Consider the following 52,413-nt stretch of genomic DNA (forward strand, 5'->3'; position numbering starts at 1 on the left):
CCACAAATTAATTTTTAAAAAAAGCATGATTTTCATAAATATACTATGAAGTGTGACAACACCCACTCTCCCCTGGTAGAAAAAAAATACACTTCCATAATGTGCTTAAAGTTCTCTATTTTTCGCACTAATTTTGTACTTAAGAAATATTAAAGAATAATTTTTATTTTCTTAAGAACATCTGTGTATACTCAACTGTGCTATTTGTGAGACACCATGAATAAGAACTAAAATGTGCTAAAGATGTATTTAAAAAATGTATTTCATACAAAGATGGGTTCAAGTTTACTACAAGTGGTAATTAAATTTGATATGGTAGAATATGATCGATTTGTAATCTTATAAAACACATACAACCAGAAATGTTGACAATATTTTATTGCCCATACCATCGGCAAATTATCTTACAAAAATAAAATATTTAAATTAAAAAAAAAAAAAACATAAGTGAACACTGTTGGAACAAATACTTTTATACAGAATGGTTTTGAACACTCGCAACAAATACTTTCACACAAGAGTGTGTGAGGGAGAAAGTACAAGGTGCAGCTGACAAGACTGCGAGGGAAATAAGCTTACTAACACCCCTCACAGACTTGTCAGCTGCCCCCCATTACTCTCTTCCCAGTGTTCAGTGTGTCCAGCCTCCAGACATTTTGCTTCGTACACTAGTTTGTGCATTTGGAACTGTAAGTCCTGCCTGGTCCTCAATGACAGCGTCCTGAAGTCCTCCAGGAGGCTTTTAAAAAATAAACTATCACTGTCCTCTTGAGGAGTGCTAGCTCTCCTACTCACAGCCTCCAGAGCTGTTAGCATCCTCTCTTCAAACTGTGTGCTGGTGTGTGCTCTTTCTCCTGTGTGAGTGCCCTGTCTGTCCCTGAACGCTGGACTGGCTCGGGCTCTCACTCAGCTGGTTCGCCTCACACTGCTGACTGTCTGTGTGTGTTGTCTGTGCTGCCTGACTGTGACTGGCCATGGCATCTTCAGTTTCCTCTGGGGTCAGGGCTTCCCCAACCCCCCCTACCATATTACTTGCAGGACCTGGCTCATGCATGTCTGCAACATCCCAATGAGTGTTTTGCTTTCAAAAGCATGATACAACATATGAATATAAACTGTTTAACCATAACATTTACTCTAAAAGATGGAAAGATGTTTGGTGCAAGAAGAGGAACTGAATTTTCATCACTGACTGGCAAAGGAATGAATATCAGTATCATGTCATTCAAGGCCGGTTAAGCAACAGAATAGAATGTTGTGCCTTTTATTAATGCAGAGCCCTCTAGGAGGCTTCATTTTGCCTGGATCTCCATGACTGTTTAGCCTTTCAGAGTAATCCATCTCTACATCTCAAAGTCCTCGCCTCATTCCATTGTCCCTACACCTCCAGTCACAAACCAGACAGTTATTAATACACACAGACTGTCATCAATGTTCTGTGGCAGTGAGAGGGTGTGTACAGATAGTATAGAGGACACATAATCCACGGCTATACGTGATTGACCGCAGTCAGAGAGTGTCCTTACAGGGAGGGTCACAGAAAGCTGCTGGACATGCTCCAGAATTCACTGTAAAAAAAAAAAAATGGAAGGAGAGGAAAAATACACAACATTACAGCAGCAATGCAGGGATAAGATTTGCATATAAATAAATACAAAATTATAAGTAATAACCCTTTAGTATTAATTGTTTGAGATGGAGTGTCTACTGACCCCAGTGGTACACTGTAAAAAGTGATAAGTTGACTTAACTTAAAAAAATTGAGCAAACCCGTTGCCTTAAAATTATTAAGTAAATAATAATTAAAAACATAATTTAAGTGAATTGTCAAGTTCACTTAACTTTTTTTTACTATTATTATTTACTTAATAATTTTAAGGCAACGGGTTTGCTCAATTTTTTTAAGTTAAGTCAACTTATCACTTTTTACAGTGTAATCTTATGTGTATCTTTATAGGAACTTTAGGAGAAACATCTAAAATAAAGTTGAAGCTTACTTCTATGCAACAGAAGAAAAAATAAATGTGGAAAAAAGCTGAAGTGTAAAGATTACAATTTTATAAAAGCACTAACATTAGTTCTTCTGCTAATACTTGTGCATTATTTGAGTTTTAGTAAACGTTTTACAGTAATCTTAAGTGGTTATGCTGTGTTGATAGTAAAGATAGTAACCATTTTTTAAGCTAAAACCATGTTAACATGCATAATATTTATATTGTGGCAACAAAACAGTATTTTAGCAATTTTATAGAGTATTACGTGTCTTAAATATATAAATAAATATATGATAATAAATGTTGTGAACTGTGAAGCCCAGTGAAATATATTTCTGAAATTAAATATATATTTAGTTTTAACCTTCATATAACAAAATATATTTCAAAATGTACTATTTTTTTTTTTTAAATGCTTTCAATAAATACATTTATATTTTAGACAATATATTTTCAAAAATGGCTACAAAAATATTATTGGAAAATATATGTAAACGTGTTTGGTTGTAGCAAATATATTTTAACAAAGGCCATTTATATTTGAAAATATGGAAGCTGTAACCCTGACTTTTGCTTTTTAAAAGGAGAAAACAAGTGGAAATTAATTTTTTCTAGTAATTAATCAACATCACAAATGGTGTCAATTAAGCTGAATTTGTACTGAACTCAGAATATTCCTTTAAACCATAAAAGAGCAACCTCTGAGCAGTAAAATGTTCCTTTATGTGAGAACATACATGACATAAACATGCGCACAGGATAACGCTGCTTACGCATGTAAGGCGTGTGCACATTCCCATCCATCTTTGCGTGAGAGTTTGACACAGCCATGTGCTGCTCCTAAGTCTGACCTAAAGGGAGTGTCCATAACAAATTTTAAACTACACACACATAAGCACATACCAAGCCGTCCAAGCCAGAGTGATCTCTCAACAGACACACACTCTCTGACACCTGGTGGCCGCGCCTGGGGGGGGTTTAATTTCATCATGTGTAAAATATGATCCTGCTAAGTTTTATTAGCGACGCTAACACATGCACACATTTACAAAAACAACACATACACACTGTGGACGGCCATAGTGTCAAGTTGCCAACGCTGGAAGCCACACTTTCACAAGCATTCATTTATTTCTAAGTATACAATCAGCAGCTATATAAGTGCCTGGTGAAGTTCCTCCCAACCAATTAAGCCTGATTGAGGTCATTTCAAGGAGCCTGTGACGAGGGGTTCTGTGAGCCTGGGTGTGAACAGGCCTGTATAACCCAGCCACATGACAGTGTGATAGTCCTCTGGTTTAAGAATATTACTGGATCATAACATTTTACTGCAGCTCTGAGGGTCAAGCATGCCATCACATTTTCCCACATGTGCAAAGTCTGCACCTGTTGTTTGAAACATGCATGACAGATCAACACAGCATAATTAGGTAAGCATATCTATCAGAAGAACTAAATGAGAATGCTTCTGTATTTATAGAACAGCGGATTAATGTACTTATTGTAGTTAATGTTTGTCATTTAATGAAAAGAGTTTTCAAACAGATTTCAAATTATATATTTTATAATATTTATACGATATATGTAAATATTTTAATTTAATATTTTCTTTACTCATTTTTATTTTTCAATTGCAGATACACCACCTACATTTTTATTCTAAACATCTGTTAACATTCTTTCTCTTATTAACATCAAATTAATTTTGTTGCCGGTTAAATTAATAAGATACTATTGTACTGAATACAAAGAGTAATCAAAAACACTTAAAAAACTGCCATCACTGCATAAAAAAAACTGGTTTCATAAGAAGGATCAGGACAGCAGATGTAAATACAATGAATACAGCTATTGTTCTCTGTGGGATGTGTTAACTTTCTTCACAGGGGAATATTCGTTGTCTTTTCAAGGCCACAGTCTCTGATGAAGACCATGCAGAATCGAGAAAACATGTCTCTTTCTTTCCACCATGATGCAATGCACACTTAAGCGATTTCATTTCCTGCTCTCCTAAATGCTCCCAAGTCAAGCGTCATCTCAGCTCAACTCTGAACATTCCAGTATATTGTGATCATACAACTGTTTGTTTCTCTATATATTGATACTGGATTTATTATTAAATGTGTATGGTGTGTATGTGTACTGTAATTACATAGCCTAAGCATAATTTAGCTGTGGAATTTTTGATAAACTAGCTTAGACTCAACAATAACTCTGGAATCATACAGGCTTAAAAACTTATTAAAAATAAAATACAGTAAAAGCAACTTATACAAAATGGGTATAGTCTAAAGCTTTTCTCATGTTGTGTACTGGGCCCAGAATGAAGTGCAAGCCAGCATAGTGTAAACCATCATAACACTTGCATCATGGATTAAGAATGTTAACTGATCCATGTAATCTTCTTGGTTGTTTTTCTTGGAGAAATGTCGCCCTCTGCTGTAAAAAAATAATGACCATACACTGTACCTGTATTTTTGACATGTTATATACTATATCGAGAGCAAATGCAGCTGGAAAGACAGTGAAGCTTTCTTCTCTTCTCTTCTCGATTCATTTTATTTGATTTTACAGTAAAAATACACATATTGTGTATTTTTATCAATTATATTGTCATAGTCCTAGTCATACATTGACCCATATACTACGAACCTACATCTCTTTATCTTAATGTTAATATAAAATGACTAAATATAAATGTAAAATTTAGAAATGTCAATGTAAACATGATCAGCACATTTTAATAATATAAAATAAATATATACATACCCTACGTACTTACATTGCAGACATACATTCACCTACATACTAATACGGGCATGCCTCTTTCTCTTAATATCAAGAGAAATTAGAAATGTTAATGTTAACATGATCAACACATGCCTTTAAATGAAAACGAAATATATATATATATAAAATTATGTTTATTATAAATATAATAAAACATAATCACAAAAGGGGCACTTTGTGTTTCATACTATTTCTGTCAAATGAGAAAAACAATATCAAAATGGCCTTTAAGTTTGAAATTAAAAAGACGTTCGTCACGTTTACGCCCAGTAAGACTTTCACCAACAGAGTGGAAACGCCTTTTTCTTGCAGGAAGCATAGTGTGGTTACATTCGATGACAGGACAAATCAAATCCGTCGAGCGATTTTTAACTGCACGTGCCAGACAAAATGTAGCACAAAGGGAAATGCCTCCGCTAACAATCCTAATTATCCAGCAGTCCCGAAACATGTCAATACGGTTCTGCGACATGTGATTCGCTCGAGTGTTTGTAAACATGCGTCAAAAGCATGTGATTCTGCTGACGGCATACTGCGCTCAAGACGGACAACCAATCAGAACACGGGGGTGTGCGCCCTGGGCGGGGCCTCGCTGTGGTTCTGTGGAAAATTCGATGTGCGCGGCATCAAGACGCTTTATAATTGAAAAAAGAAGTTCAAGCCGATAGCATCCATCGTTTGACATCGCCAACAGACAGAATAAAGACACGTCTGTTCAGGTTAGTAAGAGTGTTTTCTATCTAGTAAAGTTGTGAAGTAGTTCACATTGGGCGTTGCGTTATTCGAAATATTCTAAATAAACATGCTTTTTTTATGATGTGTGTCAGATCGATGAACTTTTGTCTCATTGTGTTTGCGGTCTGATACGAGATTGATGTATTTATTATTGGAAATATGCCATATTTGTAGGTATTGAGCCCATTAAGTCAGCTTGTCCTGATGTCTATTTGATGCATAATTAAGGATGCTGTCAATCATGCTTATTGAGATGCTCTAGAAATACCTAGACTACTTATTGTCCTATAATATTGCCCTTAATTAAATATACAGGTGATTCTTAGAAAGAAGAAAAATCAAGGTGGGGATTGCAGGGAGGAGGGTTTTCTGCTGCGACAAAGGTGTGCGTGCGTGTGGTTGGCCCGGACTACTTGGCGTGGCGAAGATAGGATGTTACGCAGTTCTTATTTACAACCCAGTGTGCTTTGCCCCGAGCCGTGTAATGTTTTCATCTCGATCAGACAGTCAGAATACCGCCTCACAGGTGAGCTCGGTTGTTTTTTCCACTGATTAAAGCATATAAAGTTTCCGCACAGACATCAGTCGATTAACCAAATAGTTGCTGTCCTGGGCATACAAATTAACTCAGATTTGCATGAAAGGCATGTTCAGTCTTAGCTGATAAATCCTATTCATTATATTATACGACTGGGTTTATGTAACCTATTAATTCTGCGGACCTTATTTACATTTCTGGATGTTCCGTGAGGTAAATACATGAGGTTTACACCCACTATCAGCCTTTTATTTATTAGGTAATGGTGTTTTTAGTCAAGTGCGCACCTTTTATTTCTGATGTAAACAAAGCTGGCATGTATTTTCCTCTGCCATTGGGCGGCGCTGTTTTGCGACTGACTGCCCAGATTAGGTTGTTTCAACCAGTCATGGTATTGAGCGGAGTTTATTTATTCTAAAAATAATAGTTTTATTCATTTACCATAAAAACGGTTGTTTATTTTAACATTTATTAACATATTTTAATTAAGGTTTATTTTAAGTAACTAAATGTATTTATTTTTAAACAAATCAACTTTTCATATTTTGAAATAAAATATTTGTAATTATTTTTAAATAATTATTATTTTAATTTGATATTTAATTTAAATGTAAAATTTATTTACAGGTCATAGTAAATAATTTACTAGAAAGCATTGACTTTAAATCCGGACTGGTGACTGAATGGTTGTGTGTGTGTGTGTGTGTGTGTGTGTGTGTGTATATATATATATATATATATATATATATATATATATATATATATATATATATATATATATATATATATATATATATACACATTTAAATGTAACAATTGTTTTGTTTTTTTTTTGAATTTTTTTTGGAATAAATTTTTTTTTTATTTATTTTTTTTTTTTTTTTTTTTGTCAGGTTGTATTGAATCGTTGGCCAAGATGCAACTATTTAAAAATCTGGAATATGCAGGTGCAAAAAATCTAAATATTGAGAAATTCACCTTTTAAAGTTGTCCAAATTAAGTCCTTAGCAATGCATATTACTAATCAAAAATTAAGTTTTGATATATTTACGGTAGGAAATTTACAAAATATCTTCATGGAACATGATCTTTACTTAATATCCTAATGATTTTTGGCATAAAAGAAAAATAATTTATAATCGATCATTTTGACCCATACAATTTGGCTATTGCTACAAATATACCCGTACTACTTATGACTGGTTTTGTGGTCCAGGGTCACATATATGGCATATGACAAATCAGTACAATAATTACAGATACTGTATGCAAGAGAGTAGGATAAATCAGTGTTGTTAAAGCACACCAACAGGAAGTCGCGTTTTAGAGTAATTATTGTAGAATCATTTGAGAATACATCTGGCTCTAAGTGGTCCCAGGAATGATTCAATGCCAAATTGATTTGAGATTGGATGATGAATTGTATTTATCCATCAGAAAAACTCAAACATGTCTCAGGAATGTGTGAACTCGTCATTGTTTAAAATGTGTTGTACTGTACATTCCTTGCAGATATTGATGAAATCTCAATAATGCAATTTATACCAATTTCTTTTGTTTTTTAGTGAATCCGGGATGACGAGCAACCACAACACTGCAAAGGTATGCGCACACATATTGGCAAGCATCCTGAGATTAGTTTTATATAGGTTATGAAAACGAACATGCATTCACTTCTTGGGTGTGGCACTATTGTTGTGGGAATCTGCAGTTTCATCCATCCAAGCTAAATAAGCAGAACAAGGTTAGCCGTATTACGGTTTCTCTCCACCAAATTTAAATAATGGGAATTCACTTTCATCATGTATTAAAACCCCATACACTCCTTGATGGTATGAGAATCAGCTCCCTTTACTGGCATATACGCCAAGATCTTCATCTTATTTCTCTGATTTGCCAAGGTTTTATTTGAGCGAACACTTTGGCAGCTATTGAAAGTGCGTCATTCAGGGTCAACGTGTAGTCAGTCGGCCAGGCTCCCCTACTGTTAGAGATTAAGCCTACAGGACTACTATGTAGAGATGACAGTGCTAAAATTAACCCACCTACTGCTTGCTGCTAATGACGACTGCATTAATAGACAGACAGGAAGGATGCTAGTTAGCATGCACTGTTTCTGTATATCCTGTGTGAAATGATAAAGAGACAAACATGACGCTGTATCAGGCGTTAAAGGTTGAAAAGATGTAATGTTGATTTGATAAAGAGCTAATGTTCTGTCCTGTGTCCAAAGCTCCTTCGTTTGATGTGTGTGGCCAGTTGTGTCTGAGATTAAACTACATTTTTATTCTTCATTGGTTGGACCTTGGGGTAAAATGAAGTTAGAAGAGTTCAAAGAGATGAAAGTAAGTTCAGTAATAAACCTCAAATGTGATTGGATTGATTATTCTACATTTGAAACTGTGAACTAGTAAAATGATCAAACATTCAAATTGCAATTCAGTTTGGTGCCCAAAGTTTCCAGTGACAAGCGGTTTGTATGTTCAGACCGAATACAACATGACACAGTCAATCTTAGCATAAAGGTGTGTTCAAATTAGCGAAGTTTCGCAGGAAAAAGGTCCATAGTCTATTGTCTTTAGCATAGTGATGTATAAAGCACAGCTCACACAGTCACTTTCAAACCAAGCAGTTTTCTGTTGACCATTAGCGCAAATTCACATGAACAGCTTGAAAATGGGCAAAATCTGCATGGGCGAAACACTTGATTGTGTGGATTCTTATTGTTATGACCGGATTTTGCTTGCAAAATTTTTAAATTGTCTGCCAAATGCTTAAAAATATAATGTCAAATGTTTGTTGTAGTCACGGCCAGATATAACATTCTTTTTTTTTTAAGATATTTTTTTGCCATTTTTGCCTTTATTGTGACAGGACAGTATTTAGACAGAAAGCGAGGACTTGAACTCGGGATGCCCGAAGCACAACGGCACTATATGTCGGCACACTGCCCATGAGGCTATTGGCGCCGACAAGTTATAAGATTCGGTAACACTTTAGTTATAGCCTTTATGTATAATACATTATAAAAGTAGTTTTAATGCATTTAGCTGGCATATTGTGTAATGTAGGAACAGATTTGGAAACTATAGTTCCTTTGATTGATTCTGACGCAAAACATCTCCCATTTCTGATATTATTTACTGCCTGAACTAATGCAGTGCATCTCTGCATTTACTGCTTCATGATATTTATAATGGTTCACATCAAATTGATAAATGCTGAGGAAGTTGTCCCAGCCATCAGCTCAACAGATGCCCTCATAACTGTAAATGTTACATAATAGCTGTCCTGATATACCCGGCGGACACAAATAGATTGAAGCACAGTTTGGGTAAAATGCACTGTGAATTGTGACTAGGTTTAATTTGCATTTAGAAAAGCAATACAGCATACGGATGGATGAACGTTTATTTCTTTCTCAAACAACCTGTTGGTTCTAGTTCATTGTAGAGTCTATTTTCCATAGGTCTGTATCTTCTTGCATACTTAACATGCCTTAATCAATACACAGTTGACATTGTTCCAATGCCAAGTTGTAATGCGATGAGAGGTGGTTCAAAAAGCCATTAGGGAGACATAGAAGCGCCTTCTTCTAGGCGTGAAGCAGATATTTGATTACTTAAAGACAAATGTTATTAAAGATATATCAAAGTAACCTCATGCTTCATAGTGTAGCATTTCATACTGTGTTCATCTCCCAATCTAAGATAAACTGGAGCAGAGAGGAGGATTATCATTGGCTGGTGGTGTATCATTAGACAGCGGGCTGCCGCGCGCCCTGCCAACTGACCTACCTCAGTTCCACACAGATTGAGATGTCATACGGAGGAGCATGCTGGGAATTGTGGTCTGTGTTAAAGTGTGTCAGGCTACTCTGAGCATAGAGCAATTTTATCCATGTCTTGTTATATGTTATCGTTATGTGTGTTTATGGAGATTTTTAAAGAAGCAGTTCTTCTGTGTCTAGTTTTCTGAAAGAGATTCGTTTAATATTTTTATTAGAATTTAGAAATGTATGAATCAGTTTGATCTCCTGTCTTCATTTTATTTTATTTAGCTATTAATTATTTTATAAATTTTTAGTATTGTTATATATATATATTTTTTTTTGCTTTGCTTCATTTTATTTATCAAATTAAATTTTCTTCTATTTTAATAATATATTTATTCATTAATTTCATAATTAAAATATTTTATTTAAATAAGTTTATTTTTTTTCCCAGATGTGATTTTCAAGGTTTACCCTCCCTTTTTCCTCATGCATCACTTCAGTTTTGAATATGGTGACATAATCCATGTTGTTCTGCTGTCTGTCTCCATGGTTACAGATCTGTAGTCACAAAACAGGAAGAGGAAGTCTATGAGCCACTGATGCGCCTTCCCATGATTCTACAGTCCCTCTTGTTTTCTTTTAATCATAAAGTCCTTTATCATATGTTACGCTGCATGTCCATTTCTCTAATCTGTCCGAACATTGAAATGACGTTAGCTTACAAGTCACGTCATTTGTGATGCTCATAGATTCAAGATTCTTCCGTCCCTGCCCATATTATCTGATTTAGCCGTCCCCCAACAGCCTGGATATTTTAAACAGGCCGAGCAAATAGGCCGAGATTAAAAACACGAGAAACAAAACAGCCCAGTTGTTACATAACTGAAGCAGAGCTCTGCGATGTGCCTTTAAAAGCTGCAGGCTGTCAGGTGATCACAGGGACACCGTCATCTCAGTTCACCGAGACACCAGCGCGTCTCTCAGAGACGCAGATGAGACGCCGAAGATATAAAAGAGGGGGGGGGGCTTACGGGCAGAGAAACAGTTATAGGAGGACAGAGGGGAGAGGAGGACACCAGATAGACAGGAAAAGAAAGAAGCCAACTGTAATCAAAGTGTCTGTGCCTCTCTGGCTCTCCGTCTCTCACTTTCCCACTCGTTATGTGGATTTCGAGACGTTGCGTTTGTGTGGTCATAACACAGAGCGAAAAAGACCCAAGAATTAAGTGCTGCGTCACAATGAGCAAGAGAGGCAAACTGAGGGAGAAGCAGACAGAGGGATTGTGGGAGCGTTTGCGGCAACTATCTGTCTGGGTGATCACAATGAGCGTGTTTGTATGCGTCTATTAGCGATCTATTTATGTAGACATGTGTCTGTCTGAAATAACAGCAGCGATTCTGCTGTTGCAACAAGATGAAAATAGAGCGAGCAGGAGAGGGTGGAGGTCTGGTGGAGAGAGGGAGGGAGGAAGCGAGAGAGAGAGAGAGAGGGAGAAAGAGATTTTGGATTAGTTGCTACGTCACTTTTTCACGTCGAGAGGAAAACAGCAGCTAGGAGGAGAGGATTCGGACATGTGTGCTTTTCTCCTACCTGTGAGTGTATCCCAGCCCTTTCGTCTGCTCGTCCGCCTTTCATCCTCCTCTTCTCCATCTCTTTTTCTCTCCCACTTCCACTCTCTCTGATTTCACGTTTTAGTCCGTTTCTCCACAATCGCAGCTCCAACATGGATGCTGAGAACGTGATCGAGTTTCTCGGATTGTGTGCGCAGAGGTTCGGTGTGTGTCGACGTTTGCTGGGCGTGTGACGGCGTTGCGAGGCGGCAAAAAACGGTTACCAAAAAACGATAACAAAACAAATGCTGCTTTCGAAGGTTCTTGTGAGAAATAGTTAATATAAATACAATTTTTTTGCCTGTTATTCGAACCACATCGGATACCGCAAGGGTCCGTACCATAATCGCAATACGCATAATTGCGGTTGATACTGATACCGATATATATACGTTACAACACATCTTTTCTGGCTCCTCTTAACAGGTAAGTCAAATACAGCAGGCTAGTCACTGTCAGTCTGACCTGAGATCAGTCTCTGGATTCTTAAGGCATCAGGAGAGGTGACTTAGACATTACTTTATGGCATTTTATATCCCATATATTAGGGAGGATGAGTAGAAGAGCAGGTGCCTCGGCTAAATTTGTGATCTTTTGGCAGAGACGAGGGCAGACGTCGCATTTCCATCAACAACATTTGTTTCTGCAGAGTTTACTAGAAACACAAGCAGTGACGCAGTCATATTTGCAGCACTTTCTTTTCGGTGCATGACTGTTTTCACCTCTCTCCCTGCATCTCACCTTTAATACAGGGGTTAAATTGCGTTCTGAGGAGGGTTACTTTGATGAAAAGGGTCTAAATGTCATGGGAGGGAACCGGGGAAAGGACTAGAATGAGAGGGAGAGAGAGAGAGAGAGAAATTGTTTACCTTGCTCTCTTGGTGACTGTGCACTGGCAGGCGTCCAGTTCACATGCGCTAGACTTCCTAATGCAGCCGCATCAGAGAGATGAGTGACAGAGCTCTGCTCCTATCAGGCGCCGGCTGGTGCTTCCGACTTTTTCGCAGCTCCAAATCCCATTGGATTAGCACTGGAAAGCAGCTGGGGGGATTAATCCGATTGGCTGCGAGGTAATGTTATCATTCGTGAGTACTCTGTTACGGTAGAGTGTTGTTGTTTTAGAGACATGTTACTTGGTAGAACATGGAAAAATGTTATTTCAAGGGATAATCCACCCAAAAATGAACAATCAGTCATCGTTTATTCACTCGCACCTCTGTGCCTTTTTTCTTCTGTGGAACACAAAAGGAGATATTTTGTAGAATATCTCTGTTGTCCATACACTGAAAGTCAGTGGGGTCCAATTTAGTTTGTTCCTCAATGTTGTTTAAAATATCTTACAACATGAGAATGAATAAATGATTTTAACGCAGTTTAAAGGGATAGTTCGTCATTTATTCACCATCATGTCATTCCGTAAAGTTTAGGTTCCCATTGACTTTCATTGGCATTTGCTGTTTTGTAATATCAAATGATTGTATGATTAAAATTGTCTTCTTTTTTGTTGTTTGGTTTTGACTTTTTTTTTACCTTTCTGATTTGATAAGTTGATCGGATGCCGTCATCCTCTGCTAGTTGACCACCAAGCTTCCTGTTTAGACAGTGATTGTTTAGGCAAGATTGTTACATGCATGCGATTTGTTCTATTATGGAGACGGTCCTGTCCTAAAACCTGTTGCATGTTGAGTGGTGTTGTCCCCAGGTTACGTCCGAGTGTGTGTATGTGTGTGTGTGTGAGGCAGAGGCCTGCACTGCAGCTGTTAATGCTGCATTAGACGCCACAGACCGGAGCTCTGGCAAACATTGGTGGCACCAGAGGGCCGGAGGGGATTGCATCCCCGTCTACCTCATCCTCCCTATCACGTGGGTAGGGCGTTTTTTGTGGATGAAGCTTGCCACATGACGGAGTTAACCTACGGGTGTCTGGGCGGAGGATCGGGCTGTGACGCAGATTGTAACTTGTGCTACATTTCACTGATATTCAGCTTGGTGTTGTAGCTCCCCGTGATATCGATATCAGTGTAGGCCCTTTTCTTTCAGAAACTCATCTTGAATTTTTACTGGTATTGTCATGGAGCAAAACAGGCCTGGTGAAAAATATATTTTCAAGTGAATGAGTAGAAGAAACTTGCCACTAAATTATAATTGAGCTTTCATTTTTGAAAGCTGTTGTTGTTCTGTGTTTTTGTAAGTATTCTAGACAACATATAGGATTGTATGTATAGAATTATTATTTAATTGTTTGTTTGTTTGACTGATTACTATACAACGTAATGTCGATTAAGTGGACCCAAAAAGTATTTGGACATTTTAGACATATAAAAATGACAAGTACAAATTAAATTAAATAAATGTAAATATATAAATAGCTTTTGATTAAATTGAGTAAATGTACAAATTTATTCAAACCAAAGTAATTAAAGCATCCAAATATTTTTGGGGGATTTATTTATTTATTCATAAAATCAATAATTTTTAAATGTAATGTCTACATATTTTGGGGACATATTTATTTAATTATTTATTTATTAATTAAAAAATAAATACTTTTCTTAAAAATGCTAATTATATATATATATATATATATATATATATTCATTTTGAAAAACTCATTTGTCTTTTAATTACATTTTTCATTATTTATTTGCTTATTTCATTTTATAAATAATTTTTTAGTCACCGGAAAAACAAAGCTGCCCCCTTTAAGTCTTTTATAAATATTGCACAACAGGCCAAAGGCAAACAAACAGCCAGAAGAAAGTGAGAGGGGCAACCAGATACCTCTAAACAGCAACTGTCGCCATGCTTCCCTCCTCTCGGCCGGGAAACTCCCACGAGTTCTGTCCTATCAGTCAGATAAGGGTTACCGAGCTCCTGGGGCATGTTTCAGCTCTGCTGTACGGCTCAAAACAAACACGCAGTGCACTCGTTGAGCAAACTTAAGAAGGCAGAAAAGATATTTTGACATCCATGAATTGCTTTACTGAATCTCTCTTAATCAGTCTGCAGGAATGGACATTCAAAAAAAAAAAAAAAAAGATTTAGGTGGAAGGTATAATAAATTTGAGGATATATGTCAGGTGAGTGGGATGTTTATCTGCTCTGAGACCTTGGCTCTGAGAACACTGATATGTAAAGAACAAAAAAAAACTTTGGCAAAACGTCAGTCTACAGGGCAGTACCTGCCGCCACACCCTCGCCGAGTGCTGGCATCAGGAATCTCCCTTCCAGATTTCACCATTTCCTGCGCTCACTTCATTCTGAGAGACTGCGGCGGTGGAGGCAGCAAAACAGAGTAACAGCCTAAATCAACCTCTCCTCTATAGACACGCTCGACTTTATATGCCATGGGTCTAGTGAGTACTCGTCATCGAAATTTTTATTTGATTCAAATTTATTTTATTCAGTGTCTTTCTATCAGTTGTAAAAGCCAAACGAATGGCATTTTGATACGCTAGGTTGAATGCAATGAGCTTTGGTCATATATTCTGACCTGCTTTTGCTCTTGAATCCTTCCTGGTTTGACTGCGTAGGTGCTGCTTCACGTTCCCTGCCACTGATTGACAGATGAAACTGCTCTCAGCATACAGGGCGTTCTCTAGAGCCGCGGTGCTCGACTGGTTTCACATCAGGACTTAAGAGTTTACAACCTGTTAATATGAAAGTAAACGAAAAATGACAGTCTTTTTGCATATTGTATATTTTGACATTATATACTATATATATAATTATATATATATATATATGATTGTGTAATGTTAATTATTTTAATAATAGAAATGAACCTGTTTTTGATGTAGTTTTGTTTATGGCTTGTCATCTGCCTAATTTGACTAGCTTCTACAAGATGAATTTGCACCGAAATAAAATTTGATTTGACACTCAGCTGGTGTCAGCAAAAAAAATAATAAATATATATAATTTTTGTTGTTGTTGTTGTTGCTGACCCACTGGCTGGGTGTCAAATCAAATTTTACTTTGGTGAAAATTCATCTTGTAGAAGCTAGTCAAATCTAGTACAGTGATTCTTAACTAAAGAAAAAACAAAGCTTTACATACATGGGCTACATTATAAATATCACTGTATATAGGAATCAGTGTACTAGAGTACTGAAAGAGAGCTATTTGTAAATGTCAGATATCAATATTCAAGTTAGTATTCTCATTTGCTTAGAGTAGTTATAGATTAACACAAGAAATACAATATGTTTCAGTTTGTAAAGTGGCTGTAGCTATAGAGACGGAGGCGGGGATTGGTCTCCTTTGGGTTTGAAACTATACGTACTTTCTGTATGCTCGCTAATTTTCCACTTAAAGCCCACAAACACAGGCTGTTCGCAGTTTTCATCCATGCCAAATTTGCTTAGTCAGATTGCAAATCAGCATTGTCTCGTGTATAATTATTCACTGGCACTATGCCACTGCATTTGCTTGTTATGAGTGCCGTATCTAGCGCTTATGAAACCACATCATCTTTTATCCTCAGATCGATATTTTTCAAATTATATTGCTTAACGTTACGCAACATTTCCTTTTGCGCATTTAATGTTTAAAGCGAGCCACCAAGTAGAAGAAGATGTGCAAGATGGAAGTAGCCTGTGTGTGCTCTTCCTGATTGTGTTTTGTAGGTTTGCAGAGTAGACTAATAATCTTGATTATCCTCTGTGAAAGAAGTCTAGCCGTGTTGGGTTTCCTGCCAGAATTGGGAGGTGTGGGCTTTCTCGTCTTGTTTTGTTTTCTTTGTGGTTTGAGGTGTGAATCTGTCACGAGGATTGAGTTTTGAGTTGCTGCTCTTTAATAAAAGCTCAGAATAGAGTTCGAGATTAGCTGGTTAACATTGGTGGTTACTGTAGCTTCTGCTGGTTCTGTAGGCCATATGCGTTACTACACCGTTCCTTTGACAGCCATTCAGAAGTAAATTCTAAGGCAAATTGGAAATATTTATTTATAGTTGTTATAGTTATACCTTTACTATATATTATAGTTATTTAATTATATTTTTGTAGATGTTTTAGCACTTTTATAGTTATATTTATTATATATATAGCTTTAAAAATATTATTAAATATTAACCTTGTTTTGTTAATTATCATATATTTAATAGTGTGTAAATAACACTATAACACTTTATTGTCCTTGTTACACGTTACATGTACTTACTATTATAATAACAGCAAATTATGCATAATTACATGCAACTAACCCTAAACCAAACCCTCATCCTAAACTTAACCATATAGTAAGTACATGTAGGTAATTAATATTACGCAGTACTTAAATGTCTAATTACACTGCAACAAGGACACCTTAAAATAAAGTGTAACCGTAAATATGATTATATTGAATTTATTATGAATAGAATTAAATTTATGATTCAATATTAAGATATTGTTTTATTAATCATCATTGTATATTTAATAAACATATACTGTTAATTATTTAGTCCACAGACTATTTTTAGCTTTGATGCAAGTGAACCTGTGGTTTTGTGAACCTGTGGTTTGGCATGTAACTATTATTAAGTGTACTGTAAATGTTATTACAATTTTTTTTTTTTTTTTTTTTTTTTACAATCAGTATTTCATTTTATAATCACACTTATTATAAACATTATTAATATTATATATATAATATTTTATTAAATTGTAATTAAATATTAATATTTTATTTATATAAATATTATTAGTGAATTTCCATGTTTTTGAGGTTCTTAAAACCCCCAAAATAATGCCTGATGAAGGTTGCATGTTCAAAATGTTGTACCTAAATATGATATGCAAGCTTGTATGATTTACAGTTGCATTGCATTTCAATTTAAGGTTCTTAAAACCAAAAAAATGTACATTTTGCCTTGCTTACTGCCATTGATATCACAGCTCCTGAGCAGGATCGTCACTAGTGAAGGGCTTGTTCTTGTGGTGTCATCGGCCAGTCAGCATTGTCAGGATGTTATTTTCCTCCAACTTCAGAGGGATTTGTCACATAGCATTTAAAGCTCAGAAAACCTTAGCATTTTGTTGTTTTGGTTTCCAGGCTCGTGATCCAGTGGCAGCTTTGCTAAATCCCAAAGCTGTATCTGCCAGCGGTGTGGTATATTAATGGAGAAGTGGAAGACGTTTCTCTCATCATTGATTTCCGCATTGTGTACTGCCCGAGGTCGAAATGATAAAATATGTGACTTAATATAGTGTTTTCTATCTTTTTGTCTAAAGCCCTGCCATCTGAGGAGTGACGCTGAGTTGTGTTTCAGCACCTGACGTCAAAGGCCGATCGTGTCTCCTCCTGGAAGCTGGTTTCAAGTGGTGTTTTAGAGTGCTGAAGAAATGAATCTAGCACCATTTGAAATCAGTGTTCTTGGGGTGGTAAATGCGGCACTTTCTAACTGGACAACTGACAACATTCATGCTTTATACTTTATAAACACATCTTATGACTGACTTCAAGACGTGTCCTGTAACCAAGGTTGACCGATTTCTTTTGGTGTTCAGAGTCTTTTGGGGTTTCTAGCACCATTTGAAATCGGTTACAATGAAGGACAAATGACGACGCTGGAGCACGGAAGGCATTTCAACATCTCTAAATATTGAGTGTATGCAATAATTCAAAATAAATCAGCAAGATAACAATATCAAAAAAATTATTAAAATGTACAGTATCAAAAAAATATATTATTCTTGTGCAATTATATACAACACGTGATAAATAAAGTTGTACAACTTTACAGGAAAAAACAAAAAGTGACAAGTCCATAAGTGTATGAAGTCAGACAGGTGATAACTTGTTACAATACCATAAAGTACCACTAGATGGCATGCTTGTTTATATCTTGTGGTCAAACTCTGTTATACTGGAGAAATAGCTGAAACTATTGCATCTGAATAAAGTAAGTGATGTGTCTTTTCAATCTGGTTTGCACAGATCTGAAACCTAAGCAGCTCTATCAAGAATGTCAACTCTCTTTCACCATCTGACATAATAGAGTGTGTTTTCATTTAAAATGCACATAAAACAAATAAAATAAATTTATTTGGCAGGATACTCACAATATTATATACAGCTGTACATCACTTCTAAGTATTTATGGACATCTGGACATGGATCAGAGAAGAATGAACCATTTGAGGCATTTAATTGACAAGACGTCTTCCCATTGCAGCTGATAAGGTAAAAGAAAGATTTTAAGTATGTGTTTACTTTATGCTGATGTTTTATTATTTATTATGCTGATTGTTTATCTTTTATCACTCTGCAGTCTCTTTTTTCTCATAATTAAATAATCCATTTGTTAAGCAGCTGTTTAATTAGTGGTATAATGATGGGCTAAATGTACATTATCCTTTATTATTTTGTGTACTGGTTTAAAAATAGATAAGATTGAATGTTTATGTTTGTTTGTGATCTAATAGTGTATCTGTAGTACCTGGAACGCAGGCTGCGGGTCTGATGAGAGTAACAGTCTGGTGATGTTGCTAATTTATGAGGACAGGTTACAAGATCCCGCCATCCGTAATTGGCATGATGAATCCAAATCACACCATTACCTTTAGAGACATTAAAAGCAGATGTGTGACATTCTTAAGGTATATTAGCAGACATTTAGCTAATGTCCTGTTTTGGCAGAAATAGGTAAACACAGGAAAGAAAATAACCAGTTTAAAGTGAATCGGTGTGACGACAATGCACTAAAGCTTCATAAAGCCCTTGTGGAAGGAAAGCAGGCCCAAGGATTACAGATGATTGCTATGCCCAAGTTTTTCTGGATTGATAACAACATAGAAATGAACAGATGTATCTTACCACAGTCAATGAGGCTTTGGCTTCCTTCACACATGACACTTTTTCCTAGAAAAAGGAACATAGGTCAGTAATAAGTAACTACCAATTCAAGATGAAAAAAGCTTTCAAAATGGTTAGTTTAATACTTTATTCAGCCAGGAAACATTAATTACAAAACAGTTTCCACAAAAATGTTAAGCAGAACCCAGCTAACAAATTTATGTTCTGAGAACGTTTTTGTAACGTTCTGTTTTGGTTGTGGGAACGTTATTTGGAATGTTCCAAAAATGTGGAAATGTCCAGTTTGTTTAACGTTGCTAGAACGTTATTTGATGGTTAGCATAACGTTCCTACAACGTTCTTGCAACCTAAATTTCACTAAAAATATAACGTTCTATGAACGTTTATTTGGAACATTCCAAGAACGTTAAAATGTCCAGTTTGCTTAACGTTCCTACAACGTTATTTTTTTGTTAGCATAATGTTCCTACAACGTTATTGCAACCTAAATTTCACTAAAAATATAACGTTCTATGAATGTTTATTTGGAACATTCAAAGAACGTTAAAATGTCCAGTTTGCTTAACGTTCCTAGAGCGTTATTTTATGGTTGGCATAACGTTCCTGCAACGTTCTTGCAACCTACATTTCATTTAAAAATATAACGTTCTATGAACGTTTATTTGGAACATTCCAAAAACGTTAAAATGTCCAGTTTGCTTAACGTTCTTAGAACATTTTATGGTTAGCATAACGTTCCTGCAACCTAAATTTAATTTAAAAATATAACGTTCTATGAACTTTTATTTGGAACATTCCAAAAACGTTAAAATTTCCAGTTTGCTTAACGTTGCTAGAACGTTATTTTATGGTTAGCATAAGTTTCCTGCAATGTTCTTGCAACCTAATTTTCATTAAAAATATAATGTTCTAATGTTTATTTGGAACATTCCAAGAACGTCAAAATGTCCAGTTTGCCTAACGTTGCTAGAACATTATTTTATGGTTAGCATAATGTTCCTACAACTTTATTTCCACCTACATTTTCTTAAAAATACAACACCCTAAAAACATTTATTTGGAACATTACAAAGTTTAGTTTAATAAAATGTTATTTTAAGATTAGCAGTATTGCAACATTCGCTTTCAACATCATTTTTATTAACACAACCTTCCAGATACGAGCAAGTATATAATTACATGTGCATTTCAACAGGTATCTGAATTATTAAAGATAATCACTTTCAAAAAGTTAATTAACACATTAAACAAATTGGTGAAATTTGCATATCATGTAAAATAATAATAATATGTAGTTTAATATTTATGACAATGAACTATAACTTCACAGCTAAATATAAACTATGAAATTAACATTTAATAATTGAGAACTTCTATATGAATTTGAGTGTGGGGTGTGGGTGCTGAAAACTGTGGTCCATGTCCCGTCTCTCCACGCTCCATCTATAAAGTAAACAGATTGGCTGATGTTACAAAGTGATATTACAAAATGCCTATAAAATAATTAGTGTGGCTATGCCAAAAAATTATTAGGATCTGTGCTGAGTTCTACAAATATTACATTACTCAAGAGTCAAAGGTAGTTTCATTTGACTTGGCATATGTTACTTTCAATGACAATCTACTAGCAGCATTAAGAAAACGTCTTCTGAAGCATCATTAGATTAAGAAAAATATAAACATTCAAATAATACATTTTCATCGTGTCACTTCCGAAAAACAATTTTAGGTCAACATAAATTGACCTAATTTATTCATCTTGATAGGTATACACATGCACACTACTGGAAATACATCATAATAGGGTAGTTAAGTCAACTGCAATTTCCATTTTATACCAATTTGAAACAGGAAAAATCCTTCAAATATAGTTAACATTTAGAAGTCATCAATAAAGTTATTAAATGGCAAAAGTTGCCTTGTTACATGTTATTAGCTGATAAACTGTTACATGAACTCAGTTAAGGAAGGAAACTCAGAGATAAAACAGGTAAGATTAATAGGTTCTAGTAGGTGTTTCTGGGTAGGGATGCTAGCATTGACCCATTAACTGACAGTAAGAATTTTCGCTATTAACACATCAGTTAAATTGTTAAGGAATAATTTGTAATGTTTTCCTTTAAAAAAAAATGCTGCATGGATTAAAAAAACTGCATTGTCAAAATGGCATTGAGAGCAAAAAAACAAGTTACACTCAAGTTGTTAGTTAATCCTTTAAATTTTACAGGTATTCAGAAACAAGATAAATAACAGAAGGTATAAGTAGCTTTTTTTATTATGTGTCAAAGCCTAAACTATAAACTTTTAGAAGCTTGAAAATAAAGACTTCCAATGGAAAGACAAAAATGATGAATGAAAATCAAAAATAAAAACATTTGTTTGAAGATGAATGAAATTCATTCAAAATGAATTTGGAACAACATGAGGGTGAGCAAACCATGACAGATTATTATTATTTTTTAACTATGCTGATCTCAGTTAAAATTTTAAATGTTGCCAAGTAAATATAAAGTTGTCCTGACATGTGTCCTACCTTGTGTATCTTGAAACAATCTGCAGAGACTACTTTTCAGATAGTAGTAGATCTGCCAGGATCATAACTTGAATGGCTGATGCCATTATTGTCCCTGAAGACAAAACACAAAATTAGAGAAATTTAACTCACAATTAAGCAACATTTATGGACAGCTTATTTTTATGAATCATAAGACAATTTTAACCACTACAAACTTAGCATTAGCAATTACCTGACATCTTTATAAGAAAACAAAGCAACTTTAGGATAAGGGAAAGTAGAAGTTTTTTTTCCCCCATCTATATTAGTTAAGTATATAAATGTATAACTATAATCAGAACTTAAGACTTCACTGGTATTTTTCTGAAGCAACACAAAATACCAAAAGACTTTGACGGAATGATAGACAAACTGAAATTTAAGATGCTATTCACTCTGCCAATTCACTCTGCATCAAATTGGTGGCACACTACATTACATCAAACATGACTGGTCTTTAGATGTCTTTCTTGTGGGATGTTAGTTTGTTGTTTTTCATCTGTATTGTGTAACGTTATTCACGATTTGATCAATCTTTAGGTTTAAATTTCAATCTAATATTCACAAAACAAAAGTATACTATTGCTTCAGAAGACTTAACATTTGTGCTGCTGGTCATTTCTGGTCATCATTACATCTGCATTAATAGCAATTCATCAAAATATAAAAACTGAAGAACGATTAATTTAAATAACTGTTTATAAGGTGACAAATTACATCTTGTACAACACTAAAGCCCATCAATTTGTTTAATGTGAATTCTACTTACTTTATTTTAGGCTCATATTAGTATCAGCCGTCTTGTTGCAAATGACATCACACCACCCCTCGCTGCCTTTGCTCTGAAAAGATTGATTTCAAAAGCATGACAACAATTTGTTAGTATGAATTTTAAGAAAGACAGTGAGGAGCAAATAACAGTGTAAAATGTTAACTAAAGTTAACAAAACAGTCATTATAAATGCTCCTCAGCCCCTTTGTTCACTGCGTTCGGCGGATTTAGTAAACTTGATCAGCATCACATGGATATTCTAGATGAAACTGACAAAGCGGATAATAATGATTAACTAAAAGTTTAAAGGCATTGTAATACAGAGAATATGTCTTTGCTTTACCTCGCTTGAGAACTGTGGCGAGTGACGGTTACAGATGACAACATCCTGTCAGCTGTCTCTCCAGTTTAAAAATACAATTCGCGGGACTCGTTTGTCTGTGTCCAGCTGTGAGAAACCACACACACCCACCCACCTTAATTTATCACTGACAAACTGTTGTGTATAACACTGCATATTTAACACTTGCCGTTGATAACTTTGATGTGGTTGTCCTTGCTTCTTTGCTAGCTAACATTACAATGATAACTGAGCTGGTTAATCTTCAGATAAAATTGACAAAACACAAAATAACGTTCAAAAGTGCTTTAAATGGGAATAAAAAAGTGAATGCTTACCTGTTATTTTCCGTGACGGCGTCGCGAGCCGTCCGGCTGTGATCCAGTGACTGTGAGCTGTGGGGGAGGGGCGGATGTGACTGACTGAAAAATGCGCGCGGTTTTTGAAAAACACCCGGATAATATTTTGTCTCGAGTAAAATTAATTTCTTTAAAAGGATTGATCTATGCTTAATATGAAACAGATTTATGTATTTATTGTATTATCTTTAGTTATGAAGGCTATTTAATTAATATTGAAAGAGATAAAGCAAGCGTGATTTCTAGAAAAACAATGTTAGAAATCATGAATTAAGCAAATTTTTCTTTAAAATATTTTGTGGTCAGCCATTTAGACATAATAACCATATGGTAGATTAAATTAATTTATACTTATTTAGATTGAGTTCCCCTTAACCTAATTAGATTTTGAGTTCACATCACATATATATTGAGTTGAAATAACTTTTTTTGTTAAATTAACTAATTTAATTTAGCAAATGCCACTGATTTACAGTGTATGACATTTCACTATAGGCCTATGACTTCAAAAGTTATAAAAGATATATAATTAATAATGATAAAGTATATAATTATAAAAGATTCAGTGACTTTGCCACATCCTAATCGAGGTTGTAGTTTCATATTTAAATACATTTTATTTTTCTATCATATTCTGTTCTATTCTTGTTTTATATAGCCTATAAGTTTTTTTTTTTTCTAAAGATGTTTCTCCCAACATTATGGTAATGTTAATAAAGTAGCCTGAAATCATAAGGACATGAATACTGTTCTCAGAATGTTTTGATAACAACATAATAACATTTAGCAATTAATTATTAATTTAGAAATTATATTACATTACAATAACGTTCTAAGAATGTTGTTCTAAAATGTTTTCTCTCAACATTGAGAACGTTCATTAAGTACAAATAACGTCCTAAAGACGTTCCAAGAACATTGTTCTAAGAACGTTTTCTATCAGCGTCATAAGAACATTCATCAAGTACAAATAACGTCCTAAAGACGTTCCAAGAACGTTGTTCTAAGAACGTTTTCTATCAGCGTCATAAGAACATTCATCAAGTACAAATCACATCCTAAAGACGCGTTCCAACAACGTTGTTCTAAGAACGTTTTCTATCAACATTATGAGAACGTTCATTAAGTACAAATAACTTCCTAAACACGTTCCAAGAACGTTGTTCTAGAACGTTTTCTATCAGAGTTATAAGAACATTCATCAAGTACAAATCACATCCTAAAGGCGTTCCAACAACGTTGTTCTAAGAACGTTTTCTATCAACATTATGAGAACGTTCATTAAGTACAAATAACGTCCTAAACACGTTCCAAGAACATTGTTCTAAGAACGTTTTCTATCAGAGTTATAAGAACATTCATCAAGTACAAATCACATCCTAAAGACGTTCCAAGAACGTTGTTCTAAGAACGTTTTCTATCAATGTTACAAGAACGTTCATCAAGTACAAATAACGTCTAAACACGTTCCAAGAACGTTGTTCTATGAACGTTTTCTATTAGAGTTATAAGAACATTCATCAAGTACAAATCACATCCTAAAGACGTTCCAACAACGTTGTTCTAAGAACGTTTTCTATCAACATTATGAGAACGTTCATTAAGTACAAATAATGTCCTAAACACGTTCCAAGAACGTTGTTCTATGAACGTTTTCTATTAGAGTTATAAGAACATTCATCAAGTACAAATAACGTCCTAAAGGCGTTCCAAGAACGCTGATTTTAGAACGTTTTCTATCAACATTATGAGAACGTTCATTAAGTACAAATAACGTCCTAAACACGTTCTAAGAACGTTTTCTATCAGAGTTATAAGAACATTCATCAAGTACAAATCACATCCTAAAGACGTTCCAAGAACGTTGTTCTAAGAACGTTTTCTATCAATGTTACAAGAACGTTCATCAAGTACAAATAACGTCTAAACACGTTCCAAGAACGTTGTTCTATGAACGTTTTCTATTAGAGTTATAAGAACATTCATCAAGTACAAATCACATCCTAAAGACGTTCCAACAACGTTGTTCTAAGAACGTTTTCTATCAACATTATGAGAACGTTCATTAAGTACAAATAATGTCCTAAACACGTTCCAAGAACGTTGTTCTATGAACGTTTTCTATTAGAGTTATAAGAACATTCATCAAGTACAAATAACGTCCTAAAGACGTTCCAAGAACGCTGATTTTAGAACGTTTTCTATCAACATTATGAGAACGTTCATTAAGTACAAATAACGTCCTAAACACGTTCTAAGAACGTTTTCTATCAGAGTTATAAGAACATTCATCAAGTACAAATGACGTCCTAAAGACGTTCCAAGAACGTTGTTCTAAGAACGTTTTCTATCAATGTTACAAGAACGTTAACAACGTTATAAGAACGTTCCAAAAACATTATTTTAGTAACGTTTTGTACTAACATTAACACAACTTTTAAAGAACGTTAGTGAATGTTCTGGGAACGTTCCCTGTTAGCTGGGAACAACTTTTTAACATCAATAATAAGAAGAAATGCTTCACGAGCAGCAAATCAGCATATTAGAATGATTTCTGAAGGATCATGTAACACTGAAGACTGAAGTAATTGCTGCTGAAAATGTAGCTTTGCCATCACAGGAATAAACTAGATAATAAAGTTTGAAGACAAACTTTGTTGGCTTGAAAAAGCCTAGCCAGAAAGTTTGTAAAAGTTTGAAGGTTTTCAGTTTGAAGTATGATTATCATGTTACTAGCATGACTAGCAAGTTACTAGCATGTTGTTACCATGTTTCTAGCATGATTAGCAAGTTACTAGCACTTTGTTAGCATGATTGAATGTTACTAGCATTATGATACAAGCATTCTGATGCTAGCATGTTTATCAAGTTGCTAGCATGTTTATAGCATGATTAGCATGGTACTATCATTCTGTTAGCATGATTAGCAAGTTGCTAGCATGTTGTTAACATTATTAGCATGTTGTTAACATTATGATTCTAGCATGTTAGCATGCTTTTTAAAAAAAGATACATTTTAAAACTTGGTCTCAGAAGAAGTTTAAATAGGATTTCAGTAAGTTGGGTTTTTCAAGCCAACTTAATTATGCATTAAAACAAAAAACAGTCATTTTAAATTGTAATATTTTACAGTATTACAGTTTTTGCTGTAACAAAATAAATGCAGCCTCGGTGAGCAAAAGAGACTTCTTTCAAAAACATCTTACCCAACAAAAATCTTGCCCACCCCAATTTATGAATGGTAGTGTGTATCAAATACTGACTTACTAAATGGGAGACACAAATAGGACACATCCAGGTATTTATGAGTCCCAACACAAGGGTCGGAGAAAACAGAGTTCACTAGGAACAGAACAGCTCTTTCTTCCATCACATCTATGATCACACACAAACTATTTCAAAAACAGTTTTGAGAAGAACTGCAATTGTATCTACTGTTTAATACATTGCTGCTGTTTCATTTGCTCTTAAAGAAGTGATTACCGTTTGGACATCACATGGACGGATGTCTCTTGGAAGCAGTCGATGTTTGTGAGCTGATGAAGTGATCTTCCAGTGGAGCATGTTGTGTGGTCGGTTCGCCCATAGTTGGCAGTGACCACCTTTATGTATCCCCAATCTGACACATCAAACAATTTACCATAAGAATCGCTGTGAATTTTAACAGCTTGTGTGAATGTTGATTACTCACCACAGCTGAGTGGAACAGAGCCTCCTTCACACGTGAAATATCTTTTTGTGTCAACACCTGGAGAAAGAAAAGCTGTTTAGGATGACGTAAAGTACAGCTACTTATTAAAAAGCAATGTTTTAGGGATTGTTTTGGATTTAAATGCATTACATGCTGCATTTCTTAGCAAAACAACTTCATAAGGCCTTACCTTGTCGACACAGTAAAATTAGCACTGCAAAATCAAAGAGAAAACATTTTAAACATCTGTATATAATATGTCAAAATATCATTGCAAGTCAATTAAATATATAAATGAAATAAACTGACTTACAGGCGATCCAGTTTAGATTTTGTGGCAGCATATTGATATGTTTGAACACAAGGAAGTAACCTTACTATTTATAGAGATTAGGAGTATAAAAATTAACAACATTTAATTTATGTGTGTCAAGCTCACTGTCAAAGTCTAATTGGCTCCAAATCAAAACGTGCAAAATGTAAGAAAAAAGCCTGGTGTTATGATGTTGACCTAGTAAGTATGCTATTGCCTAATGCTAATTTACAGTAGATATTTGTTTGAAATACAAATTAGAGATTTTCAAACATTCATTTTGCAAATATAGTAATAATTTTGTGTGAATTATGTATGAACAAAGAAAAAAAGCTTCTTCCCATCTACTCTTCAACACAGTTTTAAGGTTGTTTGCAGTTTTGCAGCATATTATTATGTTTTACATAGTTTACAACAAATCACAGGGGAGTGAATGAATATTCTCACCCCAAAAATAAGATTAGCAGCATCTTTTCAAAAACGTTCCTAAAGGTTTTTTTTTTTTTTTTTAATACAGCAGTTTACACCATTTTAACACAGTTTTCGGTTCCCCGAAGAACCTTTCAGTGAACAGTTCTTAAAGCTACAGTCCTTAAGTTTTGCCTCTTTGTCGCCATCTCTGTTTGAAAACCTGGAATTGCAGCTTTTTGCTGAATTATCTTCCTTGCGTGGGATGTGCTTCGGTACGGCTCCAGCGCGGATGAATCTATTGTTTTGAGGTGAATGTGTGGTTCTTTGAGCCAGAAAAGTGAATCACAGTAGAGAGATGACATTCTGTTCTGAGTCAGATCCCCCTGTTTTCCGTCCTAGATGACAAATAAGGCCGCCTGCACATCTAGCCGACTATCAAGTTCATGGATCAGGTTTTGTGAAGAGAGTGCAATTAGCTACACATCTGAATGAAGCTGGAATGGAAGCAGCTGCACCCACGTCAGAGAATGCATCCCGGTCTTCTTCTCCAAAGAGTCAGCCCTCATATGCAGATGATCTAGTTGTCCGAGAAGTATGGCCAGAACCATTTGGAGATGTGTCGCCAGAGCATGGTGAGCGCCACCTTCAAGTCCAGCAGTTGTCTGATATAAAGTCTATGTGGATCGAGATGAAGAGGGACAACGATGAGCTTCACAGCCACATTCTACCAGAGATCCTGTCTAGGCAGATAATGCTTCATTGAAGAAGGAGATCCAGCAGTTTAGCACCAGCATTGAGACTCCTCGTAGATCAGTGACACCAGTACCATCCTCTCGCATTCACGTGCCACCATCTGTCTGTAGTCGGAGAAGTTCCACAGTGTATGCTGATGAAGTTCCCAGTGTGAGCAGCTGACGAGAGAGATGGGAGACCTAACACTTTCTCCCAGGACGCCACATGTTGATGAGAGGCATTGCGCCCACCCTCAGAGGTCATATGCCTACTCAGCCCAGCCTGCAGGAGCAGGACATTACGACACTATGACGCCTGATCCCAGACACAGTCATCTTCAGAGAGAGAGAGAATTCAGTCTTCCCTCACGTCCACAAATGGTGCCAAGAATGGAGATGTTGCACGCCCAAGAGCAGATATATCAAGGTCCTAAGCCAACCATACCCACCCTGACAGCAGCTGACCCCAGACAGTTTTCCAGACTGGCTTTAGAGACCCTAGAACTCCATAGGCTTCAGTTGAGGATGAGATATTGGGTTGGAGTAAAGGGTTACACAGAACATCATCCAGTTAAAAATCTCTTGAAAGTCTGTTGGGAGTATGAATTTAAAGATTTAGCGAGCTTTGGTTGGACAGTAAAGAAGGAGTCAAACAGATTAGGGTTGAATAAATATGAAATTACCCCTCTGTAGCAATCCCCGGATGTTTCCAATGCTTTTGATTGACTTACAAATACAAAAAGAAATAAGTGACAAGGAGAAGATCATTCCAATAAATATAATAGTTCAATAGTATATCAACCAAACATATTATTCAAATATACGGATGGGTCGAAGGATCCTGAATCTAGATGAACAGCAGCAGCAATATATATTCCTGAATTTAAAACAAAAATAGCCAAAAGAGTATAGATCATCTGTATTTACTACAGAAGTATTAGCAATTATACTAGCACTGCAATGGATTGAAGAAATACAACCCACTAATACTGTAATATTTACAGATTCAATGTCTGCTCTAACAAGTCTTTTGAGTGGAAAATCTGCAGCATGGCAAGATTTATTATATGAAGAATCTGTTCAGAATACATCAACTAGGGTTAATGGTATATTTCCTATTGGCACTGGCTCATGCTGGGGTGGAGGGAAATGAGGAAGTGGACTGCCTCAAGGAGTGGATGCCAATCTACCATATCCTTCATAATAATATTATTTCATTATTTCTTGTGTGATTATTAATCAAGTTATTGATCAGTATTTAACCTCCTAGATTATTTAATGATTGACTTAAGTTAGTAGTTGCCATCTATAGTAATAATATATAGAAAGTGGGTAGTCTTCCATTGTAGCAAGAATGGAATGTTATTCTTTCCTTGCTTTAGTCTATTCTGTTCCTAGGGTCACCATGCCATGCCATTAGGTCAGTGTGACCTCCCATCTATGTGAGCGACAGAGATTGGAACAACTGTGACATTTATGTGTTCTGCTGTTTTATGCTATTGTTTGCAATTTGCTTTTTGCGCAATTTAACTGGTATTTGCATAATAGATATTAAATAATCCTGCTTTATTCTGTATTTTTACTCTCTAAGATGAGACAGGCATAGTGTGTGAATGCTGAATGCTGATAAGATTCTCGCCAGAGCTAGGCAACCTCGAACAGAAGATAAGTGTTCTCTATGTATGTGTGTGTGTTGGCATCTTTTCCCTGAGTAAGAGGAGAAGTCGGAGAAGTTCGTCATCAGATGCCCCTCTGATCAGGAATAGGTCTCTGGAGATACCAGATTTTCTGACTCCTGATCTCTGTAGCCTAAATAATCACTTAGAGATATGTTTGAAGTGCTTACATAGTAAATTTCATTCATCACTAATAAGGGTACAAAAGCAGTTTGAAGTAAGCTTACCAACAAAGCAAAGGTTTATGAACAATGTTTTGACATGCTCTTTCAAAAAAGGTCATTTTAGGTAGAAATGGCTGGTTAAGCTAAAATGGGCCACAATTTTCAGCTAAAATGGTCTGCATGCACACACACACTTTTATACAGAAGTTGAGGGTGAACATAGGTTTATAGGCCTGGATATGTATCCATACAAAATCCTAACAGTCTTTTTTTTTTTTTTTTAAATTTGCATTGCAGACAGTATGGCAGGAGGACAAGCAAAGAAAGGAAACAGAGAGATGAAGAGAAAGGGAAAGAAAGGAAGATGTCAGTAAAATGGGCTGCATACACACACTTTTACACATAAATTGAGGGTGAAAATTAGATTTATAGGCCTAAATGTGTATCCATACAAAATCTTAACTGTCTTTAAATATATAATATATATATATATTATATCTGCAAAGACTTGCTTTGAAGGGAATGCAGCATCTAACCAGCCTGACTAGGTGCAATGTTAAGACCTACAGTATACAGGTTATACGGTTAAAGTGTTTTTTTGTTTTTGTTAAAGATGTCCTAATCTTTAACAAAATGTTTGACAAGTATTTGACGAGCATACACACATGCATGCACACAAAAGACACCAATGCACAGAAACACACACCTATGAACATCAGTTCATTATTTTTTTTTATTTTTTATTTTTTTTTTTTTGCACTGTTTAATGAAATATTCATTCAACTTTCTATTTAATGAAATACATTTATGGTGTTGTTGCAATGGCACACTAAAGACAATAGTGTCAATTTACTGTTAAAAATAAAAGGATTTCAGCCAAAATTACCTGGTCCATTTTAACTGAACAGCTGGCCCATTTTACCTGAATGTTGTGCCGTGGCTCAAGAAGGTACCTGCTGATACTTGAAGTCTCATAATTTTAAAACAATTATACTTTTTTACATTTAAAAATATATATATATATATATTTAAGAGACCCATGCTAATTTATAAAAATATCATGGTAACACTTTAGAATAATGGTCCGTTGTTAACAAGTAACAATGTAATAGGTAGTACTACACTAACACTTAGCTTAATACTATATTAACTAATACAGAAGCAAGATTAACTAAGCAGTAAGTAGTAGCAAATATAGGACAAAGGTAGTTCCTTATTAGATATTTGATAATTATTAAATAAAAATATCCTCATTGAGAACTACTTGCGAACTTTAATAAAGAATAACCAATTAATTACTAATCACAACAGTGACGTCTTAAAAGTGAACTATTGGGTTCTTTGTGGAAACTAATTTATGAATATATGATATCCCCCAAATAAGTCAGCTACAGGTTGAAATTGTGACTACTACTCTTACCAAAGGATGGATGTTCTGTTTATTTCAAATAATACGTTTACGTCGGTTTGCCAAAACCACCAGAAGAAGAAGACGACAACGACGATATTGGCCCATGGGCTAGAAGGGGCCTGCTGCGCCACTCAGCGCCAGCTGAAGCTTGGGCTCTGATCCCTCTGGGGTGGGTGGGGCATTACAAATGTATTTATTTATTTATATGTATTTGTATGTATATGTATATGTATATGTATATGTATATGTATATGTATATGTATATCAATACAGATTCATCACCCATGTGCGCAAGCTATACAGTAGGTGGCGGTAATACTCCTAAGGACTGAACGGCCATTGAACCAAAAGAAGAAGAAGAAGGGCCTGCTGCGCCTACTTGGTAGGCTCAGAAGGCTGTTATCATCCATCCACATGTACACCCATACAAATACAAGAGAAGACTTCAGATCCAATCCCAGAGGAATCCAGCTCACCGGTAACCGGACGTCTACTGGATAACGCGGCAACGTTGCGGTATTTCCCGCTTGATATTTTCAGGTAAGACCATTTAAATGATAAAACCGAGCATTTCAACTGTGATTAATTAGTCAATAAGCGAAAACAATACAGAAAGTGTGTTTTAAGGTAGCGTGACATGAGATGACCCTGTAGCAATTGTGTTTGTAAACGTATTATGTTATTAGATTATCCTTATGGTACATGCTTTACATGAGCATTAACGTTACTACTTAGCATGTTTTAGGTGTTTGAAGCTAATGGAGAAATTTTGTTTACTATTTAAACGCAAAGTTAGCCGGTAAAAATGACTTTTTCCACACTGTAAGACAATAAGGCTTATTGCATATATTGTGTATCTGCTCGTTAATGCTTCATTTAGTCTAACATAAACATGTATTGCTGTCCTCAACATTGAACTTGGAAAAGTTAAACCCAAAGGCACAGGTCTGCCTGTCTGTCTCCTTATCTGTCTGTTTATCTATCTGTCTGCCTGTGTAACATTAATATCTCTTTACCAAACTTTTTTGTCTCCCTTTACTGCATCAATTTCCAGCTGGTTTCTGTAAGTGCAAGGACTTCTGTGGTAAGTTTGTTTTATTACTTACATGCTATGTCTATGTTGAGCAATCCAAAATTAGGTTTTGGGCCAAGCTGTTTAGAGAGAGAGCCCATTCTCAAATCTTTCTCTCTGTTTATGTTTTAGGTGGAAGATGGCCCAGAGAGGTAAGCCTTACAGTTGCTAATCTAGAAGCATTAGGCAAGTGTGTCTGAGAACGATGGTATGATCTGCAAAATTCACACTTACCCTTGCTAACACTGTCTTTTTTTTATTACTGATTTATTACTGACTAGCTTTTTCTTTCTTTGTTGTTATTCAACAAGAGAGAACGCACATTAATGAGGAACAAAGGGAAACCTTGAAATCCTTTTTTAAGGAAGGAATGGCACGTGTTGGCTCACCCTTAATACCAATAGCTGCATCAGCTACTGGATTGGACACCAGTGTCATAGACGTAAGGTTTACTTTAGTGCCACACTAACAATCAACATGTCACATAAATATATAATTCTGCTGTACTGCTGGTATAAATGAAGTGTTTTGTTAACATTCAGTTTAAGTGGTGTAATACTCTTTTCGTATTTCTCTTTTAGAACTGGATCGGTAATTACAAAAGGTCATTTAAAGCATCGTCTGAGCCCCGGCAATCAAAGGCCAAAGTTCACATCCGAGAGCTGTCACCATACAATCTTTTTTGTAGGGACATTCTCAGAAACAAAGGTGAGAGACAATATTTAATGGGTGCTTTTAATTGTTATACTGAACGGTTTGTTGTTGCACATAGCGGCCCTGTTTACATCAGGGGTTTACAAGGGTCTTGAAACAGATTTTCAAGATAGTATTTGGCAAGTTGCATTTATCAGTGTAAGACTGCTGTGTGCATTGAAAAGAATCATTAGGTCATCTACTTCACACGTTAGAAATGGATTTCACAATCCAAGTGAACCAGTGTGTTGGACAGATTGTCTATGTATGTTAAAAAAAAAAAAGAGATGCTAACTCTAAAGTGTTTTCTGTGCATCTGTTTTTTTTCCTCAGGCACAATGAACGATTTTAAGGACAGGTGGTCCACATTAGGGAAAGATGAGAAGCACAAATACTGTCAAGAAGCAGCAGCACTGAGGGCACATGGGCAGGCACAGGACCTTAGCCCTGAGATGAGGGATCTCAGAATTCAAATGCATCTGAAGAAACTGAAGTTAGAGGTTTGGAAAGAAGCTTCATTTGCTGGGCATTAGTGGTATTATTATAGTATTAGATGCGAGGATGATCAACAACAATTGTTATGTGAGCAGAACATTGTGACAGACAACTAGATTGTTTATCTGTAGATTTTTTCCATCATTTCAAATGAATTCATCCGAAATAAATATTCCAGCTGATTTTTGTTTACAAGGCTATCAGCATCAAATATTCTCACATTGAAGAGATTGTCAAAGGCTCATACCACCCTCTCAAACTAAATTCCTACTGGTTGGGCTAGTCTATTCAGATCAAGGTGGTCAGTTGAAGCATTAGTAGTCACATATGGCTATGAGTCAAATTATTAGTTGGATATTGGACTCTGTGTAAACACAGCTAATGTATAGTTAATGTAACCCTGGTGGTCCCTGGCCACTTATTTACCGCCTGTGACAACACTGTTTTCATATATTGCCTAGCTCTGTTAAGAGTTGTTTCTTCAGTGTATGTTGGATTTTTAAAAGTAGGTTTTGGCTATTTTGTGTATAATCATTTATTTACTATTTTTGTGGTTGTCTTGTTTATCTAAATATTGTAAAGGTGTCCAAGCTTGAGGCTTTGGGTGTGGAAACGGCCATTTTATCATTTGACCGCCATAAGTCCAACTTACAGGTGTATGAACTGGGCAGCAATGGAGCTATTGATTTCCTTGACTCAACGGACACCGTGAACAACTTTGCACTGCATTTCACAGGTAATATTGGATGTATGAAAATCCACAGAAATGGACTCAGGCCCATAATAGTGCAAATATACATAATACAGTTTTATGAAATTAGTTGTTGTCTTTTGTTACATCTGTAGCCAGCTCCTCAGCCACGACACCCAGTACCAAAGATAAAGTCAATGTGCTGGTGGGAAAAGTGCAAGATCTGTTCAACCAAAAATATAGTAAGCATATATTCAAACACTTTTTAAGACTGATGTAAAGAAACTGCTTATCTTGATAACCTAATATACCTTCATGAATCCATGGCATTATTATCAAATGAATCAATTATTTATCTAATGTGCCCATCAACCATAAGATTATGACACCTTACTAAAATGACTGTTTGCAGCCTGTAAACTAGCTATCAACAGGAGGGGAGAGTTACAGTTGTCCAACTGTGTAATTGTGTAACGTGTGCATGCATGCATGTGCCCATGTCCTCCAGAGGAGGCCGGAGGTACTGGAAGGCTCCCCTACCAGTCCCTGGTGAATCGGGGCATGACCATAAAAGTTACTGGACTGCCCAACAGCCTTACCCTCAAGAAGCCATCCTTTTATGGAAGGAACCAATTGGAAGCCATTTTGAAAGCTGCTGAGGAGATTTCATTTGAAATAAGTAAGCAAAGTAAACAAGTTTACTAAAGAATAATACAGGCCTACATGTGAGTCTTTTTATAGTGCTGGGCCATTGCATCTCTCTCTGTCCCTTCTGAGCCATGGTTCTGCTCAAGGTTTCTGCCTCTTAAAAGGAAGTTTTTCCTTGCCTCTGTCACCTAGTGTTTGCTCATAGTGGAAATTGTTGGGTCTCTGTTAATGATATTATAAAGCGTATGGTCTAGACCTACTCTGTTTGAAAAGTGCTGTGAGATCATTTTTGTTATGATTTGGCACTATATAAACAAAATTTAATTGAACTGAACCCGATTCAGGTTATAGATTCTGTTTGTAAGGGATGTGACACTATTTCTCCGTTGGAGTTTCATAATTATAGTGCAACACATTTTCTAAAAAGGCACCTCTCCAGAACATCCTATAGCTGTTTAGTTGAATGGGTTTAGTGACTGTGATGGCCCTTGTCAATAGTTTACATCTTTTTCATGCTCATCAAACTAATTAATACTGCTGTTTGATTATTTTTCTCCAGTAATGCAGGAAGACTAATTATTTGTTATGCTCATGCTACACAAGTGTTTCTTTTTTCCCTAAACATATCAATCAGATGCAGCACAAGCAAACCCCACTGATATGGCAGAGGGAACGTCAGAGCACATGGACGCAGAAGGTACGCGGCGTTGTTTTTATTTTAATCTGTAAATAAATATATAACATTAAACTTAAGAAGCATAGTTTACTAGATATGTAATTGTGGTCATTGCACGGCACATTTGAACCACTGTACACATTGAAATAATATAATGAAATCTTCACCTTTGTGTGATGGTTTAATGTCTATAAACACAGCAGATGGCATCAAGACAAAGTCGGTGGAAGAAATATTAGAGGCCATGTGAGAAAATGTTATTTCTTGTAATCCTAATAAATTTTAAATGCCAAAAGCTACAAATCAGTTTTTGGTATTGCTTATATTCGAGCTTAATTAATACTACTGTTCTGAGAAGTCTGCCATTGACATTTGACACAAAGTGAAAAGCTTACTTGTTTGATTATTACAATTTATAGATTCAATATTTATACAGGTGACATTAAACATCTTTTATAAGGTTGGTATTCTGATCATTTTACACTTTTTGAATTTGCTGTTGAGATTTAGATGCAAGTAATGGCACTGTGTCTATTTTTAATCAATGAAAAAAAAAAAATAATAATAATAATAATAATAATAATAAGTGACGTGTGGCCCACCTACAATTCCTGCTGGACCTGAGACTCGAACCCGCAACCTCCGGGTTACAAGTCTACTATTAGGCTACGACTAGCCCAAATTGATATGATTTACTAATTAACTATTGACAGTGTAAATGCTGAAAAATTGCATTATGAATTTGTAATTAAGATTCAAAATTTGTGATAAGAAATACAAATTGTTATTGTGTTTTGTTTGATGTACTTTAGGTGCACAGAAGATGAAAGAAGAGTCCTCAGAAACAGCCATTACTAGCCAACATGATGACTGCAGATGAAGGTATCTTTCCAAATTGTGGTTATTTTTATTTAACCAGGAAGTCCCATTGAGACTAATGAGCTCATCCTCATAGCAGACTTGGCCGAGACTGGCAGCAGCATAGATAAAAACAGGTTTCAATAGTTTACAATACTACAATAAGAACAGATATGGGAACAGAAGCATAGACTAAAACATTTTAAAAGGGAAAAAACACTAGACCGTGACAAACTGACAAATCAGCCTCCAATCCTTTCATTTTGGATACAACAGCGTTTAACTAGATTCACTTTTACGTCTTTCGAGAGGCAGATTCCAGGCAGAACGTGCAGAATACATAAACAGCCTTTTTCCAAGCTCCGTACACACATTTGGGACCTAAAGTATAAAAACATCTTGAGAGTGCAAAGGGTGTTGTCCAGTACATTTCTTTAAAATACAAACACAGAGATAGGAGGTGAGAACACCAACAATTGCTTTTTAAATGATGATTTAAGCCCTTCGGGTGGCTAGAGCAGGCCGACATATGACTGTATGAGTTATGGCCTTACAATTAGTAATAAATCATAAACCTGCGTCAATGTGAAGTTGAGCTCTGAAAGCAGTTGAAGAACAAAGTGGTGATGAGATTTCTGAAATTAAAATTGAGTTACCCCTCTGTCTCAGGTTTGATTTACATCAATTTCTGAAACGGGAAACCCAGAGTTCCCTTATTATTTCAGGGTTACACTAAAGCCGCTTTTTGAAATGGGCCCCAGGAGCTCTTCTTTGTTGACCTGCTTGTATCTTATGATTGAGCTGATCTGAGATGGTGGGTGTCAGTTCTGGTGAACTGGTGTGCAATACCCACATTGTCATTTGGCAACGGTTACAAATGAATACGCTGCCTTTGAGATGTTGTTTTGAACATGGTGATGGGTATGCTTTCAACTAAATTTATACTTACACTGATTTATACTTCTGCGTCGAACCTACGCTGTAGTCTATGTTTTCATTTATACTTCTGCGTCGTTGTCCGCATCGACGTGCAGTACACATGCAGACCGCTAGTCTGCAGTGTCCACGGGTATGTTGCTTGTATAACCCACAGTACCACGGCAAATGCCGAAGAAGAAGCAGCTCGTCAGAGAAGCATTATAGCCGTGACAGCAGCAAATAAATATCAGATCATCAAATCATTATTTAAAACTACAGAAAAGGAGACAACAACAGAACAGAAGAAGATGGCATTCTTTCAGTCTCCACAAGGATTTGTACCATGGCAGAATAACCATAGGGAGGGGTTCTAGCAGACCAATCACAGCGCTTGCGTTCCACATAGAATTGACGCACTCTTAGATTTTTGGAGAGGAGCACCTCAGGCTACGGCGTAGGTTCGACATAGAAGTATAAATTGGGCTTAACTGACTTGACTTCAAAAATATTCGTGTTTTTCCTTTGGTAGATGGAGGACATTTGTGCTGTGTCTGCCACGTCCATTTCGATGACAGGAAGGAGAACGCTACAAAGAAGTGGCGTTCATGGTCACAGTGCAGTGTGCCAATCATGGTCACATACTGCATGTGGTTTTAAAAAGAATGTGCCTTCAACTGCCAGTGTCAAAACACCGTGCAAACACCCTGAAGCACTGCATCAGTAGGAAATGTGCTATTTACTGCATTCCAAGGTGTATAACTTGTTTGAGCTGTCAAGATGTGATAGCAGGTATTCCTCTACATCCTTTTCAATAAACAAATGGGTTCCATGTAATGGCTCAACTGCAATTGTCCGAGCTTTGCTTCCTCACAAGGCCAAATTTGGCATCCAGTGTCACTACCATATCTCTATCCGCCTGGAAATCAAACACTTACAGTAATCCTGGTTTTGTGTCTGCACCAGGTTGATACACTTATACTATTACTGTTGTAAGAAATTATAGTCTGCCTTGACCAAGCTTCCACTCCAAGATGTGTATTAGACTATTCGTAGAGATAATTCTTCCCAATCTCAATATGTAAATAGTATCTCCGGAGTGATACTTCGTCATTTATAGCTTGGGAGCGGCAGTGGGCCATCAAGAACCATCTGCTGACCAAAAGGGTACATGAATATAATTGCTAGGGATTCTCGATAAACTTATCACCTTAACATTTGGTTGTTCCCACCTGAAAGACTACCAAATATGTGGGAATGGAAGGCTATCACTTTCATTGTTATCCGCAATTTACATTTAAGACGAAACTTCATTTACATGTCTAGTGGGAAAATGAACACAATACAGTATAAAATGTTTGAGTTTAGGACTTTTGGGGTTCATTCTGACTCCACTGAATCTGAAGTGCTGCCTGTACTTTGTCACTGCTACGCTGTAATAAGTTATTCTTCTTCAAGATCTTCGACGTCCTCATCACTTTTTCTTACACTGTTTTATTATTATACTTTGATATCTGCAAAATTACTTAATTTTTGAACAATTTAATGCCATCAGGTCATGGAAAATGCAATTATGGTTAATCAAACAAGAAACCACGCTAGAACTAGAACCAACCTTTGGACATGCTGGACATGTGGTCCCAACATCTAATTGTGGGCAAAGATATTCCAAATTTCTTTGTCGGAAGTGGTAATGCGTAAAATGGGATATGGATTCTCCCACCAGGGCTCTGTAGAGTGTGTTAATTTACAATATAAGCAGCAGTTAGTAAAAACATCACTGTTTCATATACTTACATCTGGTGATGGTGGTTCACTCAGAAGTTATTTTATAGAAAAATAATAAGAATACTTTTGCATGCAACTGTACAATTCTAGATGGTTCCATAAATGTTTGCTTTTAGTTGTGATAATTAATAATGTAGTACAATCAAGGAAAAAGGTTTAATTTTCACGTCTATATGGACTCGTCAGTCTTCCATGAAAGTAACTGAAATGTTCACTTCACAGACAGGACTTCAAACTGACCTCTGCAAACTGTCTTGCCTCTGCAAGTGTGAGGTTATTTTTGCAGCGCAGGGTGTTGCAAAAACCCTCAACAGTGACAGACAAACATTCCCCAATTGTAAGTCGCTTTGGATAAAAGCGTCTGCAAAATGACTAAATGTAAATGTAAATGTAAACAAAAAGCTCTAGCAGAGGGATGGAGAAGGCTGTCTGGGGCTTGTCGGCTGTTGCTGGCCAGAGCCCATACCTTAGCAGAGTGCAGGTTTCTGCTTAACACGCACACATATTGACTGTGACGGTGCAGAGCCATCCTGCCAAATAAAAAGAGGGAAATAAAATAAAAACATAACCAAGTACTACTACAGAGACTACCATATCAGCATAGACTAAATCACTTGAGCGTGTCACCTATAAATTAATGTTTGTAATTATTGAAATCAGCAAACAGGGACAGGAAAAAAAATTCAAATATGTATCACAAATTTGATGAATTCCTTATAGGAAATCATTACTCCAAATTTAATAGGATTGGATTCCTTAACCCTGTCAAGAAAATTTAATACATTTAAGATTTGTAAAATGACAAACCTGTGCTGACAATGACCGTCATGTCCTTCGTGTACACAGCATGAGTACCATGGCCTTCAGGTAAATATAGGAATGAATAACCCCAGGGAGGATGGATCACAGTATTCTATAAGAAAGATTGATAGCTCGAACAAAGTTTTTAAAGCAACAAACTCGAGACACTAACAGTTGATACATACTACTAAAACAATTTGAAGAATCTAATGAATCTGTTGAAGTTACTGTGAGTTTGCTGTCTGTATGTATGACCGCATGCTATTGTTCTTACATTCCACTTATCCGAAATCAAAATATTTGGCAATTATTAGATAAAGCAAAGTATTTGGTGTATCTATTAAATACATACCAAACAACCATAAAATAAGTCTTGGGTTTGAATATTTCACTCAATATGAGTATGATATAGCTTCAGTGAAGCGTTAACAAGCAGATACACAATATATGCAATAAGCCTTATTGTCTTACAGTGTGGAAAAAGTCATTTTTATAGGCTAACTTTGCGTTTAACTAGTAAACAAAATTTCCCCATTAGCTTCAGACACGTAAAAACATGCTAATTAGTAACGTTAATACTCACATAAAGCATGTAATGTAAGGATAGGCTAATAGCATAATATATAAAGTTTACAAACACAATTACAACATGGTTATCTCATGTCACGGCACTTTAAAACACATTTTCTGTATTGTTTTCGCTTATTGACTAATTAATTACAGTTTAAATGTTCGGTTTTATCATTTAAATGGTCTTACCTGAAAATATCAACCGGGAAATACTGAAACGTTGTTGTGTTAGCCAGTAGACATCTGGTTACCAGTGTGCTGGATTCCTCTGGGATTGGATCTGGAGTGTCCTCTTGTATTTGTATCAGTGATTAACCATGTGGAAGGATGATAACAGCCTTCTGAGCCTACTAGTAGGCGCAGCAGGCCCCTTCTGGCCCATATCTATGAGCTGATAACCACTGATAATGCCAATCGAATGTTAATCGAGTGATAACATTCGAAGCAGGTGATCCAGTCCAGATGGTGGATGATGAGCACCTAGAGATGACCTCGACAGCCCTGAATGTCAGCGGAGACCAGGGCTGCGTTTCCCAAAAGCATCGTAAGCTTAAGTTGATCGTAGCTCCATTGGTTTCAATGGGTCTACGATGTACTTTTGGGAAACGCAGCCCAGGACAACTAGATGAGCCCTAGAGACAGATCCCCTCCGAAGACCTCATCATCTAGACGGCCATCAGGACAAGACCACGGGAACCAGATGACTCCTCTGCACAATCTCTCTTTGTTGCAACCTAAAGCCCAAAACACACTGCACGATTTTAGCAATCCTAAAAGATCATTGCATCACACTGTGCGACATGGATCTAATAAACTTGGCTACGACATGAGACTGTACGATGATGACACCTATTGACTCTTACGATATGACGCACATTTCTAAAAGAGTAAAACGTCATCAGCATGCGCTAGTGGTAAACAAAAAGAGCATGATAAATCACACTTTAGCAGTTATAGTTTTTATGTGTGCTGAAAAAAGTGGAAGAGGTGAAAGAGGAAGGGATAAGAGCTTGAGGTAAGCAGTTTTATGTTTTAGCGTAATGTCGCGTTGATCTCATGTCGCATTTTTATTGGTTGGTCAGCAAACGTGGATCGTACCAGCAAACACACTGTGCGATGATCATGCTGTATCATAGGCTATCTTTGGCCGCAAGACCATGACAACGGCCGTCTTTGAACCTCTCTCACTGTGTGACATAAGAGCACCGATTAGGAGCCATGATCACAGAAATTGCCACGATTGTTTCACGAAAAATCGTGCCGTGTGTTTAGGGCTTAAGTGAAGAGAGTTTTTGAATGGTATTGTTTTTTATGTCTAGTAAGTAAAAAGTAAAAAAAAAAAAAAAAGTAAAGTAAAAAAGTAATAATAATTAAAAAGAAAATTATTATCATTATTATCAACATACATTGCCTTGTGTATAATTCTGCAGTTTTTTGTGCACAAGTAATTTAAACTCAAATGAATTTTAAATCTATGTTTTTGGAGCAGTTATATATGACCCTGTTATCAACTACAGTATGTTGAAATGTAAGAATTATTTCCATATGCTGGGCATTTTATCAGTAGACATTGTTTTATGATGTTTTGCTGATCATAAATATGAAGTAAAAGTATTATGTCCTTTATAGTATTGAGCATTCCTGATTATTTATCTGCATGCTTTGATCATACACTGGACATTTACTGTTTTAAAAGGATTATAAAAACAACAAAAATGCATGCTGCATTTGATAAGGTCAATGAACAATTCAGAAGAAAGTATACATATTTATCAGTGTTTTATATACATATTTAGCCTATAAAACATATAAATGGCCATCTACTTCAAATTGCTCTAATCAGTAATATAATAATAATATACAGCAACATATCATCATATGATTGTTCAAAGGACGGGGGGAGGCAGATTTCAGTTCAGCTACATTTTATTTGTACAGTTCTTTTCACAATAAGCATAGTTTCAAGTCAGCTTTTAGAAAACCAAAACAGAAATAGCAAAGAAAAGTATCTACTGCTTCTACTTTCCTCACCGATGCAGCACAATGCAGTCGAAGTATACAATGAACCACCTTATAAAGAAGTCAAAACCAGGATCAACCCTCAGAGAAAATAACGACTTGTCAAAACTTATCAAGAACTGTTGTTTGTGTTTTTTTTTTATATAATTCCCACTACTCTAATTTGTAAATAGAAAAATAAATAAACATAAATAATAAGAAAAAACATTCCCCATTCACAGGTAAATGTCACTTCCAGAGAAAACCAAAATTGAAGCATCTAGATGACAAGACCTTTTTCAGTTACAAAGATACCTTACAAAGATAAAAATATTTTAGCATTAGCATTTAGCACATGGTGTGACTAGTTTAAATAGATGATGTTTCGGCTTTACCTGGAACACACACTGGCAGTCTGAGGAAAGTAAAAGTGTGTTATAGTTACTTATGAGGGCAGGTTGCAAGATCCCACTGTCTTTAATTGGCACGATGAACAGCAATAATACCTTTATTCTTTGAAACGCAAAAAAACAGATATTGAGTCCCACACACTGATGCCGCTAGGAATTCTGGGCCCTGTGCACTGAATTTGATATGGTGGGGCCCCTTCAAAATCACGTGCTATGCATTCTGTCAAAATCATGTTCTATTCATTCTGCCACCCTTTTCCCCCCACTAGCGATGCCCCTGATCCATGACAAGGATCAGAGAAAAAGGAGCTCACTGCAGAACAGCTCTTTCTTCCATCACACCTGATTCATGAACAGATAATGACAAGTATTTTAAAATAAAAAATCAAACAGATGGACTATGCTTTCATACTGAGATACTGTAAAATAATGCGAAGTAATGCATAAGATAAAAACGTCTCTGTTATCGGTTAATCCTACTGAACACCATTACAAAAACCACATTCAGGCTGAATTAATCACATGATAAACAGCATATTCCCACATGTGCTTACATAATATACACCTGAAAGCTTACAGGCAGGTTCCTTGAGTCGTGTCATCTTAAGTTGGTGAATGTTAAAATATGTCGTACCATGTGTATGTGAAATTTTAAGCTTGATATTCAAAGGTGAAAGCTTCTTCATCTAGTGGTTTGTTTCAGGCAAACTTCAGGTTTATAGCAAGTGATATTTCTTAAGAGATCATTATATCTAAGCAGAGATAGTTTTGAATTACATAGTTTATTTATGTGTAGAACACTTGCATATTAGTATCACACAAGTAATCATTGGTTTTTCATATTATGTGTATATCTACAGCCATACTTAATTAAAAATCTATGATTGACTGCATTAGCTTGATTTATTTTAAAGAAATTTTCAAGCAAAAGAAATGTAAAAATATATATTTTAAAGAAACGTTTCAAGTAAAACAAATCACAAAAAGATAATATATGAAAAATAATTATCAGTAAACCTAATTAGATTAAATGTCATGTCATAGTGCTGGTCAAATGTCATCAGTGTGTATGAAGAGGGTGCAGATTTTAAGTCATTTGACTGATTTGGATTTTTTTTTTTTCTTTGATGGCGAACTAAATATCTTTAGAAAAAAATACTGTGAAAGTGCTTTAAGGATTCTTATGATTGTCTATGGTTTCTTTGGTTTTTGCTAAATTCCTGCTAATATGCATATGCTGAACATGCTGAAGTGTCCTGTGTGTTCTAGGAAGGTCAAAAGGTGCTTTCAAACAACAGGCCTAATAGAGAAGTGTTTGTGTGAGAACAAGTTTGTGTTATAGTTTAACAGGCTCATCAAATCAGTATGTGTAATGAGGGAACCAAAGAATGGCACACAGAAAAATGGATCAAAGTGCAAGAATTTTAATAGGAAGAGCAAACTCGGAACAAGGAACAGGTATATGTAACAGCTGACAAAGAAACATGGGAAACACAGGGGCTGTTTATACAGACTAACAACATAACAGGGCACACATTGGGAGACAATCAATGGGAACAATCAGAAAAGAAACTACAAAAAGCCTACAAACTGGCACAGGAAACTCAATAAGAACTACAACATAGAAGTCCAACACATAACTGAGAACATAAGACAGTATGCAGAGTATATTAGGAAGTTACGACATGCTTTACACAAAATGTATTTGTACATTGCTTTTACAATACAAATGTAATAAAATTGTTTTACAGGACATATAAATAAAGAAAAATTGTGCTGTAGATTATTCTACAAGAATTTGAGTTTTCTCACTAAATCTTGATTGCTTTCCATTAATGAGGTTAGCAATCAATTTTTGAGAAATTGTTCCTAAACTCACAAAATCACCTTAAAATCAAAAGAAAAAAGTGTGAAAAGCACATGTAAAGCATCTGACACATACCATTAAAGCTAGCAGCATCTAAAATCTATAATAGAGACAATTTTCATTTAAAACACACACACAAAACATGAAATACATTTATGTGGCAGGATTATATACAGCTGTACATCACTTCTAGATATTTGAAGACACCATAGCATGGATCGGTGTAGACAGAATTTGAAGCATTTAGTTGACAAGACTTCTTTCCTTCGCACCTTATAAGTAAAAAAAAAAAGGAACAAAAATATGATTCTCATTATTATCAACATAATTGGCCTTATCATTCTGCAGTCTATTTGTTTCAGTGTGTGATTTTCTTTGTTTTTGGTTTTTTGATAAACTATAAATGACACAGATGGGCTTTTCACACCAAAAGTAATTAACCCTGTGCCATTCTAAACCTGGGTTATCCTGCTTCATGTTTGATTGGACCAACGTAGCATGTGAAGTGTTTACATAAAGATCTAGCATTGCTCATCCTCGTATTATATATTGCAAAATTGTAATATCAAGTTTTTTTACGACCAAGTTAAAATCTGTCTTCACTCCAATTTGCGTATTTTTCATCATCATTGACATTTTCCAATCATTATGTTCATACAATCTGCAACTCTTCCTTGACTGTGCAAAGCATGTGAATATGAGGCATGAGATTGGATCTCTGCATCTAACCATAACATTCTAACATTATAGACCTTATGCGCCAGAGAAACAAGCATGCAGCCATCTTTAAAATTCTGTCTTTGAACGTCCATAGCTAGTGAAGTGGATTTACTTAAGGAAACGAAAGGTATGACCATTGTAATGTTCTAAGCGGATGTCATAACAAATGGGAAAATGTTAAAACGAGGAGTTCATTCATAGTTTTTTACAACAGCAGACAACAATCGCAGTGCTGAAAAGGGGCGGAGCTACATAAGGTCTATTTAGGTTTGGCATGGAAATGCGAGGTTAAGAATGACAATAATCTGGGGTTAAGCGCAGTGTGAGAAGCCCTTCAGCATTAGGTATATGATTAGGCTCCTAACACTTTAAGACCTCAAGCACAAATCCAGTATACTGACACGTTTCCAATTTTCCTCCAGCTGTTATTAATTGACTGTGTTCATGCATGAGTACTTGCTGAGATGGGCATTTTAACACATAAGTCTGTATTTAACCATTCAAGCACAATAAGACTCCAAAAAGAAGTTAGTGCATGTCTGACCCTAACTCTAACCAGACTTAATTGCTTTCTCGCTGCTTGTCTACTTGTATATCATCCACCCCTAATTGACCCTTATGTATGTTCTGCATATTGTTTCAAACTAACTGAAAATTGAATGATTATGTGTGTGTATGTGATTTGATGCCTTATGTGACTCTGCATGAAGTGTATCTGCTGTAGTACCTGGAACGCAGGCTGAGGGTCTGAGGAGAGTAACAGTCTGGTGATGTTGCTAATTTATGAGGGCAGGTTACAAGATCCCGCCGTCCGTAATTGGCATGATAAATAGAAATAACACCAGTATCTTTTGAAACACAAAAACAGCACATTTCAAAACAGTAATTAATGCCACCATACTGTTGCTAGACTGATCCATTCAAAATAATTTGGACATCAGGTCCTGTCATGAAGCACTAAACAAATACTGAACTTATACAGATAGAAAAGATAAATCTTACCACAGATAATGACGCTTTGGGTATATTCACAGGTTGTACTTCTTTCTAGAATTAGTTTCAGGAAAAATGGGAACAAAATGAGAACAGACATCGATATTAACAGTAACTACAAGTTCTTTACAGAAAAGAAAACATTTAAGAATTAATAATCAACTTCAAAATTTAGGATGGACATTTTATTAAACAACTGGCTTACTTGCTGTAATACAGTCATAAGATACATCCAGGTATTTAAAAGTCCCACGACAAGGATCAGAGAAAACTGAGTTCACTGCAGGAACAGAACAGCTCTTTCTTCCATTACACCTGTTTTATGGACACACAATGACAAATATTTGGGAAGAGCTTTAATATAGCCTACTACAGACAAAAAATTGTGTCTGTAGCAAAATTATGCATAAAATGGAATTGTTATCATAAAACATTTTTTCTTCTCTTTTCTCTCGTATATGTCATTCCTACCGAGCAGACATTGTATGGAGGGATTTTTCTTGAAAGCAGTGCGTATTTGAGATCTCATTAGATGGTCTCCCACTAGCGCATGTTGTGTGATCAGTCCTCCCGTAGTTGGCTTCAAGGACCTTTATTAATCCAAAATCTGACACATGTAATCAAAAAACAAACAAACAAACATGAGAATGTGGTAGAGTTTAAGCATGGTGCAGGTTTGAGTCCAGGCTCCTCCTGATCTTGTTCTCCTCTCTTCTCTTCCATTGCTTCCTGTCTCTCTCATACTGTCCTATTTGGGCTCAAAAGGCCAAAAATATAACATAGAAATTTCTGAATTACTCACCACAGCTGAGGAAAGCAGATCCTCCTTCACAGATAATTGTTCTTTTTGCTTCTATTCCTGCAAAGAGGAAACACGCTGTTTAGGCGAGATGATAAAATTACATGAAATTAAATAATGTAATGTTTTGTTTGTTTGTTTGATGAGAATGTGCAATATTCAGTCAGTTGCCATTCTTACCATGTTGACAAAGAAACAGCAGCACTGAAAATCAAAATCAAATAGAAACAAAATGAAAAACTAAAAATTAGAAATCAATCAAGCTGAATTGGTTCTAAATCGATACTTACAAATGATCCAGCTTAGCTTTTGCACCAGCATGTTGAATGTGTGAACAGAAGGAAAACTCTAGAATTCTCTTAAGAAGACACACGTGCACATGGTATTTATAGCAAACATCATCTGTTTACTGTAGATAACAACTGCGGAAATGGGAGTTCAGAATCTCAGAACTTTTCAAATCCACATGTAGCTATATAAATTAACCACACTTCTGTTGATCATTAAATTAGCTGACTGTACATTCAAAATGTTTTATGATGTTTTGTATCCCATTTTACTGCTTTGTTTTGATCATATATTCAGTCACCTATGAAGTTTCCTGAAAATATCTGGAAAAGTTTTTCCTGTTGTGTTTTGTGCATTCACACTATCAGAGCTATCCCCTCACCCTGTTCTGTGCTCATCCCGGACCGTCCCGTAAAGTGTTTCCCAATCCGACACACGAACATATTTTCCAACTCCTTCTTCTTCTGTTGAATTAGAAGTATCACCACTATGGAAAATGATAAAAGAGATGTTACATTTACATTCTGAAGAAGATATCAATTTTATAGTGTATTGAGTCAAGGGCCAATGAAATTCATATTAATAATATCATAAAACTGATTCAGATTGCTGTGAGGAAAATAGAAGTATTATGGTTGAAACTCATATATGACTCTTAATAACTGTAATAAATGTAAGAATTATTTTCTTAGGCTTGCCATTTTTATCAGTAGCCTACATACTGTATAGTTTTGTGGTCTTTGGTCGATCATAAACATGAAGAGTTTTATGAACCAGGAAATCTCATGTTATATCCTTATGTCCTTGAGTTTTGAGAATTCCTGATTATTTATTTGCACACATTGATCATGCATTAGACATTTACTATTTTTGCTTTATCAAAGAAATAATAACAGACATGCTTGCTGCATCTTATAAGATCAATGAACCATCCATGTTTTATATATTACTACCTAATAAACATACAACTGGCCATCTAATTCTATTGTTCTAATTAATAATATATTTAATTATATATAGTAACATTTGCATCAACCCATTAAATGCTACTGTAATAAGCTGTGCCATGTCATATGATTGTTCAAAGGAATCAGTGTGTGTGAAGGAGGCAGATTTCATTTCATGTGCAATTTTTTGGTATAGTGCTTTTTGTAATAAACAAGATATTGAAGAAGCTTTAAAGAAAACAGAAACAGAAATAGCAGTGCTAAAGAAACGGATCTACTTCTGCTCTTCCAGGCTGTTTCCTCACCGACTCATGCAGATCATGCTCTGTGACACTGAGACAGAAATCAAACACTGCAGCATTATAGTTTTCATTGAGATTCCAAGTCAAAGTATACAAGGAACCAACTTTATAAAGGTGCTGAAAACCAGGATCAACCCTCAGAGAAAATAATTACTTGTCAAAACTTATCAAATATTTGTATTAGTAAACCTAATTAGAGAGACAAAATGTCATGTCATATCATTGGTTAAAAGGCATCAGTGTGTGAGGAGAGGGGGCAGATTTAAAATTTTTGGATGGCGAACGAAATCTCTTTTTTTTTTAAAGTGTGATTACAGTGCTTTAAAGATTCTGATGATTGTCTATGGTAGCTTTTGCTTAATTACTAATAATGTTGCTTATGTGGCAGTCTGACCATGCTGAAATGTCCTGTTTATGTTCTAGGAAGGTCAAAAGGTGCTTTCAAACAACAGCCCTAATAGAGAAGTGTTTGTGTGAAAAGAGGCTTATTTGTGTGATAGTTTAAAAGGCTCATCAAATCGGTATGCGTGTATTCTGGCACGCAGAAAAAATGGATCTAAGTGATACTGAGAAATCATGTATTGAATCATTATTGCTTTCATTGAGATTCTGAATGTAAGTATACATTGAACCAACTTTATGAAGGTAACCAGAATCAACCCAACTTGTCAAAACTTATCAAAAACTACTGTTTGTGTTTTTATATAATTCTCACTATTCTAATTTGTAAATGGATAAATAAATATAGATCAATAACAAGAACAAATGTTTGTTTTTTTCTCTCAAATATTTTTATTCAATGTCATTTCCAGAGAAGACCAAATTTGGAGTATATAGATGACATTGCACATCCTTACAAGGATAACAAATCTTATTACATTTCTATTGATTCTTAAGTTGAAGTTAAATAGATGTTTATGCTGTACCTGGAATGCATAGGAAACATACGGTTTAGCTGAGACGATACTGCAAAGTAAAATTAAGAAATAATGCCATTATATCCTTTTTCCTTTATTTATTTTTTATTCAATTAAATTGGGAGATCTTACCATGGTGACACAGAAACAGCATTACAAACACCTTAAACATCCACGCTGAATTAATCACATGATGAACAGCATATTCTCACATGTGCTGATATGATTGATGGTGCACCTGAAAGGTTGCTGGCAGGTTCCTTGAATCGTGTCATGTTGGTGAAAATATGGTAAAATGTGATGCATGTGAAATGTTAAACTTGATATTCATAGGTGAAAGCTTATGACACTAGCCTTTTGTTTTAGGCAAAGTTACTTCTAGTTTTAGCAGACAATATTTCTTAAGAAATCTGAATTTTACATCCAAGCAAAGAGAGTTTTATCTCTTTTAAAAAAAAAGATTTATCTTTATGTAAAACACTTGCAAATAATATTAAACATCATTGGTTGTTCATACTAGGCTATGTACAGTGGGGCAAATAAGTATTTGATGCACTGCTAATTTTTTTTTAAGTTTTCCCACTTACAAAGAATGGAGAGATCTGTAATTTTCATCATCGGTACACCTCAACTGTGAGAGACAGAATCTAAAAAGAAAATCACATTGTATGATTTTTAAATATATAACTTCCATTTTATTGCATGAAATAAGTATTTGATCACCTACCAACCAGCAAGAATTCTGGCTCTCACAAACCTGTTAGTTTGTCTTTAAGAAGCCCTCCTATCCTCCACTCATTACCTGTATTAATTGCACCTGTTTGAACTCGTTATCTGTATAAAAGACACCTGTTCACACACTCAGTCAATCAGACTCCAACCGCTACACTATGGGCAAGACCAAAAAACTGTCTAAGGACAATAGGGACAAAATTGTAGACCTGCACAAGGCTGGGATGGGCTACAGGACAATAGGCAAATAGCTTGGTGAGAAGGCAACAACTGTTGGTGCAATTATTTGAAAATGGAAGAAATTCAAGATGACTATCAATCTCCCTCGGACTGAGGCTCTATACAAGATCTTGCCTCGTGGAGCATCAATGATCCTGAGAAAGGTGAGGGATCAGCCTAGAACTACACGGGAGGACCTGGTCAATGACCTGAAGAGAGCTGGGACCACAGTCTCAACGGTTACCATTAGTAACGCATTACACCGTCATGGATTAAAATCCTGCAGTGCGCGCAAGGTCCCCCTGCTCAAGCCAGGCCCGTCTGAAGTTTGCCAAAGACCATCTGGATGATCCAGAGGAGGCATAGGAAAAGGTCATGTGGTCAGATGAGACCAAAATAGTACTTTTTGGTATAAACCCCACTTGCCGTGTTTGGCGGAAGAAGGATGTGTACCATCCCAACCGTGAAGCATGGGGGTGGAAGCATCATGCTTTGGGGGTGCTTTAGGGGACAGGACGACTGCACCGTGTTGAGGAGAGGATGACCGGGGCCATGTATCGCGAGCTTTTGGGCAACAACCTCCTTCCCTCAGTTAGAGCATTGAAGATGTGTCGTGGCTTGGTTTTCCAGCATGACAATGACCCCAAACACACAGCAAGGGCAACTAAGGAGTGGCTCCGTAAGAAGAATTTTGAGGTCCTGGAGTCTCCAGACCTGAACCCAATAGAAAATCTATGGAGGGAGCAGAAACTGTGTTGCCCAGTGACAGCCCCAAAACCTGAAAGATCTGGAGAAGACTTGTATGGAGGAGTGGGCCAAAATCACTGCTGCAGTGTGTGCAAACCTGGTCAAGAACTACAGGAAACATCTGACCTCTGTAACTGTAAACACAGGTTTCTGTACCAAATATTAAGTTCTATTTTTCTATTGTATCAAATACTTATTTCATGCAATAAAATAGAAATTATTTAAAAATCATACAATGTGACTTTTAGATTCTGTCTCTCACAGTTGAGGTGTACCTATGATGAAAATTACAGTTCTCCCCATTCTTTGTAAGTGGGAAATTGGCAGGGTCTCAAATACTTTGCCCCACCGTATCAGCCACATTTTAAAGCTCAAAAGGTCAAGAGTTACTTTCAAACAACACCAGGCCCAGACTGTGACCATTTTTGAGAAGTGTTCAAATTCTGCACAGAATTCTCTCTTATAAACCGATGCTGATGTAGAAATCCAGAAATAACACTAACTATAACCATGGTGTTATGGCAGAAACAGTCAAATGTTTTTACAGTATTCATTTCAGGGTTTGTACAACCTTTTGATAGAGAAATTCAAGCACTTTTTAGTGA

General features: G+C 35.9%; 3 protein-coding genes and 1 long non-coding RNA gene across 12 annotated transcripts; 2 read left to right on the plus strand and 2 right to left on the minus strand.

Annotated features, from left to right (window-relative positions):
• Window positions 1-461: 461 nt before the first annotated feature.
• On the minus strand, window positions 462-26,882 carry LOC131531917 (L-rhamnose-binding lectin CSL1-like). Of its 6 annotated transcripts, none has more exons than XR_009268810.1 (7): window positions 22,910-23,758; window positions 22,564-22,636; window positions 21,774-21,867; window positions 19,241-20,683; window positions 18,864-18,984; window positions 14,225-15,093; window positions 12,405-12,506 (listed from the first exon to the last, which is right to left on the minus strand). XR_009268810.1 is itself a non-coding variant. In XM_058763105.1 (6 exons), the coding sequence occupies exons 2-6, from the start codon at window positions 26,633-26,635 to the stop codon at window positions 1,535-1,537; spliced, it is 360 nt and encodes a 119-aa protein (XP_058619088.1). In that variant the 5' UTR covers window positions 26,636-26,640; window positions 26,749-26,882; the 3' UTR covers window positions 462-1,534. The 6 variants fall into 6 exon arrangements, 2 of the variants coding, with proteins under 2 accessions (XP_058619088.1, XP_058619087.1); XR_009268811.1 differs by lacking the exon at window positions 12,405-12,506 and having other exon boundaries at window positions 14,120-14,711; window positions 14,937-15,093; XM_058763105.1 differs by lacking the exons at window positions 12,405-12,506; window positions 14,225-15,093; window positions 21,774-21,867; window positions 22,564-22,636 and adding exons at window positions 462-1,568; window positions 26,533-26,640; window positions 26,749-26,882 and having other exon boundaries at window positions 19,241-19,285; window positions 23,245-23,301.
• Window positions 4,852-9,901, plus strand: LOC131531918 (uncharacterized). 2 transcript variants are annotated; one of them, XR_009268813.1, is made up of 4 exons: window positions 4,852-5,503; window positions 5,835-6,045; window positions 7,623-7,659; window positions 9,768-9,901. It is a non-coding gene; the product is annotated as an uncharacterized LOC131531918 (long non-coding RNA). The 2 variants fall into 2 exon arrangements; XR_009268814.1 differs by lacking the exon at window positions 5,835-6,045.
• Window positions 26,883-31,539: 4,657 nt separating the features above from the next.
• On the plus strand, window positions 31,540-38,532 carry zgc:113176 (uncharacterized protein LOC554708 homolog). 3 transcript variants are annotated; one of them, XM_058763098.1, is made up of 13 exons: window positions 31,540-31,831; window positions 31,936-32,202; window positions 32,717-32,746; window positions 32,867-32,886; window positions 33,046-33,176; window positions 33,316-33,442; window positions 33,761-33,927; window positions 34,505-34,658; window positions 34,769-34,855; window positions 35,122-35,301; window positions 35,896-35,958; window positions 36,750-36,819; window positions 38,243-38,532. In XM_058763098.1, exons 4-12 carry the CDS (start codon window positions 32,874-32,876, stop codon window positions 36,815-36,817), a joined length of 990 nt encoding a protein of 329 aa, XP_058619081.1. In that variant the 5' UTR covers window positions 31,540-31,831; window positions 31,936-32,202; window positions 32,717-32,746; window positions 32,867-32,873; the 3' UTR covers window positions 36,818-36,819; window positions 38,243-38,532. The 3 variants fall into 3 exon arrangements, with proteins under 3 accessions (XP_058619081.1, XP_058619083.1, XP_058619082.1); XM_058763100.1 differs by having other exon boundaries at window positions 31,557-31,831; window positions 35,122-35,292; window positions 38,243-38,531; XM_058763099.1 differs by lacking the exon at window positions 31,540-31,831 and having other exon boundaries at window positions 31,917-32,202.
• Window positions 38,533-44,725: 6,193 nt separating this feature from the next.
• LOC131531915 (L-rhamnose-binding lectin CSL3-like) lies at window positions 44,726-47,977 on the minus strand. Its single transcript, XM_058763101.1, has 8 exons — window positions 47,947-47,977; window positions 47,837-47,860; window positions 47,660-47,716; window positions 47,329-47,464; window positions 47,063-47,172; window positions 46,867-46,911; window positions 46,592-46,712; window positions 44,726-45,416 (listed from the first exon to the last, which is right to left on the minus strand). The coding sequence occupies exons 1-8, from the start codon at window positions 47,975-47,977 to the stop codon at window positions 45,311-45,313; spliced, it is 630 nt and encodes a 209-aa protein (XP_058619084.1). The 3' UTR covers window positions 44,726-45,310.
• Between the last annotated feature and the right edge of the window lie 4,436 nt (window positions 47,978-52,413).

The sequence above is a fragment of the Onychostoma macrolepis genome, chromosome 23 (assembly GCF_012432095.1).
Source record: "Onychostoma macrolepis isolate SWU-2019 chromosome 23, ASM1243209v1, whole genome shotgun sequence".
NCBI classification, from domain to species: Eukaryota; Metazoa; Chordata; class Actinopteri; order Cypriniformes; family Cyprinidae; genus Onychostoma; species Onychostoma macrolepis.

Excerpts from the sequence above, each read along its gene's own strand:
- LOC131531917 (XM_058763104.1), bottom strand. The coding sequence starts at position 26,635 with ATGGAAGAAAGAGCTGTTCTGTTCCTAGTGAACTCTGTTTTCTCCGAC. Across the intron at positions 19,286-26,532 it reads CTATTTGTGTCTCCCATTTA|GAAAAAGTGTCATGTGTGAA; the intron begins GTAAGTCAGTAT and ends TCCTTTTTCTAG. Across the intron at positions 18,600-18,863 it reads ACCCGCAGCCTGCGTTCCAG|CTGCAATGGGAAGACGTCTT; the intron begins GTACTACAGATA and ends TTACCTTATCAG.
- zgc:113176 (XM_058763098.1), top strand. Across the intron at positions 34,659-34,768 it reads CTTTGCACTGCATTTCACAG|CCAGCTCCTCAGCCACGACA; the intron begins GTAATATTGGAT and ends TTACATCTGTAG. Across the intron at positions 35,959-36,749 it reads AGAGCACATGGACGCAGAAG|GTGCACAGAAGATGAAAGAA; the intron begins GTACGCGGCGTT and ends GATGTACTTTAG.
- LOC131531915 (XM_058763101.1), bottom strand. The coding sequence starts at position 47,977 with ATGCTGGTGCAAAAGCTAAGCTGGATCATTT. Across the intron at positions 47,861-47,946 it reads AAAGCTAAGCTGGATCATTT|TGCTGCTGTTTCTTTGTCAA; the intron begins GTAAGTATCGAT and ends TTTGATTTTCAG. Across the intron at positions 46,713-46,866 it reads CCAAAGCGTCATTATCTGTG|ATACTGGTGTTATTTCTATT; the intron begins GTAAGATTTATC and ends GTGTTTCAAAAG.